Here is a 72089-nt window from a genome sequence, read left to right as displayed (position 1 = left end):
TGTTGATGAAATTCAGTTTTGTTACTTTGGTCCTGAACAAAACAGTGCAGAGAAGGACACAGTAAATGAGGAAGAAGTGGAAGAGAATGTAGAACCCTCTGTAAGTAAGACATTTAATGATCACATAACAAAATTTGCAATAATCTCTAATGAAAGACCAAATATTACTTGTATTTGTTGCCGCAGAACTCATTATAGAAAACAAACTAGGAATGTTGATCTCTACAGAAAGAGTGAAAATGAAGATAATTATAAGTGGAAGGATTTTGCCACATATATATTTCTTGAAAATTGTTTTGAATTGGGTGAAGATCAGCGTATTTGTAAATACTGTTACAACAAGTTAGAGGAAAATAGAATGCCGACCAGAGCTGTACATAATAATTTAGAATTGGATGCTATTCCTGCTGAACTTTCTGAATTAAATACATATGAGTCTATACTCATTCAATGTGTTCATCCGTTCCAGACCATAGTACGTATGGAGCCCAAAACTGGTAAATTACCTCCTTCAGATTTACTGAGAGGTTTAAAAGGTAGAGTGGTGTATTTGACCTTGGATTTGAAAAAAAATATGGAAACTATTGATGCGGATACTTTGGAAACTGAACCATTAATTATTCTGGTTAATGGTGTACCTACAAAGAATAAGAAGATTTGGCAGGAGCTGGTAGATGTACGGAAAGTACAAAGAGCAAATTTGTATTTGAAAAGGAATAACAAATGGTATGAATCAATTTATATAGAAGAAGAAGAAGAAGAAGATTTACAAGAAGACACAGAAACACCAACTGGACAAATTGAAAAAGTGGACAAGTCAAAGGAAGAAGAAATTTATGAACATTTTAGCATACATCCTCTTCATTCAAAAGAAGTTATGGGAGACAATATTGATCTATTTCAGATGAAGAAAGCAAAAGGAACTCCCGTGAGTGTATGGGAGGAGAGCTTGGAAGCTCGATGTTTTCCCCAGCTGTTTCCTAAAGGAAAAGGAGGACGATACGATGAACGTCCGGAATAGATTCCAGCTTCTGAGTATCGGACTACAAGACTATATGCTGCAGATCCCAGATTTCGACAAAGTATTCCTTATTTGTTCCATCTTTTATTTGAAAGCGACTTGTCTGCATTGTCTTATGCAGTAAATCACATTTTAAAAAGTGGAGTACATTTACAAAATGTGTCTGCTAAGGATTTTATGGAGAAAGTGCAGCACCGAGATGATCATTTGGAAACACAACTGATCAATCTGATGGCTTGTCAGCGTGGGACAAATGAATATTGGTACCGACGCCATGGTGAATTAAAATGCATGTTACGGAATTTAGGAACACCAACATGGTTCGTTACCCTAAGCTGTGCCGAGTACTCTTGGGATGATTTACTAGATTTTCTACGAGAGGCAAATTCAAACATTAAAAACATCGAATACAAGACAGCAGGAGAACTGTGCTCATTGGATCCGGTTAATGTTTGCAGATATTTCAATCATAGATTTGAGGCTATGATGTCCTTCATCTGCAATAAAAAAAATCCACCCCAAAGGAGAAGTAGTGGATTTCTTTTGGAGAAAAGAGTACCAGGCAAGAGGTGCTCCTCATATTCATATGCTGTTGTGGATCAAGGATGCCCCAAAGTTTGGAACAGATACTGATGAAGCAGTGTTATCTTACATTGAAGAATATGCAACATGTGCTATACCAAAAAGCACAGAAGAGAAAAAGTTAAAGGAGCAAGTTTTACGTTTCCAAAGTCATCGGTGTGGAAAATACTGTCGACGGAAATACAAGAGCAAAGATAAATACTACACTAAATGTCGATTTGGATTTCCTAGACCTGTTCTTTCAAATGGAAGAGTTAACAGTTTTATGTCATCTGTGAGACATACTATCACAAGAAAATCACCTAAGAATACCTACAACCTTAACCCCTTCCATGCTCATGACGGAACGGTTCCGTCATGAGCCACGGTTGAGCTGTGCTCATGACGGAACCGTTCCGTCATGAGCCCGCCCGCGCTCGAACCCTTCAGCACCGCGGCGGAATTCGCCCAGCGCTGAAGGGGTTAAAAGAAAAGAAGAATCAAAAAATATAAATGACTACAACCCAGTGATTTTATCCATGTGGAACGCTAACATGGATATACAGTATGTAGCTGACAATTCCATTGCTGTTGCTCGATATGTAACGTCTTACATTACGAAATCAGAAAAAACAGAATTGAAGGAAATGTGGGAAGAGATTTCTCACGAGAAAACTGTCAGTAAGAAGCTGTACAGTTTCAGTTTGAAGATGTTATCGCATCGAGAAATTGGATCCTACGAATGTTCAGATAGGTTATCTTCTGCAAGTCTCTACTCGAAATCAAGAAGAATAATTTGGGCAAGTTTAGGCCTTGCAGCAATGTGAAATCGGGTACTGAAATCTGTTGGAGAAATTGAATATTTGGCCGAGAATGACCCAGAAAGTACAGATATTTTGAAATCAAACATGTTGGACACATATTATCCCAAGAGAAGTCATCATCTGGAGAACATGTGTCTCTATGAAGTGCTGCAGAACTACATTTATTCACGGAAAGCCACAAAAGACCTCAACAATGGAAAATATAAAGTCATTGGTGAGGAAGGATGTTTGGTGAAGCAAACAAAAGGAAGTTTGATAAATCACAGGAAGCTGAGTTGCGACACTACTGACAAAAAGGAATTTTACTACTTGGCTCTTTTACAGCTGTTTAAACCATGGCGTACAGAGGATGAACTACTGGGAGAATTTCAAAGCTATGAAGATTCTTTTAATGCTTGCAAAGACAGCATACAATGCAGTACATTCTCAAGTTATCTGCAAATGTTAAATGAAGAAATTGAACAGGAAACTACAATTGCAGCAGAAATAGCTAGAGACAGTTCTCAGGACAGCCAAAGTTCAGGAACACTCAGTCAAGATCCCCTAGGACAACCAATCGTTGAAAATGAAGCATCAATAGCCATGAATGAAGTGGAAACGGCTATGAATCAAGCTCAAGAAGAATTTATAGACTTACAAAATTTGGAAAGACAACTGAACGAAGAGCAGCAACAAATTTATGAAGAGATCAGAAACAAAATTGATCACGGATTTCTACATGAAAAAAAAGAGTGCTCATGCACATCATTTCATCCAATCAGGATGTATGTAAGCGGACAAGCTGGAACTGGAAAAAGTTTCCTAATAAAAGTCATCAGAAGCTACCTACAGCAAAAAACGGATTCTACTTTGTCTTGTGTGGTTACTGCTCCAACTGGGTTAGCAGCATATAATATAAAAGGAATCACTTTACATCGTTTGCTAATGTTACCAGTGGAGCATGAGAACAAAATACAATACAACAAGCTAACTGGAGAAGCATGCTTGGAAGTTTCAAGAGTAATGAAGAAGATGCAAGTTCTCATTATTGATGAGGTGAGCATGGTATCAAACTTAATGCTTGCCTTTGTGCATTTAAGAATGCAGCAAATTCTGAAGACAGACTATGACGTGTTATTTGGAGGAAAACACGTCATAGTTTTTGGAGATCTTTTGCAACTTACTCCAGTTAAAGGACAACCAGTGTTTAATACTGTGACACATGAAGACACGAAGAAGTCATTGGGAAGCATCGGTAATACAAATATTTGGTCCTTCTTTGAGTACAAGGAACTTACTACTAATATGAGGCAAGCAAACGATGAAGAATATGGAAGTATTCTGAAAGATATCAGAATTGGACTACTCACTGAAGCTGGCAAAAAAGCATTACAGAGTAGGCTGCTACATAATTTATTTCCAAAGGAAGAAATAGTTGCAGAGAAGATATACAAGAACATTGCAGAAAACAAAAGTGTCATCTGCTTAATGCCAACTCTACGTGAATGCTCAATATTCAATGAGGAGCTTTTGAAATTGGAAAAGGAAGATATCAGGAAATTGGAAGCAGTGGACAAAATTGAGGATGGAAGAATTACTGTCACATTAAAAGGCACACTGAAAAATAAATTGGATTCACCAGAGAAGAACATTTCCAAAACAGCTGGATTAGAAAAAAATCTATATGTTTGCATGAACTGTAGAGTATTTTTAAGGAGAAATTTGGATGTTGAAAAAGGTTTAGTTAATGGAGCTATGGGAAGAGTTGTGGGTTTTATTAATTATCAGAAAAAAGATGGAATTGAATGTTTAAAAATAAAATTTGATCAGATAGAAGAAGTTAAAGACATTTGTCGTTGTTCAGTTCGTTTCATGCTTGTGAAAGACTTATATGTACGTAGGAAGCAGTTTCCGTTTTCGCTGGCATATGCTGTAACTATTCACAAGTCTCAAGGATTGACTGTAGATTGTGCATTTGTGAACATTGGTTCAACTGTGTTCAAAGAAGGTATGGCATATGTTGCTTTGTCACGAGTGAAAACATTATCAGGTTTATTCATGATAGACTTTGATGATTCAAAAGTTAGTGCTGATACAAATTGCGTAAAGGAGTATAATAGATTAAGAAGAAGCTATGCTCCTCATTTAGGTCAGTATCCTGTGTTGGAGAAACGTGTAGTTTCTCGTAAAAGGAGAAATGAGAATATCTGTAATGAAGATGTAGAGAGGAGGAAAAAAAAGAGGAGTGATGTAATTGCAAGCAAAAAGAATAAGGAAAATGAAGAACAGGTTGTAGGATGTCATTTTGAAAATAGCTCTGGTGTCAACTGCTACGCTAATGTAGTGCTGAATGTTGCATTTTATCTGGAAAGTTTGCAAGAGCAGATAATAGTAAATCAGGGAAAAAGATTCTGTTCTGTGCTGAGTCTCCTTTTTGAAAAGCTGAGTAATGATAAAACTCAAATAGAAAGTGCTACTGAAATTAGAAAACTTTTAGATGTATGTTCAGGACGAACACAGTTTTCTCAAAATGTACAGCAAGACGCACAGGAATTCTTGATGTATTTTCTTCAGGTAGTGGAAGAAGAAGGGGTTCCCATTGAAAATGTATTTGGTCTCTCTTATAAATGGGAACATAGTTGTGAAAACTGTTATAATATATGTGGCTCTAATGTTGATAATGAAAGGTTTATTTATTTAACATTGCCAGAGAGTAAAACAGTCACTTTTGCTAAATTAGTTAAAGATGCTAATCATAGCATGCAATGCAGTGAGTGTAAATCTGACATGTTTTCAACGTTAATTTTAAAGGAATACGGACAGTATGTAATTTTAATGATGCAACGATGTAGAGCTGATGGTTCAAAATTGGATACTTTAATAAAGAAGTTTACAGGACAGCAATTATCAATTTCAGGAAAAACTTTTGTAACAGTTGCAATAATTTTCCATGATGGACCTACTGTAACTTCTGGTCATTACACAGTTTATCTTAAATGTGAAAAAGGCTGGACACTGTGTAATGATTCCCAATTGATTTTTAAGCAACGTTTGCCTTTTGATTTAGCAAATTCCTATCTAATCTTCCTGAAACCTAAATTTTAGAGAGATTTGGCAACATCTGGACAAAACAATTTTACCATTTTATTGGATTACCATTTGGAATTTACAAATAAAAAGATTTAACAAATTATCATTTGGCCTAATGGAAAGGTAACCAATTGTAATGTGGAATTTTTCCATTTTTTAAGGAAACTTTGGAAAACCAAAAATTTAGAAAAAATCGGTAACATCTGCACAATTTCAATTTTGGAATGTTATTGGATTACCATTGGAAATTTAACCAAAAAAGAATTTTAAAATTACTATTTGGCCTAAAGGAAATGGAACCAGATGTATTGTGCAGTTATTTGAGATATATTATTGTGATTATACTTCTGAAACAAAAATATCAGACGGTATTTTAAAGAAATAAGTATTGATATTAGATGATATATTTTAAGAATATTATGCATTTCTATAAAGTTATGTTTATGCAAAAAGAGATTGTGGGCTTTTTTAAAACAATCTTTGAGATTGTTAATTTTTTTTTTGCCCGCTGTTAAATGATGAATGCAATTGCTTTCACAATTTATAGTGAAATGCAATATATTCTGAAAACAGCAAAAAAAAGGCAAACATATTTTTTGAAAAATATGTAAATATGTGTACTGTATTATAAAATGTTTTATTAAATATTAATACTTTTTTCTTTTTTTTCAGATTGAGATAGAACATTTTCGAAAACTAGAACCATTTTTAAAGCAATTAAAAAAAAATGTAAATGAATAAATATTTTTTTGAGTGGGTATGGTAAGTCAATAATATCATGGTCCCTTTTTTCCACTTCTCTACAATCACATTTTCAGTTTTTAATTGTAGTCTCTCAAGGACCTTGTAATGTGATAATTGATTTTTAGTGTTTTTTAAAAAAAAAATAATAATTACGCGTACCGTACGCGTACGGTAAAAAAAAAATTAAAAAAAGTTTTTAAAAACATATATAAAAAATAGATGAAAGGTAAGGTTGGCTCTTAAAAGAGCCGTTGTGTTCATGCAGGGACAGAGGAAAGAAAGATTGGGAATATTAGATGGTACGACAAGTGTGCTGATCTATTTTATTGTTCACTAGGGAAATACTGGTCTCCCTATAACAAATTAGATCATGACAAGTGGCGCACCGTACTTCAACCCTCGCAAACCGAGGGTTAATTTCCAGAGGACCAGAAAAAGGAGATGCTCCCCCCACAGATGAAGGGCTCACCTGACCTGCAGAAGAAGGACTCGGCACTGCAGATGATGGTCCAGGCTGAGCTGCTGTGGATGTGCTTGGTTGATTTACTGAAGGGTTACCTTCAGTAAGTCGAGCATGTGTCCTTCTGTGTACATCCTTAAGGTGTCTCATCATGGTGTGATTCCCAAAGGAATACTTCCTGTCGGGATTCCCTCTTGAAAGTACACGCTTACACAGCTTACAAGTCACTAAGGGTGCATTTACCTTTTGCTGGCCTTCTGGAAAAGAAAAATACTCCCATATGTAAGAGGTCTTTTGTTTCCTCGCTCTCTGCCTCAAGGTAGGGCTGCTAGCCTCACTCTCAGAAGAGCTCTGCTGTTCTGCCATCGTATCACAAAGACAACCCAGCTCCTTCTCCTAAGTGATCACAAGCAGAAATGAGGGGAATGGGTGTGGTGTAGGAGAGTTCTAGAACTGAAAGTAGTTTCAACCAATCAAAAGTTGTGTTTCATGATCACATGACCTACCGTACGCTTACGGTACGCTTACGGTGCGCTTACGGCAAAACAGGCACGCCCCTTCACTTCTGCGTAACGTGCGCGTGCAGCGTACGCGTTACGCGCTATGCGCGCGTGACGTGCGTCTACGCAAATTGCGTAAATGAACGCAAACAGCGTAGAAATCTAACGTAATTACAGCAAGACGTGCGCTTACCGTATGCGCACGGTAAAAAAAAAAAATAAAAAAAAAAAATGTATTGCTAATAAATTTTACCTGTTTATTTTAAAAAAATTGTAAAATAAAAACATATTGTAGAATTTTTAAAATTTAACCATAGTCTTTAAAAAAGGATCGACAATTAAAATAAAAATATGTAAAAAAAAAAAAGAAGAAAAAAAAAAAAAATAGCATTTAAAAAACCTTGCAAATTCACTGAAAAAAACATGGGTTTCACTCACGTTATAGTTAGGAATTAGCATTTAAAAAACCTTAGAAATTCAATGAAAAAACCAAAGGTTTCACACATGTTATAGTTAGCTGGACATTTCACTCGTAAAAAACCATTGAAATTCCCCCATTATAGTTAGTTCAGCTAACTATGACTCGCGCGCCGGCAATGCACTACTGATGACGTCACATATTACATCACTCATGACATGGTCAGTGACATCACTCATGACATCACTGATGACATCTCAAATGACATCACTGATGACATTATCCTTGTGACAGAGTGGTAGACCTCCTCTCACCCTAATATAACCTTTGATACACACATTTAAAAATAGAGACTGAAATTTTCAAAAAAATGGACATACCAATAACAGTTACAACAACCTATTCAGTAATTCTAAGATCCACATACACATCCACTCATCCACCAACAATCCTATACAGTCACTCATACATGTACTCACACATCATATGTACTCATACACCTAAACATCCTGTAACACAATGCCACTCATTCATAGAGTTACTCACACATAGTCACTCATGCTAATAAAGAATCAAACATCCATTTACTTGCATATACAGTTATACACACACCACCACACTTACTTTTACAGAAACTTACACATACTTAGTCTTTTAAACAATCACTTATAGAAACACATACTTATTCATACAGGAAGTCTACCAATCTCTCACTCTCACATATACTCACTTATAAACACCAATACTCACATATACTAGTTTAAAACATATGTAGTTACTCATAAAGACACTATTGAGACAGTCATTCACTCACTAACTAACCCATACACACACTCATCCACCCATACGGTCCTGCACACATGCTGTCTTCAACACATACAAACAGTGAGTCACTCATTCATGCACCTATGCACTACATAATAACCCCCACCGAACAATGAAGACACTCAGACACTCATACTGATACTCAAAAAACCAACTAATAACCTATATAGACACTCATATAGCTACTCACCAACCCATGCAGCCACTTATATACAAAGTAAGAGACTGATACAGGTATTTACACATTTAAACATTACTCACTTAGCCATGTATTCATAGAGATACACTTAATCAGTCAGTAATACAATCAATTTTTCAAAAACAAATCATCAATTTAGACACTTATATACTAATTTATTCTTCCATCGACCTTGAGATATACATATATTAAACATATTTAATTTTCAGAAAAACACACATTCACTGGATGATGTCATCAGTGATGTCATTTGAGATGTCATCAGTGATGTCATGAGTGATGTCACTGACCATGTCATGAGTGATGTAATATGTGACGTCATCAGTAGTGCATTGCGGGCGCGCGAGTTATAGTTAGCTGAACTAACTATAACGGGGGAATTTCAATGGTTTTTTACGAGTGAAATGTCCAGCTAACTATAACATGTGTGAAACCTTTGGTTTTTTCATTGAATTTCTAAGGTTTTTTAAATGCTAATTCCTAACTATAACGTGTGTGAAACCCATGGTTTTTTCAGTGATATGTATATATATATATGCACATACATATATATATGCATATATATATGTGCATATGTGTGAATGTACAGAGAGGTAGAAGTGTATAGGTAGAGGTAGAGAGGTACATGTAGAGAGGTAGAGAGTAGTAGAGAGAGAGAGGTAGAGAGAGGTAGAGAGGTAGAGATTAGAGAGCGAGTAATAGAGAGTAGAGAGTGAGTAGTAGAGAGTAGTAGAGAAAGTATAAGATAGTGAGTACTAGAGAGTAGTAGAGTGAGTAGTAGAGAGTGAGTAGTAGAGAGTGAGTATTAGAGAGTGAGTAGTAGAGAGTAGTAGAGAGTGAGTAGTAGAGTGGGTAGTAGAGAGTAGTAGAGAGTGAGTAGTAGAGAGAAGTAGAGAGTGAGTAGCAGAGAGAGTAGTAGAGAGTAGTAGAGAGAGAGTAGTAGAGAGTGCGTAGTAGAGAGTAGTAGAGAGTGAGTAGTAGAGAGCTGTAGAAAGAGAGTAGTAGAGAGTGAGTAGTAGAGAGTAGTAGAGAGTAGTAGAGAGTGAGTAGTAGAGAGTGAGTAGTAGAGAGAGAGTAGTAGAGAGTAGTAGAGTAGTAGAGAGTGAGTAGTAGAGAGTGAGTAGTAGAGAGAGAGTAGTAGAGAGCAGTAGAGAGAGAGTAGTAGAGAGTGAGTAGTAGAGAGTAGTAGAGAGTGAGTAGTAGAGAGTGAGTAGTAGAGAGTGAGTACTAGAGAGTAGTAGAGAGCGAGTAGCAGAGCGCAAGTAGTTGAGAGTGTGTGGTAGAGAGTGAGTAGTAGAGAGTGGTAGTGAGTGAGTAGTAGAGAGAGAGTAGTAGAGAGTGAGAAGTAGAGAGAGTAGTAGAGTAGTAGAGAGTGAGTAGTTTAGTGAGTAGTAGAGAGCAGTTGAGAGCGAGTAGCAGAGAATGAGTAGTGGAGAGTGAGCAGTAGAGAGTGAGTAGTAGAGAGTAGTAGAGAGTAGTAAAGTGAGTAGTATAGAGTGAGTAGTAGAGAGTGCCCTGCCCTAAACCCTAAAACTCTACCCCAGCACGACCACCTAAACTGCACAAACACCACTGCACTGCCCTAAACCCTAAAACACTACCCCCCGCACAACCCCCTACACTGCCCGAACACCACTGCACTGCCCTAAACCCTGAAACACCATCCCCAGCACGTCCCCCTACACTGCTTGAACACCACAGCACGGCCCTAAACCCTGAAACACCACCCCCAGCACGACCCCCTACACTGCCTGAACACCACTGCACTGCCCAAAACCCTGAAACACCATCCCCAGCACGACCCCCTACTCTGCTCGAACACCACTGCACTGCCCTAAACCCTGAAACATCACCCCCAGCAAGACCCCCTACACTTCCCGAACACCACTGCCCTAAACCGTGAAACACCACCCCCTTCAAGACCCCCTACACTGTCCGAACACCACTGTCCTTCCCTAAACCCTGGAACACTACCCCCTGCATGACCCCCTACACTGCCGGAACACCACTGCAATGCCCTATACCCTGAAACAACACCCCAGCACGACCCCCTACACTGCCCGAACACCAGTGCTCTGCCCTAAACCATGAAACACCACCCCAGCACTACCCCCTAATCTGCACAACCCTCTACACTTCTCAAACACCATTGCTCTGCCCTAAACCCTGAAACACCAGCCCCAGCATGACCCTACACTGCCCGAATACCACTGCACTGCCCTAAACCCTGAAACACTAGCCCCAGCATGGCCCCCTACACTGCCCGAACACCACTGCACTGCCCTAAACCCTGAAACACTAGCCCCAGCACAACCCTCTACGCTGCCCGAACACCACCTCACTGCCCTAAACCCTGAAACACCACCCCCAGCACGACCCCCTACACTGCCCAAACACAACTGCACTGCCCTAAACCCTCAAACACCACCCCCCAGCATGAACCCCTACACTACCCAAACACCACTGCGCTGCCCTAAACCCTGAAACACCACCCTCCGCATGACCCCCTACACTGACCGCACTCCACTGCACTGCCCTAAACCCTGAAACACCACCCCCTGCACAACCCCATACACTGCCCGAACACCAATGCACTGCCCTAAACCCTGAAACACCAACCCCAGCACAACCCCCCACACTGCCCAAACACCACTGCACTGTCCCAAACCCTGAAACACCAGCCCCAGCAAGACCCTATACACTGCCCGAACACCACTGCACTGCCCTAAACCCTGAAACACTAAACCCTGAAACACCCCCCAGCATGACCCCTACACTGCCCAAACACTACTGCACTGCCCTAAACCCTGAAACACCACCCCAGCACGACCCCCTACACTACCCAAACATCAAAGCAGTACCCTAAACCATAAAACAGTACCCCCGGCACGACCCCATACACTATATATAATATCTACTGGCAGTCTCCAGTATTATCTACCGGCGGTCGCCAGTAGATAGTTATAGTTAGGACCTTGTTTCTATTCAAAAAACGTTTTTTCTTTTCCCAATAACATTGACGCCAATTGACGAATCTTTGCAAAATTTTCAAAACGTTGGTCCCGCTCCGGTCAGTTCCTATCCTGAAAGTTTCGGGGTGATTGGAACAGCGGGGACCGAGAAAAAGGGGGGTCCCAAAACATGCTTTCTCCATGTTAATTCCCTTAGGAAATTTTAGACACGAAACAGCCAAAACTGCTGAACGGAATTACACCAAATTTGAGAAAAAGGTAGTGCTTTGTTTAGAAAGTGCCCTTTTTTAAAATGGTGTAAATCCGTTCAGTAGTTTTTGAGATGTTAAAGGAAAAAAACCTTTATATATCTGGACGGGACCTAACTACACAAGCACGAGCTTGGCTCTAATTGGCTGCCAACACTTCAATCCAGGAAGTGTTGGCAGCCATCTTGGTGCAATGCTTTTTAGGTCTCGCCTAGCGATGCAGCGCATGCGCTGCCCACTACATAAACACCACTGCATTGCTCTAAACCCTAAAACACCACCCCAGCACGACCCCCTACACTGCAGGAATACCACTGCACTGCCCTAAACCCTAAAACTCTACCCCAGCACGACCACCTAAACTGCACGAACACCACTGCACTGCCCTAAACCCTAAAACACTACCCCCAGCACAAACCCCAACACTGCCCGAACACCACTGCACTGCCCTAAACCCTGAAACACTACCCCGAGCATGACCCCACACTGCCCAAACACCACTGCACTGCCCTAAACCCTGAAACACCATCCCCAGCACGACCCGCTACACTGCTTGAACACCACAACATGGCCCTAAACCCTGAAACACCACCCCCAGCATGACCCCCTACACTGCCCAAACACCACTGCACTGCCCTAGACCCTGAAACACCATCCCCAGCACGACCCCCTACACTGCTCGAACACGACTGCCCTAAACCCTGAAACACCACCCCCAGCAAGACCCCCTACACTTCCCGAACACCACTGCCCTAAGCTGTGAAACACCACCCCCTGCAAGACCCCCTACACTGTCCGAACACCACTGCCCTTCCCTAAACCCGGAACACCACTGCACTGCCCGATACCTTGAAACACCACCCCAGCACCACCCCTACACTGCCCGAACACCACTGCTCTGCCCTAAACCCTGAAACACCACCCCAGCACTACCCCCTACTCTGCCCGAACACCACTGCTCTCCCCTAAACCCTAAAACACCACCCCCAGCACAACCCTCTACACTTCCCGAACACCACTGCTCTGCCCTAAACCCTGAAACACCAGCCCCAGCACGACCCTACACTGCCCGAATACAACTGCACGCCCTAAACCCTGAAACACTAGCCCCAGCATGGCCCCCTATACTGCCCGAACACCACTGCACTGCCCTAAACCCTAAAACTCTACCCCAGCACGACCACCTAAACTGCACGAACACCACTGCACTGCCCTAGACCCTAAAACACTACCCCAAGCACAAACCCCTACACTGCCCGAACACCACTGCACTGCCCTAAACCCTGAAACACTACCCCGAGCATGACCCCACACTGCCCAAACACCACTGCACTGCCCTAAACCCTGAAACACCATCCCCAGCACGACCCGCTACACTGCTTGAACACCACAGCACGGTCCTAAACCCTGAAACACCACCCCCAGCATGACCCCCTACACTGCCCGAACACCACTGCACTGCCCTAGACCCTGAAACACCATCCCCAGCACGACCCCCTACACTGCTCGAACACCACTGCCCTAAACCCTGAAACACCACCCCCAGCAAGACCCCCTACACTTCCCAAACACCACTGCCCTAAGCTGTGAAACACCACCCCCTGCAAGACCCCCTACACTGTCCGAACACCACTGCCCTTTCCTAAACCCGGAACACCACTGCACTGCCCTATACCTTGAAACACCATCCCAGCACGACCCCTACACTGCCCGAACACCACTGCTCTGCCCTAAACCCTGAAACACCACCCCAGCACTACCCCCTACTCTGCCCGAACACCACTGCTCTCCCCTAAACCCTAAAACACCACCCCCAGCACAACCCTCTACACTTCCCGAACACCACTGCTCTGCCCTAAACCCTGAAACACCAGCCCCAGCACGACCCTACACTTCCCGAATACAACTGCACACCCTAAACCCTGAAACACTAGCCCCAGCATGGCCCTCTACACTGCCCGGACACCACTGCACTGTCCTAAACCCTGAAACACCAGCCCCAGAAAGACCCCCTACACTGCCTAAACACATTGCCCTAAACCCTGAAACACCACCCCCTGCAGGATCCCCTACACTGCCCGAACACTACTGCCCTGCCCTAAACCCTGAAACACTACCCCTGCACGACCCCCTACACTGCCTAAACACATTGCCCTAAACCCTGAAACACCACCCCCTACAAGACCCCCTACACTGCACGAACACCACTGCACTGTCCTAAACCCTGAAACACCAGCCCCAGCACGACCCCCTACACTGCCCGACCCAGCGCGACTTTTCAAAATGGCTAGCGGAATGCACGCAGCAATGTAGGGTGCACGAAGGGTGCGCAACTTCTCTACAATATTTTTTTTAAAACAGAATGAATATAGTTAGCATTTAAAAAACCATTGAAATTTACTGAAAAAACCATAGGTTTCAGGCATGTTATAGTTAGAAATTAGCATTTAAATAACCTTAGAAATTCACTGAAAATACCATAGGTTTCAGGGACGTTATAGTTAGTTGGACATTTCACTCATACAAAACCAGTGAAATTCCGGCATTATAGTTAGTTCAGCTAACTATAACTCACGCCCCGCAATGCACTGCTGAAGATGTCACATATTACATCATTCATGACATGGTCAGTGACATCACTGATGACATGACTGATGACATCTCAAATGACATCACTGATGACATCACTGATAACATCATCCATGTGAAAATCTGATGCACCTCCTCACACCTAAATATATGATACACCCACTCTAAAATACAGACTACCATTTTTGAAAAAATAGACACATCAATGCCAGTTACTAAATATGCACTGACTGATTCCTAGGCCTACACACACATCAAATCATTCACCCATACAGTCACTCCTACATGCAGTCGCTCATCAATACCACACTATCATATGAACTCATACACCTATATAGACACTCACACACTGCCACATATCCAGTTACTCACACACTTAGTGAGTCATGCAAAGAATCAATCATTCTTCCTTTTACTCGCCTATACAGTTATACAGACACAACCTCACTTATTCATACAGATACTAACACATAATTTCTCTCTTATAAAATCACTGATACAAATACACACTCATCCATGCAGCCACTCTCACAATTACTGACCATCACATATAGTTATTTATATACACCATCACTCACATATACTGCCTGTTACATATGTAGTTACTTGCACGTGTACCACTGAGACAGCCACTCACTCACCAACACACCCATACACACACTCATCCACCCATACAGCTGTTTCCACATGCACTCTTGAACCCATACACCCAGTGAATCAACCACTCACACATATATGCACAGAGTCACACACCTCCCGCCAACACACACTCAGGCAGCCATACAAATACTCAGGCAAGCAATCAATAACCCATATAGACACTCATGCAGCTACTCACCAACCCATGCAGCAGCTTACACAACAACAGACAGACTGATACAGATTTTCACACAGTTTAGTCACTAACCCATGCATTCAGTAAGACCCATTTAATCACTCACTCAGTCACGTACCTACTAAATCCTCCATACAAACTCTTATACACTCACTCATTCTTCAATACAGCTTGGCATATATATAAAACAAAATTAAACTTTACAGAAACACACAGTCACTGGATGATGTCATTAGTGATGTCATGTGAGATGTCATTAGTGATGTCATCAGTGATGTCACTGACCATGTCATGAATGATGTAATATGTGACGTCATCAGCAGTGCATTGCGGGGGTGCGAGTTATAGTTAGCTGATCTAACTATAACGCCGGAATTACTATGGTTTTGTACGAGTGAAATGTCCAACTAACTATAACGTTCCTTAAACCTATGGTTTTTTCAGTTAATTTCTATGGTTTTTTAAATGCGAATTTATAACTATAACATGCCTGAAACCTATTCTTTTTTCAGTGAATATATATATATATATATATATATTACCTACCTCCAGTCGCCAGTAGCTAATTATAGTTAGAACCTAGTTATCATCGGTAAAGCATTTTTTGATTTGCTAATAACTTTGGCGTCGTTCGACGAATCTTTGCGAAATTCTCCCTACAAAAAGTCTATCCAGGTCAGCTCCTGTCCTGAAAGTTTTGGGGTGATTCGTCAAGCGGGGGCTGAGAAAAAAGGGGGGTCCCAAAATGCATTTTCCCTATGTTAATTTCCATAGGAAATTTTGAGACAGGCTACAGCCCGAACTGCTGAATGGAATTACCCCAAATTTGGCAAAAAGGTAGTGCTTGGTTCAGAAAGAGGCCTTTTTTAAATGGTGTAAATCCATTCAGTAGTGGCTGAGAAAATCAAAAATAAAAATATCGATATCTATGGCCAAGGAGGGTTTGCGAACCCTCCCGACCACGAGCTCTATTCTAATTGGCTGTCAACACTCCAAACCAGGAAGTGTTGTCAGGCATCTTGTGACTCGGTAGAACCGAGCCATAAGAAAATAGAAAAACAAAGGTGAAAAAAAAGAAAAGGGGTAAGGGTAGAAACACCCTGACCCCCTAGGCCTGCTCAGGGTGTCGCATAAGAACCCCCAGGGCCAAAAAAAGCATTTTTTTTTAAAACAATTGTTGAAATTCACGCTGGGGTCGCGAATCCTGCCGAACTTTTTAGAAAAATGAAGCGCGGCCCCCATCCTGGAGCCCTTGATGGCCCTGGGGACCGCCACCCCCCAGGGCCGGCTCCTGCAGTGTCCCGGGGTGCCCACCCCTGGGACACTGCTGTTTGCAATGACAGGGTGGGAGCCGTGTGGCTCCCGCTCTGTCATTGCAAACTGCGCTTTGCTTCATTGAAACAAGAGCAAGGAAACCTACTCTTGCTTCAATGAAGCAAAGCACAAAAGCACAATTGCTTTTCCTTAAGAGGAGTTGCATGTCAGCAGCTCCCCGTGTGGAAAAGCAATGCCGGCTCCCGCAGGAGGCAGGGCCGGCGGGACCGTGGGGAAATTGGGGCCCCCCCACGGTCCCCAACGGATAGGGCCGGCCGCGGGGGATGGGGTCCCCTCCCCTAAAAAATAAAAGAAAAAAGAAAAGGCCTGCCCCGGGGATGGGGTCCACGGGGCCATAAATGGCCTAAGGAGGGGGCCACGCGCCCCCTCCAAATCTATAAAAAAAGAATACTGTCCATGCCCCGGGGGATGGGGTCACCAGGGCCGAAAAGAGCCTCGGGAGGGGGGTCACGCTGCCCCCTCCTAAAAATAAGTTTAAAAAATGGATGGCTATGCTCCTGGGATGGGGTCCCAGGGGCCGAAATTGGCCTCGGGAGGGGGGCCACGTGGACCCATTCACATTTTTTTTTATGATGAAAAAAAAGTGCAGGCTCTGTGGGATGGGCTCCCCAGGGCCACAATTAATGTAAAAGAAGGGGGGCCACACAGCCCTCCTAGTAAAATAAAAAATACATTTAATGCCCTTTTTTACACCTCTCTGCAATCCAGCTCTGTGGCAGTTTCTGGAGGTACCTGGTGGGCTAGTTGGCCCTCAGGGACCCTCAGGACTCAAGGGAAAATAATCCCCCAATTTACTACGCGCCAGAACGCTCGTTTGCACAGTGGTACAGGGAGGGGGCGGGGCCTGAAATAGCAAGTGTGCAAATGCACCCTCTGGCACATTGTAAATTGGGGGATTAAGTTCCCTTCAATCCTGAGGGTCCCTGGGGGCGAACTAGCCCACCATGTACCTCCAGTATGCACCAGGGAGCTGCATTGCAGAGAGGTGTTCAGAGGCCACACCCCTTTTTACACCTCTCTGCAACACAGCTCCATGGTGCTTACTCAAGGTAGCTGGTGGGCTAGTTGGCCCCAGGGACCCTCAGGACTCAAGGGGATTTAATCCCCCAATTTACAACGGTCCAGTGCGTGCATTTGCACAGTGGTGCAGGGAGGGGGCGTGGCCTGATGTGACAAGTGTGCAACCACTCCCTGTGGCGTGTTTTAAGTTGGGGGATTAAGTCCCCTTGATTCCTGAGGGTTCCTGGGTGCCAACTTGCCGACCAGGGACCTCCAGTAAGTGCCAAGGAGCTGCATTGCAGAGAGGTGGTCCAAGGCCATGCCCCCTTTTTACACCACTCTGCAACTCAGCTCTGTGTTGCTTACTGGAGGTAGCTGGTGGGCTAGTTGGCCACAGGGACCCTCAGGACTCAAGAGGACTTAATCACCCAATTTACAACGCACCAGGGGGTGCTTTTGCACAGTGGTGCAGGGAGGGGGTGTGGCCTGATGTGACAAGTGTGCAAGCGCACCCTGTGGTGCGTTTTAAGTTGGGGAATTAAGTCCCATTGAATCCTGAGGGTCCCTGGGGGCCATCTAGCCCACCAGCTACCTCCAGTAAGTGACACAGAGTTGAGTTGCAGTGAGGTGTAAACAGGGGCATGGCCTCGACCCACCTCTCTGCAACACAGCTCTGTGGCGCTTAATTGAGGTACCTGGTGGGCCACTTGGCCCCCAGGGACCCTCAGGATTCAAGGGGAATTAATCCCCCAACCTAAAACCCACCAGGGAGCGCGTTTGAACACTGATGAAGGGAGGGGGCGGAGCCTGAGGTGACATGTGTGTACTTATGCAATCACTCCGCCAAAAGCCAAAGTAAATTCACCATGCACTCTCTTTGCAGCACTCTAATTAACCCCGGGCGTAGCACTACGCTTCGCCCACGTAGTGTACGTAGCGCTGCCTGCTTCGCACTTTCCGAAGTAGGCGAAGCAGGGCAGCGCTACGCACACGCCGAGGGCGTAGCGTAGCTGCTTGCCACCCGCCACCCACCTCCCGCCTGCCCTCCTTTTAATAATATAAGCAATGAAAAATAAATTAAAGTAAGTCGACTTACCCATAAGCGCGGCGTCTCCGGGGCTCCCTCTTTCTGTTTCTAATTTCTTCTGGCAAATGCGCATGCGCGGACACCCGCGCATGCGCATTTCTCGCGAGAAATGCGCATGCGCGGGCGTCCACGCATGCGCATTTGCCAGAAGAAATTAGAAACGAAGAAGAGGGAGCCCCGGAGACGCCGCGCTTACGGTAATTCGCTTTACTTTAATTTATTTTATATTGCTGATATTATTTAAAAGAAGGGCGGGCGGGAGGTGGGTGGCACGTAGTGGGGCTACGCGAAGCGCGTAGTGTGCGTAGATTTGGGCACACTACGTGCTGCTTCACGTAGCCCCACTACGCCCACCCTTAACTCTAATCATCGAGTCACTACCCATGCACTCATGTAATTACCCATGCACTAACTCATGCACTGCTACAATACCCTGAGCAGTACCTATGCAGTCCAGCTATTGCCCTGTCACTACCAATGCACTCCTCCAATCACCCAGCCAGCACCATGTACTTATCAAATCACTCCGCCAAAACCCAAGCACTTATAAATTCACCATGCACTCTCCTTACAGTACTCTAATCTTCCGTCAGTACCCATGTACTCATGGAATGACCCAGGCACTAACACATGCACTGCTAAAATCCCCTGTGTACTACCCTGCAGATCTCTAACCACCTACACAGAACTGATTCACTCCTCCAATTACCCAGGTTGTACCCATACATTCCACAAATCCCTCTGTCACTACCCATGCACTCCTCAAATCACCCATCCAGCATCATGTACTTATCCAATCACTCTGGCAAAACCCAAGCACTTATAAATTCACCATGCACTGTCCTTACAGCACTCTAATCATCCAGTCACTACCCATGTACCACCCATGTACTCATGCAATGACCCTGGCACTGACACATGCACTGCTACAATCCCCTAAGCACTACTGATGGAGTCCAGCCAGCACCTTGTCACTACCCATACACTCCTACAATCACCGAGCCAGCACCATGTACTTATCTAATCACTCCACCAAAACCCAAGCACTTATAAATTCACCATGCACTCTCCTTGCAGTACTCTAATCATCCACTCAGTACTGATGTACTCATGCAATTACCCAGGCACTAACTCATGGTCCTGGTTAGTCAGTCAGTTACCACCAGTACCGGTCAGTAAAACATTGGGGGCACAGGAGGACTTTCTACTCCTCTGTTGGTTCTTTCTGCACATCTCTTGCTTCTTCCTGCACTTTTCTTCGTCTTTCTGGACTTCTGTTGCCTCTTTCTGTATTTGTCTTGCTTCCTTCTGCGCTTTTCTTACTTTTTCTTCACATGTCCTACCTTTGTATGCATAGTTAGAAATTAGCATTTAAAAAACCTTTGAAATTCAATGAAAAAAAACATAGGCTTCAGGCACGTTATAGTTAAAAATTAGCATTTAAATAACCTTAGAAATTCACTGAAAAAAACCATAGGTTTCAGGGACGTTATAGTTAGTCGGACATTTCACTTGTACAAAACCATAGAAATTCCGGCGTTATAGTTAGTTCAGCTAACTATAACTCGCGCCCCCGCAATGCACTGCTGATGACGTCACATATTACATCATTCATGACATGGTCATTGACATCACTGATGACATCCCTGATGACATCTCAAATGACATCACTGATGACATCATCCACGGCAAAATCTGATGCACCTCCACATACTCTAATATAACCTTTGATACACCCGCTGTAAAATACAGACTACCATTTTCGAAACCATCGACACACCAATACCAGTTACTACATACTCACTCACTGATTCCTAGGTCTACACACACATCCACTCATTCACCCATACAATCACTCATACATACAGTCACTCATCAATACAACACTATAATTTGCACTTATACACCTATACAGACTCTCACACACCGCCACTCATCCATGGAGTTACTCACACACCTAGTCAGTCATGCAAAGAATCAATCACACTCCCATTTCCTCACCTATACAGTTATACACACACCACCTCCCTTATTCAAACATATACTAACACATACTTACTCTCTCATACAATCACTGATACAAGTTAACCCTGCGCACAGTACTATGCTACGCACGCGGAGCATGCATAGTTTGTGCTACTACGCAAATCGCACGTAGCACAGTGCAAAAACGCACAGCGGGCATTTTTTGCTTGGTTGCCGTCCTCAAAGTCAAGTTGGGGACTGCGAGCAAGCAAAATCAACATCCCAGTGAGACTTTTTCCTCATTCGTGATCAGCAAAATCAAGTTGCCAATCGCGAGCGTGGAAAATAAACCTCCAGGCGAGATTCTCAACATGGGGAGGTCAGGTGTCTCATTGCGATTGGTCGCGTATGCTTTCAACCGCTTGCGATGAGAAACTACCAGTCCACGTTTCAAAAGCTGCCGCACAAGTACAAATCTACTCGAGCGTCAGAAAACGACCGCTTGCACTGTGCAAGATGCCGTTTGCAATGATTGCACAGTGCGGACAAGCATCCGGCACTGTGCAATCAGTGCAAACAGCATTTCCCTACCGTACTACGCAGTTCGCGTAGCTACGCGCAGCGTGCGTAGTGCGAAGTATACTTCACATAGCTACGCGTAGCGCTACTATGAAACTACGCCCAGGGTTACTACAGGTACTCACTCATCCATACAGGCACTCTCACAATCACTGACTCTCACGTATAGTCATTTATATACTCCAACTTTCACATACACTGCCTTTTACATATGTAGTTACTTGGATATGTACCACTGAGACATCCAATCTCTCACAACACACCCATACACACACTCACCCGCCCCTACAGCTGTTTCCACATGCACTCTTGAACCCATTCACCCAGTGAATCAACCACTCACACATCTATGCACAGAGTCATACACCTCCCACCCAAGCACACACACACTCAGTCTCACATAAAAAAAACTCAGGCAACCAATCAATAACCCATATAGACACTCATGTAGCTACTGACCAACACATGTAGCAGCTTACACAACAACAAACATACTGATACACATATTCAGACAGTTTAGTCACTAACCCATGCATTCAGTAAGACACATTTAATCACTCACTTATACAGTCAGTCACGCACCTACGAAATCTTTCATCCACACACTTATACACCCACTCATTCTTCAATACACCTTGGCATATATATTAAACATATTTAAACTTTACAGAAACACACAGTCACTGGATGATGTCATTAGTGATGTCATCAGTGATGTCACTTGAGATGTCATCAGTGATGTCATCAGTGATGTCACTGACCATGTCATGAATGATGTAATATGTGATGTCATCAGCTGTGCATTGCGGGGGCGCGAGTTATAGTTAGCTGAACTAACTATAACGGGGGAATTTCAATGATTTTGTACGAGTGAAATGTCCAACTAACTATAACGTCCTTGAAACCTATGGTTTTTTCAGTGAATATATATATAGAAATACACATATATATATATATATATATATATGTTCAACAATCGTGGCCTAAAGCAGCATGCACTGACTGCCGGTGCAGCATTAAGAGAAGACCACAACCTTCTCGATATTTTTTTCAGCAAATGGAGACGCTGCACTCCCAGGAGGCTTCTGTTGCAGTCTGTTTTTCTTAATAAACAGCAATTTAAATGTGATGCACCACAACGCATTTCGACTTCTCGCCTTTTTCAAATGTTGATCATAGAGATTTATAATTGCATGCTTTATTTACTGCTTGTAGCATTGTGGGAATTGTAGTCATTTTGTTCTGCCAGTTCTTATCAATTAAGTTCTGCTGTAATTAGGCATTCTGAAACCACATTTTATTATAATTCAAGCACATTTTTAATTTCAATTGAAAACATCCTGCAGGCCTCTGAGCCGCATGCTCCACAAACATCTTGGGTCACATCGGTGTTGCCAATCATGGAAGGACATGCACTCACCCTGTATCTTAGGTAGTGTGTCTTTGCAGTTAGAGTTGCGCATGGTGGTTTTGGACTCCACTTGAGAAAGACGAGAAGTCAAAATGCATCGTGGGGCATTTCAAACACAGAAGGTAGCCAGGCTCAGGAACAGTGCTAACCAGATATCCCTTACCAAATGAAGTGCTACTCAATTATTTAGAATGCAGCTACATTAAAAAGTTTGGCTACCGTAAAACCTCAACACAAGAACCCCAAGATGGGTAAATTTAGTTATAAACATAAAGGGAGTCCTGAGCACTCAATAGTCTCAATCATCAATTTCCAAAGTGTTCATAGTTTACATCCTAGGTTCACCCAATGCATAGTTCAATTCAGTGGTTTTTAGGATTGTTTTTGACCTTTTACATAAATATATAGTCAAATGATGTGCAAGTACACCAGAACACTGATGGTTTGTTTTTTCATCACCGATACCCCTGAGGAAGGGCACACTGCCGGAAATGCACTGGGTAAACTCTTGTAAGGTTATCTAGATGTATAATGGATTCTAACGTGCCATTATAAAAGGCCTGGATGGGCATTTATGCTGCATTTTAAAGTTTGGAATTACATTGCCTTCACTGTTAAAATGAAGATTACCGTGAAATAAACATGAAGAAATATAAATTACTTTGCTTTACAATGGCTTACTAGAATGCACGCTGGGTTGATGCTACAGCACATTTGTTGTGCGGTTTGTAACTTAGTGCGATAGCGCAGCAATTTAGTTGTGGATATCTTTGGAATCACCTATGTTCAGTAGATATTATGATTGTTTGTTCTTGGAATTCAGGTGCATGAGAAACGTAATGGCTCTGTAGACATTTAGACTACAGCAAGTAGTTAAACCTTTCATGAGCTTGCAGATTGCAAACATGTCAAGGATTACATCCGGTATGAAGTGCTATCTAGGGATGTTTACTTCCCAGCATGTGACAAAGTTGCTGATAAGCTACCTGTAAAACTTTCATCTCTCCCTCAAAACATTTTTCCTGAAAATGAGCAGCAAGACAACAAAGATATTCACTGACAGAAAAACAGAGTCTGAAAAACAAAGGTTGTGTCTTGCTTGCAGGCTGTGTGTAATTGGCAGATGATTATTGAATTTGACCCTCTTTGCAGGGTGATCCCATACATTTTGCCTTTACCCTCCACTTTTTGCTGAAATCAATTTTTGTTGACACCAGAACCTGCTAACCAGTGCTAAAGTGCGTGTGCTCTCTCCTTTAAACATAGTCAAATTGACTTACACCTGATTGGCATATTTAATTTACTTATAAGCCCCTTGTAGAGTGCTATACCATATATCCAGGGCCTGTAAATTAAATGCTACCAGTGGGCCTGCAACACCCACTTAAGTAGCCCCTAAAACATGTCCTAGGTTTGCCTTTGCAGTCTGAATGAAGTTTTAAAATGCCAGCTCGACTTGGCATTACAAACCCTTGCCAAGCCTTAAACTTCCCTTTATCACATATAATTTACCCATAAAGTGGGGCCTAGATAGCCCATAGGGCAGGGTGCATGGTAGCTGAAAGGTTATAGATGTACTTTTAAGACGTACCTTGTCCTGGTAGTGAAAAACTCTTTTGTTTTTCACAACTGCAAGGCCTCTCTGCCCCATAGAGTTGTCACATTAAATGTAATTAGTGCTAACGTTTGATTGGGAACAGCTAAACATTTCATGTTTGGTGTCAAGGAAATTGTAATTAATATTCCTCTTTAATGTTAAAGTCGGATTCTAAGTTACCATTTTGAAAATGCTACTTTTAGAATGTTGAAACAACAATTGACAGACAGAATGCAGCACAATGTCTAACATTCACCCCAGTACTGCGATCAGGGCCTTTTGATCCTGCTCCCAATGAGAACAGTCTATCCCGCAAAACCAGCTCAGGCCCTCCTTGGACTGTAAACAAGCATTCTGCGACAGATTTCAGGGCATCATCCCTCATCAGCCAGGCTAGCTTGACTTCAGTGATATGGAGAGCACTGGACCCACGTCTTGGCATATCCATCCCACTCAGGGTGACAAATGCAAAAAGAACAATTGATGGACAGAATGCTGCACAATGTCAAATATTCATCCCAGTACAGAAATCTTGGCCTAAATCCATTGTTTTTTTGCTCCCCATGCCGTTCCAGTTCAGATTCAGCCATATGCAAATCACTCTTCACCCTGTTCCCCATGGGAACAGTCCAGGCCAAACTTAGAAAGTTAGCGTTTCCTTCGCTAAATATTGATGCCTGTTTTTAGGTCATATGACCTGGTGCAGTTGGCATTTTGACTTTGTTAATTCCTCTCTGACAGCCATACAATAGAGGGATTATGTTTGCCTGGATGGGCCCTCAACTGTCAGGAAGAGGGGGCAGAACTGCGCACAGACTCACTTGCAACAGAATTGGCTGTGTTCTGCCTTCACACAATGGATTTGTCATCACTGCATTGTTCATGAAGATACCTTAGAGCCAGAGCTTTGGAGGCAGAAAACTACTAAAACTTCAAAGGGAAATCTTTTGAAACATCTACTTCAAGAAAGGCTCCAGGTATAAAAAAGGGCACTTAGACTCAATATTCATTTTGCTTTCTGGACCTGTAGAAGGACTGTCAGAGGACCACCTGCCTGCTGCTGTGGCCTGCCGTGTATGCTAAAAGACTGCTTTGCTGCACCTGGAAGGACTGCTATACTGCCTGGAGCCTGTCTTGAGCCCTCAGTGGCTTGGCCTGCTCTTTGACTCCTGTTTCACCACTTGAACCCAAGATTGCAGGAGTGACTCCAAGGGCTAGTTGGCCTAGCCTCCTACTCAGAGCCTCAGTGAAAGAAAAGGCCATAACCATCCAAGCCTGCACCTGGACCCAGCCTGAGTGTGTCCAAGTCGTGTCTAGTCCTGGGCCAGCTAGCCAAAATCAAAACTTGGGACTTTAAATTATTGAGGCTAAAAACTGCTTTTGTGTCGGTCTATCCTGTTTGCCAAACTCTAAATGAGGCAGCTCATCCGTCCTATGTTGATTGATTATAATGAGTGACTCTTGTGTTGGTTCCAAAAGGCTGTTTTATTTTACTGGAGCATTTATGAAGTGTCGACCAGGCCACAAAGTGCTATATGGAACAAGATGCATAGATAAAAAGTGAGACTGCGGAGGCATGCAATGTGAACTGTGGACAGTAAATGTGTGCGGGTCCTTAAAGGATCAGAAAAGTATCAAACAATCTGCAAAGTCACAGAGGGCTTCCAAAAATAGTAGTTCACCTGCTTTCTATTGATTACTTTACTCAGATGTAAGAGCTGCCCTTTGTTTCCTGACTATTAATCATTTACAAGAGGGATGGTGTAGAAGGGCTTCAACCATCTATGGGTTGTTGAACATCGAGATGGCTTCTCAGGTCAGCTTGTCCTATTCAATATCCTTCCATATGCATTCAGCGCTGGTCTTCGTGACGCAGATCTGGTTCTTTATCTGGTTCTCAGCATTGCCTCCTTCATACTCCTCAAGTACGCATGTCTTTGGCCCTGATGTGCAGGGTTGAGAATAGCAGGTCACAATCTGTTGAAGATAATAAAAACAAACGCCTAGTCACCCAACAAGCACAAAAGTAGCCACCAGCAGTGTTCAGGTTTTAAAATGTACTTTATAGCAGAGTGATGAAGAAACTTCAAGCAAGGTTAATACCAAAGTTGGCTTTAATTAGAATATTAAAAAATAAATATTTTGTCTCGTTAGAATATATAACAAAATGTGTCCTCACTCTACAAAATGAGGTGATCAAAAGACCTGGAGCTGATCTTTAGTCCAAGAGGCCACAAATAATGGAATCAAGACATGACTTTTGAGATAATTTACCTAACGATTCACCTGATAAATAGAGCTAATAAAGTTCAATAACTAAGACATGTGCAATGGAGTTCTGGCCCTCAAGTCATGTGATGTATTTTAAAAGTGTTAGGAGATCATTTACACCTATGATAAAGTGTTGAAAAGCTTTATGCCCATGTTTGCATGTATTCCCATTTGGAGATGAGCATTAATTCCATTCTTTCCTGTGTCTTCCTGGGCAGTACCCACTAGATTTTCATTGTGATACCTACTGGTGGAAAACACTGTGAGGCAGTGTTTATATATCCAATGGATGCAAAAGTCATCATTTTTTACTCCCATGTGTGAATTTGCGGCAAGTAGCAGGTGCTTCCCATCATAAATATTATTTCCTCCATGCAGTTTTTTGCAGCGGTAATTTACTCCCAGCTGTAAATAATGGGCAAAGTGGCACACAGTTGTGATTAAGACACAGAGTTCCATAGGAAGTGGTGAGGCTTGAACTTTCTGTGGTGATTAAGATATTGCAGGAATATTATTCATACAGATATCATAGCTTTCCTTTCCTCTACTAAAGCTGCATGAGGTATTACTGTGAGATTGTCCAAGTATTACAGTTTCCTCTGGAAACCATATAGATACTTGACTCCTCTTGTATATACTCTTAGGGATATTTTGTAAACTGCAGACAAATTCAGCTGACTATAGAATGGATCCAGATCCAGATTCCAGCAATGAATAGAATATTAAAAGATCCTACAGGGAAATTTTTCTGGTCAAGTGCAGAGAACCATATTATTGATATTCAAGGAATTGAGGTAAAGATATTTGCATTTTATTCAGAATATTCTCTTGAGTGTCCCATGTCTTGTCCTAGTCCATTCTCTTTCCCTGATTATCTCTCAATCCAGGTGTGCTGTTTCCCTCCATATTCCTTTTGCTACTCCTTTTTTGTCTCCAGGTCCCTGCCTCTCGTAGGACTCCATTTTCCTATGCTACCTATTTGGTGGCATTGATAGGACCCGTGACTTACGTTACAGTTACATCCTTTGAGGTAGGCTCCTTCTACACCTTGGATTTGCTTGGAAGACAGCGCACTCCAGCGGACACTGTAGCTGCAGCTATTCACTTTGAGGAGGCTATTGTTATTGGAAGCTGGTCAAAGAGAGCAGAGAAAAGAAGATAGCTACCATTAGCATTTATTACAGTAATCACTCTTACTAACAGTGTGTCACCTGGAGAACTGAGAGTTTCTTCATGCATATAATTGCAGGTGGAATTTAATTTATTAAGGCTACTTCAATTAAAATACCCTAAAACATTGCTTCTTCTGGTTAGCACAGGGCTCCTCCACTCATTGCGAACACATGACGTTTCCTATATGTGGATCCATGTTGCAGCTACTAACATCCTGCAGGGACTTGCATGCCGTTGCTGGCCAGCAATAGCAGTGAAGAGCAATCCGGTCTATTTGCCACATTAGTAATTAATTTGCCCTCTTGTGAGGACCAACACAACCAGGGGAAAGGATTTGAATGAAGTCTGGCTCTACTGCCAATCTTCACTCCACAAGCATAAAAATACTGGACACACCAACAACAGGACCATGCAGTTTTCTCTAAAAACAGCTCATCTGACAACAGAAAAATATAACTACCTCAGTTCAGTCTCCCTGTTATTTTACCTGTAACTTCATAAATGCTATTTCGGCTCCAACTCTAGCCTTGGAGATTATATAGCCATGAGTTCAATTTATGTCTTAATTTATTCATGTATCAGTGACACCCACTCACCACCCCCTTCCCTTCCAAGCTATGAAATACCGGGCCACACTCCATGTAATCATTCATTCCCTACTGTAATTTCCTCAAAACCTTCAGCAGAAATAGGAACAAGTTCATGATCATTCTGCAGATCTGATGATTTATCTAACTAAAGCCTGAGCTCAGGTGAAGTTTATGGCAAATGACACACTTTTCGTGAAAGATCATGGTGCATTTGCAACTCTTCTTGGCTCTGTCTGGCAGTTTGCCTTTAAAATTACTGGCAACACCATGCCTATCATCAGAGGGAGAAAACCCCCTGGGGATTGCCAAATGCAACATCTTTAAGTGAACTGATACTGTGTCCCCTTCCTAATTCAGTAAATGGGTTTTCAGAACACTCAGAAAAGAAATCCTGTGCAGGTGGCCTGAACCAACTCATGGCTCAGAGGTGGAGATCTCATCTGTATTTCAGTGGGGTGCAGAGCTGAGGAAGAAACTCTCAATGATGCATTATGGGTGCATGCAACACTGAAATTATTGGTGCCATGGCGTGTGTACTCAGAAGATGAAGTGCCACCCTCTGCCAAAACACTGGAACTGGCATTCCTTGGGATTTATTGGGATTAGCTAGGTCTCACTACCAAAGACTGACTGCTTCATCACTTAACATTCTGTCAGGGGCTCACTGAAAGGAGATAGTTGGCTCCAGGACTGGTGGCTCCAAACTTCTGCTGATGTGCATGGCTCGGCTAAATGGGGTTTAGGTATTGCAATGCAAGTTTGAATGCCAGTAGGAAGGTTTCCTCCAGTAGCTGGTATATATGTATAGATTGTTCTGAGGAAGAGGATGCTATCTTCAGAGGAAGAATTCCAGTGGCTCCGTTAGAACTGGCATTTTGGATTTTTGTGGAAATGAAGGCCGAGTTGGGGCAATTCTCTTAAAACTGTGAGGGGTTTACAGGAGCCTAAAATACCGGTTCTGGACATGGAGGGCTCTTCTTCGAGACGGCAGTCCCGCAGAACTTGGGATAAAACTATAGACGTGTTACTCCTGGAAGACTGGGTCAACCTACCAAACCTCCCAGAAAAAATGCCATTCGGCAGCTTCAATTTGAATTTTTCCTTTTCTGATCTATTCTGGTGGGAAACATGTGCTTCTGGGCCACTTGGCAAATAATCGCTTTTGCAGAGCCTTTTCACATGACAGCTTGCTATGCTTAAAAAAGATTTCTAAGTTTAATGGTAAAACAATTCCAATGGGACCTCCCACGAGCTTCTCCCTGACTCTGTAGTGCTCACTCACAGTGGGTGTCATTTTTCAAAATATTCTTAATTTCCAATTTGATAACGTTTTTCGATGCTTTTCTTTGTAGTACTTTTTTTGAATTTTTTTTATATATTACGTCCAATTCTCTTTATTTTGTGACTTTTCTCCAATTTGTTGTTGGTGTTTTTATCTAAAGTGGTTTAGGTCTCTTAAGTTCTCTATTGATGGTATAAGCATTAGCCACATTTCCATAAATGTACCAGTTATTAGGGATGTATTTTCTCTGGAGAAGCCATTTTCTTCCAAGCTACCAAGGATGATTCTGGTGTTTCTCAGGGAAAACAGTTTACATGTGTGGGTCAAAGTGTTTGGTCTTTGTAGAATCCTAGTCACATCACAAGTCAAGAGTTCAGACTCTAGCCTATAGCTGAGCACTGTATTGTTCCCTTGTGGCCCGGAAGAACATTGTTAGAACATTCTAGTATAAGTAAGGACTAGAAATGCAACAGCACCTTTCCCTTTGCAATAGAAGACGTTTCTTACACACTTGAGGAGAAGGAACACAATGTAACCCATGGAAATGATGCTGTTACATGCATATTGTGCCAAACATAGTCTTTGTTGTGAATATAGGGATTTGTGAATTTTGGACTGTGAATGCAGAATTTTAAAGCAGAGATTTTAGCGTGTGCATCTTTACAATCATTAGAGCACTTGCCATTTAATGCAGGTGGGGACTGAAAAGTGGGCGGTTCCCTGTGTTCAATTCTGTGATTTTTCTGCAACAAATCTTTTCAAGTTTTGACATATAGCTGTATATAAGACGTTTACACTATTAACATCTTAGTAAAGCAGCGGATAGTGGCTAGATCCATTTATTTAGCTGCATCAGCAAAGCAGTTATATTCTATCCTTTGTAACATAAAGCGTGAATTATCTGAATTATTGATACACATGAGACAACTCTTGGACCACATGCCCTCTAGACTAGAGGGCTGTATTGCAGCTTAGACCCCTGTGTCTCCAAATCATGTTTCTGAAGTCAATAGATTGGGTGTCATTCAGTCTACTCATAACACTTTAGTAAGCTCTGTGTTACACATATGTTATTATTGGTCCTGGCAAACCTTTATGCATGTTCGGTGAACGTGAGAGGTGTGAGGTCAGGGGTGCACAGGGGTGTACAAGATGGGTGCAGAGGTTTCAGAGTGACTTCTGGGGAACAGCCCAACTGAGTAGTTGCAGAAAGTCAAAATGTTCCCTCTTAAAAACAAACTGCTGAATGCTACATTCCTCAGCACCACAGCAGAGAAGTCTGACCTGTGATCAAGTACTCAACGTTGAACCCATTGGGGTCATGGTTGTATTTGCAGGTGCTCTTGCTCTTCGAATCGATAAACGTCACTGACATTAATGCCTGATCGCCTTCCAGTACCTAGCATGAGAAGTGAACAATAAGGTTGGGGTTATCTGCACATTATCTATATACATTAATACATTATTAATACAATAAAGTCATAAATGTTGTTTGCTCAGTTTTGATTACCTTTATTTGATTATTGAGACATATGTTTTGTTCCAGTGGTTTGAAGGCAAAAGTGGTAGAACAGGCAGCAACACTGACTCATTCCTCTGGACACCTCCATATGTTGCAATATAATTGCATAAACCCTTGCCCTGGCTATAGAGGCTTAATACTCAACCACTTACCATCTTCAAACGTCTCCCCCAATACTCACACCTCCAAAGCGCCCCCTCCTCCAATCTCCTGTCTACCTGATTCAGTTCCTTGTTGCATCCAAAACCTGATGTTCGCTTCTTTCAATTGTTCATGTCATTCTCTACAAGAAGTAGGATTTATGGGGTATTTTCAGTTATTGACCAAATCTTATAAGCTCTTGCATTTGCAGGCAGAATGTTCTGCTAAAGGCAGTGTACACACCCAGCAGTTGCGTGAGGCTCTGGCACTATTTCCATCCTTTGAGTGGTTTTACAAGGCAGTGAGGCATGTTTCTGGCGAGTCAGAAGTATATCAAATGGTGCCTCATTGTGCCTAATTATGCAAAAGAAACAATTGCAAAAAGCACAAGACAGTGCAACACCAACTTCAAGATGGTTGTCTCGTTCCTTTGCAAGCTGTTAGTGATTGCTTTTTCTGCATTTGCATGATTAAGTTTGCATTTCCATGACCTTTTTTTAAAGTAATAGTCATAGGTAACAAAAATTTGACGTTGGGCTGAAAATGTTTGGTGCTGTTTGCACCATCTACATGAACGCAAATACAGCCACCCACTAATGATCACAACTTAATCCTATTAATTTAATCCACCACATAGAAACTGGAGTGAATGGGCAGAATGGTTTGCTCGAGCACACAATACTAAACCCAATAATTATGGACTTACCACTATCCTTCGATTCCGGTGCAGAGTGCTGCCCAGGGTAAAGCATGTCATCAAGTCAGTATTGGTATGCAGTGTGTGTGTGTGTGTGTGTGTGTGTGTGTATGTTTGTGAGTGTGTGGGTGTATGTGTGTGTATATATATATATATATACACAGAAAAAAACATAGGTTTCAGGGGTGTTATATGACATCACTGATGACATCAGTGATGTCATCAGTGATGTCATTTGAGATGTCATCAGTGATGTCATTTGAGATGTCATCAGTGATGTCATGAGTGATGTCACTGACCATGTCATGAGTGATGTAATATGTGACATCATCATCAGTGCATTGCGGGCGCGCGAGTTATAGTTAGCTAAACTAACTATAACGGGGGAATTTCAATGGTTTTGTATGAGTGAAATGTCCAGCTAACTATAATACCCCTGAAACCTATGGTTTTTTCTGTGAATTTCTAAGGTTTTTTAAATACTAATTCCTAACTATAATGTGCCTAAAACCTATGGTTTTTTAAGTGAATTTCAAAGGTTTTTTAAACGCTAATTTCTAACTATGCCTACAGAGGTAGGACATGTGAAGAAAGAAGAAAAAAACACAGAAAGAAGAAAAAGAAATGCAGAAAGAAGCAACAGAAGTCCTCAAAGACGAAGAAAAGTGCAGGAAGAAGGATGATGTGCAGAAAGAACAAACAGAGGAGCAGAAAGAGTCTTTGCTGCAACATCATCTTGTACCCCTCAACTTTTTTTGATGGTTACTGGTGGTAACTGACTCTGACTAAGCAGTCCTAGATCCAGTGCTATGCTAAAAGACACGTAGAAAACAGTGAAAACACCTACATACACTAGGGAACACTATGCGTTGGGGTACCCCTGTTATTAGCATGACCTCCTCTGTAGCCCCAAGTATACAATAGGACAGGGGGATTAAAACTACCTCTTAAAATGCACCACAGGGTGTGTTTGCACACTGGTGAAGGGAGGGGGGGCTGAGCTGACGTGTGCAAACATGCCCTATGGCAGTTTTAATTTGGGGGATAAAGTCCCCTTGAAACCTGAGTGTACCTTGGGTACAACTAGCCCATCAGTTAGCACCGCAGAGCTGTGTTGCAGAGAAAATGGACACGGCCTGGACCACCTCTCTGCAACGCAGCACAGTGGCGCTTGCTGGAAGCACCTGGTGGACTAGTTGGATCCCATGGGCCCTCAGGATTGAAGGGGAATTATTCCCCAACTTAAAACGCACCATAGGGTGTGTTGCACACGTCACCTCAGGCCCCGTCCCCTCCCTTCCCCACTGTGTAAACACACCCTGTGGCCGTTTTAAGTTAGGAAATTAACTCCCCTTGAATCCTGAGGGTCCCTAGGGGAAAATTAGCCCACTAGGTACGTCCAGTAAGCACCATTGCAGAGAGGTGTAAAAAGGGGCACAGCCTGCACCACCGCTCTGAAACTCAGAGCACTGGTACTTACTGGAAGCACCTGGTGGGCTAGTTGGCCCACAGGGTCCCTTAGGATTGAAGGGGAATTATTTCCCCAACTTAAAATGCGCCACAGGGTGTGTTTGCACACGTCACCTCAGGCCCCGTCCCCTCCCTTCACCACTGTGTAAACGTGCCCTATGGCCGTTCTAAGTTGAGAGATTAAGTCCCCTTGAATCCTAAGGGTCCCAAGGGTCAAACTAGCCCACTAGGTACCTCAAGTAAGCACCACAGAGCTGCGTTCCAGAGAGGTGTAAAAAGGGGCATGGCCTCTGAACACCTGTCTGCAACCGCAGCTCCCTGGTGCATACTGGAGATACTTGTTGAGCTAGTTGGCCCCTTTTTGGAGGGGGGCTGTGTTGCCCTCTTCCTCTGGACACTTAAGGACCCCATCCCCCGGGGCCGGCCTTTCTAATTTCTTTTTTATTTAAATTGTTATCTTTGGGGAGGGGGCTGCCTGGCCCCCCTCCCAGGCCACTAATAGCCCCGGTGACCCCATCCCCCGGGGCTGGCCCTCTCCGTTGGGGGCCGTCGGGGGTCCCCAATCCCCCCACGGTTCCGCCGGCTCCACGCCTTGTGCAGAAGCCGGCATTGCTTTTCCACATGGGGAGCTGCTAACATGGAGCTTCCCGTGTGGAAAAGCAATTTGGTTTGAATTCTGAAAGAGAGAGCAGGTTTCCTGCTCTCTCTTTCAAAATTCAAACCAAGTTTGCTATGGCAGGCTCCCGCCCTGCCATAGCAAACAGCAGTGTCCCGGGCGTGGGCACCCCGGGAAACTGCAGGAGCCGGCCCTGGGGGGGTGGTGGTCCCCAGGGCCATCATTGGCTCCAGGGGGGGCCGCGTGGCCCCCCTCCCGCCAATTTCCTAAGCCCCGAGGGGTGGTGGTCCCCGGGGCTGGGGGGTCAATCACAGACCCCCCAATTTACAAATTTAGAGCCCCGGGAGGTGGCTGTCCCCGGGGCGTGTGGGGGGCTTGATCCCCCCCACACAGGGTATTTCTTTTTGTTTTTAATACACAAGCCCCGGGACTGCGGGGGGCCATAAGCCCCCAACAAATATTTGCACAAAGCCCCAGGGGGTGTAGGTCCCCAGGGCTTGGGGGGGCCTTTGAGCCCCCACCCATTCATTTTTGAAGCCCCGGGGGGTGGCGGTCCCCGGGGCTGGGGGGGCTGTGAGCCACCCCACATATTTCCATAAACCCCGGGGGTGCCCCTTTGGGCCCCCCAACCCAATACTATCATTGCCCCCAGGATTTGGCCCCCCAGGGGCAAATTAGCAACGAAGAGCAGGAGCCCACGCTTCGTTTTTTTTTTATCAGCAGGAACCGCGCACCCAGCGCAGATTTTGCCGATTTTGCGCCTTTTTTCGGTTCTACCGAGGCACAAGATGGCTGCCAACACTTCCTGGTTTGGAGTGTTGACAACCAATTAGCATGCAGCTCGTGCTCGGCAGGGTGCGTGGCTCCAGCGCGGTCATAGATATATATCTGATTTTGATTTTCTCAGGAACTACTGAACAGATTTACACCATTTAAGCAAAAGGTACGACTCTGAACCAAGGTCTACCTTTCTGCCAAATTTGGTGTAATTCCGTTCAGCAGTTCGGGCTGTAGCTGCGACTAACGGTCCCTATAGAAAATTGCATGGGGAAAACATGTTTTGGGACCCCCCTTTTTTCTTAGCCCCCGCTTGATGAATCACCCCGAGACTTTCAGGATAGGAGTGGAGCGGGCCACGAGTATTGAAAATTTCACGAAGATTAGTCAACCGGCACCAAAGTTATTCCAAATAGAATGTTGCGGATTTCCTATGGATAATATGGATTATACACTCACACACTCCTTACTACACCTGACTTGTTGAAATGCTTTACTTCCGGCAGCAGTCTGCACCAGATAGTTGATGATGGTTGATGATGGTGAGTGAGATGAATACTACATATACATATATACATTCAATTAACCCCTTCGCCGCGGCGCGAATTCCGCCGCGGCGCTGGGGGGGTGTGGGGTGAGCGTGGCGCCGCCATGCTTGTGACCGAACCACGCCGTCACGAGTCACGGGCGAGCTGTGCTCATGACAGCGTGGTTCCGTCACGACTCCGCCCACTCATTAGTTCGCCCGCACAGGCGGGGAATTAGTGCCGCGTGGGCGGAGCGGCCGCAGCATGACGGAACCACGCCGTCATGAGCACACGCCGCCCGTGGCTCATGACGGAGTGGTTCCATCATGCGCGTGGAAGGGGTTACAAATTCAAAACCTGTGTGTCTCATATATTTATGGTTCCGACTATCTGATCATTGGAGCAGATTTTAATTATTTAAAGGCAACCAATCTGGACTCCTCTAGAAAAGATAAGAAGTCAAATCCAGAACAACACGATTAATGTCATTTTTGAATGCAGTACATGTTTTAGTAGATTTTAGCAAGAGAATAATCATGACTTTAAATGATACACTTCCTACGCCAAGAGATTTAATTCAGCTGCTTGAATTGCAGAGATTTTCCGATCATTAGAATTATGTAGATTTTGACCTTCCATTGCCAGGTGGTTATTTAAGAAAAGATTACTGCAGGATCAGGAATGGGTAGTGTATATGTGTATTTTATTAAGGAGTCTTTCCTATTTAATTTTGGAACAGCAGGGCTATCTATTGCCAGGGATGAATTTAAACCCACCTTGTGGGGTTAATTATCACTGACATTGCTAAGGTGAGAAAAATAAGGAAAAGAATTTAAGAAATGCAAACAAAGATATATAAAATATCGACTTTGGTCACAGGCTCACCTCAGAGTAAAAAAAGGGCCGGTAGTGAAAGGACCTTCCTCTGATGGCCCCTACCCTGCCGGCCCATCTGAGGAAACTTTCTGTCAAGAGCACCAACAGGGCTCCTACAAACGAAGACTTAAGGTCTGCCCATCAATAAATGAGGCAGGCAGACCCAGGAACTGGTGGACAGAGGAGTGTGCCGTGTTTGACCAATTGCTGTATGCTTTGATGAGTGGAAGCAAAGGCCATCAAGACATTGAAAATGTGAGTGGCAGCAAAACATGGCCATTAAGACATTGAAAAGGTGAGTGGCAGCAAAACATGGCCATCAAGGCATCTAAAAGGTGAGTGCCAGTGAAACATGACTGACAGATTAACAGAATAATTGACTGACCCAGAGCCCTTCGATGCATGTATGTGTTCTTTAGGTCTTGCTTGGTGAGAGCTTTATATTTCTTGCAAGCCTCATGACACGCTGCGGTACTGTGGATAAGTCCTCTTCAATAATTTGTAATTTTAACTGTCATTTACATTTTGCTTCCACCCATCACACCAGAAAGCATGGAGGAAGCAATGACTTTATCCATTGGCTCTTGTCAGTCACTGTGAGTGACACTATTTCTCCTTGTCACTTGCACACATGTGTGTACATTCACCTAAAAGAAATGCATTTCGGTGTTAGTGCTGGTGGGCCAATACTTCATTTTTTATTTGCTTTGTTCGCCCTAATTTGGCAGGGTATGCCCAGACGTGAGTCCCTTGCTCACTTTGCCACTGGATGCCAGCTAGCGTGTCCGATGAAGGGTGTTAACCAGAAACCGGTCCCAGAATACTTGTTTCCAGTTCAGGTAAGACCTGGTTTGGCAGTTCGGGTTGGACTGTTCCCATGAGGCACTGGGTCAAGACTGATTTGCATATAGCTGTGTCTGAGCTGAGTTGGCGAAGTGAGCTAAAGAATGATGATGTATTCAACCCAGATCTGTGACTGGGGGTGAGTGTCTGAAAAGTTCCAGCGCTCTGTCTATCATCTCCTTGTGTTTGCTTTGTTCGCCCTAACTTGGCAAGGTATGCCCAGACGTGAGTCCCTTAGACACTTTGCCACTGGATGCAAGCTAGCCTGACGGATGAAAGGTGTTACCCAGAAACCGATCCCAGGATGCTTGTTTCTGGCTCAGAGAAGATTTGGCTTGGCAGTTTGGACAGGACTGTTCCCATGAGGCACAGGGTCAAGAATGATTTGTATATAGCTGGGTCTGAACTGAGGTGGCCAAGTGAGCTGAAGAATGATGATGGATTCAACCCATATCTGTGACTGGGGTGAGAGTCTTAAAAGTTTCAGTGCTCCGTCCATCATCTCCTTGTGTTTGCTTTGTTCTCCCCTAAGTTGGCAGGGTATACCCAGACATGGGTGCCTTGCTCGCTTTGCCACTGGATGCAAGCTAGCATGGCTGATGAAGGGTGTTACCCAAAAACCTGTCCCAGGATGCTTGTTTCCAGATCAGGGAAGACCTGGCCTGGCAGTTCGGGCTGGACTGTTCCCAAGAGGCACAAGGTCAAGACTGATTTGCGTACAGCTGGGTCTGAACTGAGGTGGCGAAGTAAGCTAAAGAATGAAGATGGATTCAACCCAGATCTGTGACTGGGGTGAGTTTATGAAAAGTTTCAGCACGCCATCCATCTTCTCCTTGTGTTTCCCAATACTTCATAAAGCCAATGTATTTTTCCTTTCCATTTTTTAGCCATACTATGCATTCTGTTGTCATCCATGTGTGTTTAAACTATGCCTTCCTGTTAACGTAATTCAAACCATTACCATCTTTACATTAAACTAATAGGAACCATATTTTTCTCTGACATTCTTTAAAGTTTTCTAATCCTATTCTAACTATGCCTGCCTGAGCTTTGGTTTATCTACTTTTCTTTTCACATATAAGAAATAGTTTTTTTTTTAAATTTAAAATTTGTAAACAAAGCATTTGACGTTCATGTCTTGTAGTCTCTTTGTATTTTACATAAAGTCCAAGCAACTGCAAAGTGCCACCAGGGTACTTGCTTCGCTATTTGCATTCCATACACACTTGTTTTTCAGTATTTTCTTTACAGTAACATCGATTGGCACAAATCACTTCCAAAGTCAATAGCTTGACCTTTTAAAGCAAAGATATATTGGCTTTGCTAAATCCTGTTTTTTATGCTGGTAATGACAGAATAAAAGGACCTTGATGTAGTGCTTTGAATACAAATGTTCCACTCTAAAATATGGGCCTGATTTAAATGTTGGCTGTTTTTTTACTGCCCGTCAGCACCAGCAAACCCTTTAAGGAGGTACTTTTTTTGCCATAGGACAAAGTTCCAACACATTTACAGGAACCTCCTTGGCAGCGGTTCCTGTGAATTCTACAAGCATCTGTCAGCCCGAAGGGCATTTTATGTTTGACAGTCAGGACCTCCGCCAGGGCGATGGAGTATTTTACTCCATTCCTATTGTGGAGAGCCGTCCGATTGCCAAAATTTAAAATGGGCCCTAAGTTTTTCATTCTATGTGTACCCTAGTTAAATACAGGGCTCTATTCTTCTCACTCTAAGATGTTTAGTAACATATTTTCAGCAACAGGGACTTGCCAGCCGCTTACACACATGTATCGTGCTTTAGCATGGCCACACTGGGCTATATCTGGGTTTCTATCGCTCGCTTCCATTTAGTGCAGGAATTCACGGTAACTCCTTCGCTGGCAAGTGTTCAAGTCATTCTTACATGTAAAGTGCCACTCTCGCAGTGCTTCCAACCAGTAACCCAGTTGATCGGGAAAGAAGACAACTTTGAACCAGTAAGAAAAATACGGTGGACCGCGGACCACCAGGACGTGATCAATGAGAGGGTAGACCACTTCCTGGATAAATTGGTATGAAATTGCAATGACCGATTGACTGCAACATCATGGAAAAATACAGTGGATGACCTAAGAGAAAACCTAGTCATAAAGAAAATCCCAGGGTCAAAAAACGCCACAACAAAAACCCAACACGTTATTAAACACAAGCAAATCATATTGAAAATAAAATGTAAATTAAATAGCCTTCTGCGTAGAGGCACCTACGATGACATCAAATACACATCTCTCTGAGAGAAGGTATCGATTACTCGCAAAGAGTACAGGAAAGGAAGATTCACCCTCTGGAGGTTGAAAGAAGACCACCTCTGGACAACTGTTCATGAAATTATAAAAATTAAAAGATCAAAGGAGATTTTGGAACTGGGTAAACAAATGTGCCAGACCAGCCCAACCATCAACTTTAAGAAACATTGCCCCTGCTGAGTGGGAGGTTCACATTGAAACACTCTGTGTAGAGCCCACCAGTAACAACCAGATTGGTCTCCACAGCTATAGCCATGTCAACTTTCAGACAGGACCAGAGCCCATCGTCAACATAACACCAATGCAAATTGCACTTATCATTAAAAAAAATGCACCCAAGACGGGCTCCCAGTGCAAATGGCATACAAACAAAGGTGTACAAAGCTTCGCTGCACAAGTGGGCTTAACTCTTGGCATCCCTATTTGGGGATAGCTGATTGGGCTGGTTGATTCCTGACTCTTGGCGAGGCACTCTACTAGTTCCCATTGATAAAAAATGGTGGAAGATTGCAAATTGGTCCCATATGCTCAATCCCGCTTTCAAAAGGTCTGCTCATCAAAGGCAATTTAATCTGTCTAGCTCACATGATCGAGGGCACGCATGCCACAAAAGGAAAATCGTTGTACTTGAGGTTCATCGACTTCCAAATAGATTTCGACAGCAATGTCCGTCCCAGATTGTGGGAAAAACTAAACAATTGGGACATCCCTTAACCTTTATCAATTGCTCTTATCGCTTTGTACACTGATACCTGGGTAAAAATAGAGTTTCCTCTGGATGCTCAATGACTAATAAAATAAAAAAAACAGAGGCTTAAAGCAAGGTTACATATTGGCCCCACTACTTTTCTATCTATACCGAGTGGACCTGCCAGAGTGGCTGACAGCCACTCGGGCATTTCCAAAAAATCCAATCAATGCAATACACAGACTACATGATTCTCATGGCCAAACCCCGGTGGGCCTTCACAGGCTCTTTGTCTCACAGGCCTCGATCTCCAAGATAAACGCTTTAAAGATCAATATCGCAAAAACTAAGGTGATGATGGTATTGAGAAAACGAGCAAGTAAATGCTTCTGGTACATTGAAGGAAAACCTATAGAGGTAGTGGTGGCATATAGGTACCTGGGAGTCTGGATAGATCACAGAGGAAGATCAGCACCGAATATTACAGCAACACAAGGAGCGGCCCACTGCGTAGAAGCAGCTTACTTAAGAAGAAGGAAAGCCCTGAACTCTCCGGATTTATCGCCGCTAATTTATGTAATGGGTGCAAAAACAGTAGCCCATGGTGTGGTGACCTTTAAAGATAAAATATTCACATGGCTAGATAGAGCGCAATCAGCTTGTTTCCCCAGAGTGTTCCATCTTCCCAACTCAACCTCTCATGCCTTACAGGATTGGACCTGTCATCTCAACCTGGACCTTGAAAGCAAGATGTATAGCCTACTGTCTGAAAACTAAAAACGCCCGAGACTCTACATTAAAGAGCTGCATTTGGTCCCCGATAAACAACCCTAGATCCACTAGGAGTAAATTTCTAACGCACTGTGTGGATGCATTTGAAGCCCATGAAATCTGGTCAAGCTCGCTACCCACAGACAAACTTTATGATCGTGAAACCCTACCACACTATTTAACATCTCCGCTGAAGCTTTCAGTGAAAGACCATTTAAAGAGACTACACTTTGGTCTAACCCCCCTGAAGGCATATAAGTATGGTCAGAGTAACAAGGGGAAGAAACTTTAATTCATGTCATATGTATTTGTAAGATCCTGCGCACCCTGCAAATCTTTGGACTGCATCCCATCTGGCACATCCTTAATGTACAGACATGCCAAGAGGCACTTGAGGAGTGCATGAAGGGTGACTCCGCCTAGTTGTCTGCCTGTTTTGTGAAATTCATGTCTCAATAAAATCTATGCTTCCTATTGAAGACCATTCAGAATTTTAGCCATGCCAGACATGAACTCTTTTTATCAGAAAATGGAATTTTTTTTAATACCTTTTTGTAAGAATTGCAATGATTGTAAGTAATTGTACAATAAAATCAGTCTATCTATCTATCTATCTATCTATCTATCTATCTATCTATCTATCTATCTATCTATCTATCTATCTATCTATCTATCTATCTATCTATCTATCTATCTATCTATCTATCTATCTATCTATCTATCTATCTATCTATCTATCTATCTATCTATCTATCTATCTATCTATCTATCTTTAAATTCATCCAAGTGGGAGATTAGTGAAGATGTTCACTTGAACGTTAACAGTGGTGTTTGGGTTTGTGATCAGTCGTGTGGCTGCTACAGATCACTGGCTCAATGAACAGGGAAATGGTCTGAGATGCAAACGTTGCTTTTCTTTTGTTATCGCAAATGCTCTCCGCACCTACACTAGTCAGGAGTTGGCTAGGACTAAAAATTATCATGCCGCTAGACGGATAGAAAATACGCAATGCACTACATGCGCAGAAGCAGTAGGTCCTTTTTCATGTAGATTCTGTAAATTCCAAAGTATGGAACAAGCACAGCCGCATATTCACACAACCTTTAGTGATCAGGGATTACATATATCCCACTGTACCAGTGATAAGAAGTGCTCTCCCATGAACTCCCACAGCGGCGGAGGCTGGAACTGTTTTTGGGCTAATGTTAGATCTTTGCCCAAACACGCAGACAATATATGGGATCTGCTTTCCTCCACACAGCCCTTATATAGGTTTCCTGACAGAAAACTGGACTAAACCCTGCTCTAATCCTGCACTTGCAGTGGCACTTCCAGATGATTATCACATACAATAACTGGACAGACTGTATAGGATGGGGGGAGAAATAGCCATCGTCTACAAAGACCCCATTAATATTTCTATCTTAAACCAAACTTGCAATGACCTGCTGGAGATTTTAGTCTTCAAAATTGATTTACACCCACGACTTAGCTGGAAAGGAGCTCTAGTACATTGTCCTCCAGGACCACTCTCCAACTTTGCTCCACAACTTATGGAATTCATCGCCCTACATGTTATCTCAACCAGAATTTTGTTACTTCTTGGTATTTTTAACGTGCATAGCGAAAACCCTGATAACCTAGAGGCTGCCACACTTTTGACAGGCCTGTCCAAACTCAACCTAACTAAAACAAATAACGAGCCCACTCATCTGGCAGGACACACGCTAGATTTAATTCTAAGAAATTCCTCCAACATTTCTTATGGGGCAACCTGCCTCTTGCCATGGTCAGATCATTCTTTGATCGATTTATAAATTAACGGTCCTAAAGAACAGAGGGGCATATCAACAACAACCGGCGATAATTATCTCTAAGCGCACTTAGCGCCAGGATAATTATCGCCGGCTAGCGTGAATTTTTATCGCTGAGATAGCGTGCTATTAGCAACGCTTATCTCAATAGCGATAAAAATCCTCACGCTAACAGGCTAACGTGAGATTATCGCTGGAAACCCAGCGATAATCTCACGTTACCTTGTTGATAGGGACAGGCAAACTTAGCCATGATATCCTTCTTCCATAGGATATCATTGCTAAGTCTGAAAAATAGCAGACGTAAAAAAGCAGCGTTAACCGCGGTTAGCGCTGCTTTTTTTGTCTCTAACAGGGTTAGCGACATTCTTGATAATAGGAGAAATGTCGCTTAGCGACATTTCTCCTATTATTTTACTCTGGAACGCCCCCTTTGCATCTCATTAGAGATGCAAGGGGAAGCGTAGAGTAAAAGGGTGCTAACATGCAAATTTGCATGTTAGCACCCTGTTGTTGATAGGGCGCTAGTTTTATCTCTCCTGTTTTGGCTTTTAAAGCCAAAAAAGCAGAGATAAAGCCCTTGTTGATATGCCCCAGAGAGTTTCCAAACCATACTCTAAAAGAAGTTATAGACAATGACATAAACCCACGCCTTCACGGTTCTAAGAGGCTTTTATTCCACCTCAAAACTCTGAATCTGATAATGCAGAGGAGCGCTTACCCTCCTTCAATACCAGCTTGATATCCACCATGGACTGCTTAGAACTCCTGAAACAGTGCCTTATTATCATTAAACTCCATCAGACGCCATGGTACTCTACCACCCTTCGGCTCGAAAAAAGTCAGTGTAAAATACTCAAATGTCACTGGCGCCGCTTACACGACACACAAGATAAAGATAGATTTAAGGATGCGCTAACACAGTACCACAAAAACATGAAAAATCCCCACAAAAAGTACATCGCATCTCAACTCGAACACGTAGGGAACACCTTGAGAACTCTCTTTCAGATTTCAAAACCATTCACCAACCCCACGGCCTGCGATATTGAAGCTGTGCCATCTCAATCTTTGTGTGACAACATAGCAAACCATCTAACTCAGAAAATTAAAATAATTTACAATAAAATCACCTCGGCTAAGGGCTCTCAGATAGGCCTTAAGATTGACTTTCCTCCAGCTATCCCCAGTGTTTCAACTCTGGAGAATTTCCCGATACTCACAACAGAGGAGACCGAAGCTCTACTAAAAATTGTCAAATCAGGGTCTCCATTAGACTTCATTCCTACTAAAACGGCCACCAAACTATCCAAATAACTGGCCGGCCCCTTATGTTTGATCTTAAACAGCTCCATGAAGGAAGGCACTCTCCCACTAGAAGGGCAAGCCACACAGATTCTCCCAATCAGGAAAAACCCCAAAGTGCCCTTGGAAGATGTAACCAATTACTGCCTCATCTCTCTGCTTCTCTTACAAATCAAAATTTTGGAAAAGCATATCAACAAGCACCTGTCCGAATTTGTTGAATCCTCGAAATGTCTGAATTCCTCTCAATTCAGATTCCGACCCAGACATAGTACAGAGTCTGTGTTGGTGGCCGTCACTGACAACATCAGATGGCTGTTGGATAATGTTCAAGCTGTACTTTTGGTGCTGCTTAATCTGTCCGCAGCATTCGACACCATCTCCCACCAGACTCTACTTAGGAGACTGGGGGACATAGGCCTTAAAGGGAAAGCCTTGAAGTGGATGGCTAACTTTCTGTCTGACAGAACTCAGACCATTAACCCGGGCCCCTTTCGCTCGCAGACCACCAGGGTGACCAAGGGAGGACCACAGGGCTCATATTTGAGCCCTATTTTATTCAACATTTATGTTACTCCCCTGGCAAGACTATTGAGAAAGTTAGGATTTATTCCTATATCCTACGCTGATGACACCCAACACCTACTCTCCTTCAACAAAGCCAATCCCAGCATTCAGACCACCTTTTCGAAGGGTATGAAAGCCATCGCAGACGGGATGAAAGATAACTTTCTTCAGCTTAATGCAGGAAAGTCAGCGATAATGCTGTTTGGAGAAGCGATGGTAAAGTGGTCCCCTAGCAGGTGGCCAGAGGAACTGGGTTCTGTCCCAAGTCCGAAACTGGTGGTAAAAAACCTTGGAGTCCGAATAGACCACAAACTCACACTGGGGGAACGTACCACCTCTACCGCTGGAGCATGCTTCCACAGCCTTAGTCTTCTCAGAAGAGTCTTCCCTTTCTTACTTCTTTCCACACAGAAAACCGTGATTCAGGCCTTAATACTGAGTCACTAGATTACTGCAACACTTTGCTGATTTCAGCTAATGAAAGCTCCATAAACAATTTGCAGGTAGTCCAGAACACTGCGGCCCACCTAGTGGCCAATGCCCCCCCCCGAACCGCATCCCTCCCCCTTCTTCAAAATTTGCACTGGTTACCAGTACGGAAGAGAATCAAATTTAAGATCTGTTGTGTTGTTTATAAATCTATAAACAACTTAGGCCCCAGTTACCTAAACAACAAGCTCATCAGTTATCTGCCTTCTAGGCCCCTCCGTTCTGGAGCTAAATCACTTCTCCAAGTCCCGTGCCTCAAAAAAACCCAGTTGGGCGGCAAAGCCTTTTTCCACCTGGCCCCACGCTACTGGAATCAACTCCCCATCCACTTACAGCAATGCACGGACTACCTGGCATTCAGAAAGTTGCTTTAAACTACACTGCTCTGATTTGTCTCTTCTTTGCTGTCTATGGCAGTCTTAGCGCAGAGATACTCTGATGGGGTGATTCGGGCGCTTTATATATAAATTAAATAAATAATTAAACCATACTGTCACAATAATGGCGATGCCATGAGAAACAGAAAAAAACAAATTACCTTTATGATTTGAACTTTAAAGCCCTTCACCACATCCGTAGGGCTGGTTCCAGTCTTCTGGGAGGGTTCCAAGAATTTAACTTGGAGAACTGTCAAACAAAAAAAGAGACAATCAGCCCCCAATTACCATCCCTCAATCTATTAAGCAAGGAAGTATTACCATCCCAAGGAAGATATATATTACTACCTGAAAGGAAGAAAAAAAGATGATAATTTCATCTAGCTTTCCGGCTTTGTTCTATACTGGCTTTGGGAAGAATGAATAGAACCTGGCCTGATTGTAATGAAGCTTAAAAGAAACAAGACGCTCCAAGAGGGGTTCTCCTAAAGGGGTCAACAGTCCTCTTTATCTAGTCCAGCATCATGAACAACCACTGTGATAAGTATTCTAGAATGTTAACTTGTTTGATGACGCCATCTTGGGGTTTGAGATGTATTGTGACATCATTCACTGGTTGGCCAGCTTTCAAATTCTCTCCCTTTGATCATGTGAAATTTTAAATCACTGGAAGACGGCTGTATGCAACTTGCATGCTTCTCAAAAATTGTTGCAGTAGGAGATGTGTTTTCAAATAGATCCAGGAAAGCTAGATTCTTGCCAGCTGTTGCGGTCATATTAGGATATTTTATTACTCACCCCCCACCCACTTTGCAATTTTGCTTTTGAAAAACAAATGCTACCATGGGGCTGAACTGTAAAGCATAGGGTGACTGGTGAATAGGTAAGAAAACTTTCAACATTAAACTTGAGCTTGTTACACATCAACATAGGCCAAAGGCCACCAAAGACTGCCTCTGGTTCCCCTTAATCTTGTATTACTGGAGGGGGGATAGACAGCAACGAGGCATCCTTCATGATGAGATATCACCGCAGTCAGAGATCTCCTTCTCCCCCCTCTGTGTATGGAGTATCGCTATCTGTTTTGTAATTCCCCCTGGTATAACCTCTCAGTGAAGACAAGACACAGAAGCCAAGGGGGATGTTATAGCTTCCATCTTTCCAGACATCAATTCTGTGCCTGCTCATCTCCATGCATCAGCGGCGGAGAGCAGATCTACACTTGTCCATGTTTCCACATCAAGTAACATGTCCAAGACACCAGGCACCGCCAGTGCCCTCTAGAACATTGCTATACAGCATGTCACCAAGACTAGAGCCAGGTCCATAAAGTTCCACAGATTTTTAGACTTTTATGTGTTCGATTTCCAGCGCTCAGTAGGCAGAGGACTGAGGGACATATGTAGGTAAAACGTGTTTTGCGATTCTCTAATTGCAATTTTTAGGGAATCGCAATTAGAGAATTGCAAAACGGAATGTAGGTAGGATTAGCAAAATATTTTGCGATTCCCGCCTATTCCTTATTTGCGAATCCCAAATTGAGATTCGCAAATAAGGAATACCTTGCCATTCATTCCTATGGGCTAGAAGGCCCATAGGAATGAATAGGAAGACATTCTCAATTTGCGATTCTCAATTAGAGAATCGCAAATTGAGAATGCAATTTCAAGGTTGCAAGGGTGTCAATAGGACACCCTTTTGCACCCCTGAAATAAACATGTGTGCACATGTGGCGCACATACATGCGCTAAGGGCATGTATGTGCGCCACATGGCACTTTGAAAAATGCAAAAAAGTGCATCTTTCAAAGAAATCGCAAATTACCACCAACCTGAGGTTGGTGGTAATATGCGATTCCTTAAGCCAAAATCGCACAACTTGGGTGCTTCCTACATTGCATTTAAGGAATCGCAATTTAGGATTCCTTAAATGCATTAGCAAAATAAGGAATCGCAAATTTTGCGATTCCTTATTTTGCATGTGGGTTTTTATGTGCTACATAGCACACAGCCCAAATTGCGATCGCAAACGCCGAAATTCGGCGAATTTCTGCATTTGCGATTGCAATTTGGCTTCCTACATATGGCCCTGAGTGTTTAGGGATCAATGCCTGTAATATCGGTCAGGGTTTATGGTATTGATTCCCAGCATATAGACAACTCTGCGCAGGACCAGACCATGTGGAGGAAATCAGTCTCCGCTATTGTACAGTGTGGGCAGTGATTTGTCACACTCTGATACATTTGAGCTTTGTGTTTTGGGGTCAAATATGCATTAAGTATATAAATAAATTGCAAGGTAAAATATGCATTAAGTAAGTAATTAAATTGCATGAAATGCAGTCTTGCATTTCTGAAGACTATTTAGACAATTCCTAAACCTTTCCGCCATTTGGCTTCTGTGACCTCCAAATCCAGGTGGCCCAACCACCTATGTTGCAGATGGGGCATCGCGATGTCTCTCCTCCACAATAGTGCTGTATAGAGCACTGTAATGACTTTGCTGTGGTTCCTGTGTGTGACAAATACCCTGAGACCTGTACAGAACACAGGTTCCTTAAGCACAGTGTTGCAATTTAGCTGTAAGTGGGTCTGCCATGCTCTGTGTAGGAGGAAGCTTCTCAGACCTAGATTATATTGGTTTTTCAAATCCTCAAAGGGGATCCACAGGCCCTTGTTAAACAGGTCTCCCCAGCAGTTTATCTCTGCCTCTCACTATGGTCTTGTGTTGTGATGGTGTGTGTGTCGAAAGCTGTCAGGGAGGGTCCACAGTGGAATCTCTGGTGCGTATGGAGTCCTCCTACAACGTGGTTGGATATATGTGTCCCAGTTCCATTTCGCTACTACCATGAGTACATTGCTGGGAATGTCAGCTCTCCCCATGTCAAGAGTCATCACAGAATGTCAGAGCCATCTAATCATCTCTGGATGTCATCTCATTCCTGATTTTAGGTATCAGATATCCAGCGCATCAGTCACTGAAACAGGACTGCAGCATAATACAGCTCGTAGAGAGGGGCGCCAAGTCCCCCCTCCGCGAGTGGCAGGTAGAGTCTTGGTCATACCCTACATCTGGCAGCGCAACAAATTAATTTTGTCACAGTTCCCTGAAAAATGGTTGTCAGATTACCATTGGCAGAGCTGTGAAAAAATATAAAAGATGAGGAAGAATGAGCTACTTGTTGGTATCGACTCTACCCAATGGTGACTGAGGTTGGGAGCGCCAGAAGGGAGTTGAGCATCGCACTGTCACCACCGTTCTACCTTCAAGTGGGTCACACTCTTCGTGGTAACTCCCAGATATTTAAATGTATCCAGAATTCTAGGGCATTACTCTCAGGGACCAAATCTCTACTAGTGATCCCATGCTGTAAAAAATCTCGGCTAGGTGGTAAAGCCTTCTTCCTCTTAGCCCCTACCTTCTGGAACCAATTACCTTTCCACTTGAAGACTTATTTGTTTTAATCTGTTCCTTTTCTCTGGCTGACATTAGCAGTTTGCTAGAGCGGAGATACCCCTTGGGGGGTGATTCAGGTGCTTTATAAATCATAGATCAAATCAAAACAAGACTGAGAGAAAGGGCAGGCATTGTCTGGACAATTGTCCCCCTCATACCTCAGATTAAGGAGGCATGAAGGGTAATCAATAACTACAAAGTCTTTGTATTTGTCACCGCAACCTTCAATAGTGCTGGCTCCAGCATTTATACGTCCACAATTTAAGCATTGTATACAGGCAAGAGAAAGAAAGACAAGTGTGGGTGGGGGAAGAGAAGCAAACAAGACAGATGAAAAAGATATGGACACTCAAGTGTGTAATATAAAAGCAAAAAAATGTTTGCTAAAAGTCAGCAGCATTGTAATGTATAAATCAGTCTTGTAAATCAGGTTCACCTAATGGGCCATGTCCTCCACAGGTTTTGCTTGCTAGCTTGAATGTAATCAACCTCCTTTTGAATCAATTATTCAATAGTTCCATCTAATCCGCCACTGTGACAACTGCTGGAAACAGGCCAAACTAATTCCTTTATTAAAAATAACTCTTGGCAGCTAGAACAATTCTTGCCAATTTCAGGCAGATTTTACTTTTACCTGCGATGCCAAATATATTGGAGGAACTCATGAATGGGCAGCTCTCCAAATACTTGGAACTGAGTCAGCTGTTACACTTCTCACAGTCAAGATTCAGACTGAATCGGCAAAGCCAGTAGTTCTCCCTTTTGGGACCTGTGGGCTTTGTCAATGCTTTTAGCTGTGCTGCATAGCATCACTGATAATGTGCAGCATACCTAAAAATAGGTGAGATCATATGGCTGCTCTGGATGTGTTATTTTGAAGGCACATGTGCCTTTATGTCTCTTTTTATATAACAAACCATAGGCCTTTATTTTCCTTTTTATGTACCGATTTACAATGGATCGACAAATAAAAATAAAGTAGTGCAAAAGCGTTTTGGACAGGGAGGAGCGATTGGGGGAACAACACATGGGAATGTAACATAGTGGAGGATACACAGGGGAAGCAACATGGAGTGTGCGTGAAGCAACACAGAGAGCTGGGGTCATCAAAGCACAAGGAGGGTGGGCAGGGAAGCAACTAGAGGACTTTGGCAAAGCAGACTGCTGGGAAAGGTGGTGGAGAAACATATGGGCAGGGAAAGAGGAAATAAGGAGAATTGAGGAATAAAAAAAACCCTCACGACAAACTCTACCCTAATGCTCAGTCTATCTTCTCAGAAAGTATGAAAACCATTGCTAGCTGGATGTGACACAATTTTCTCCAGTTTAATGCAGGAAAAACAGAAATTATGCTGTTAGGTGATGCTTCTTTGAGATGGTCTCTGAGCTGGTGGCCAACGGAATTGGTGCCCAAGAACGTGGTCAATGATCTAAGTGTCCGCCTGGACCAGAAATTAACTTTGAAGGAACAGGCTTCTACTACCATCGGTCCTGCTTCGATGCCCTAGGCCTTCTGCGAAGAGTATTTCCCTTTCTCCCCTTGTCCACTCGGAAAACCCTTATCCAGACACAAGTACTAAGTTGCCTAGACTTTTGCAATGCTCTGCCGATCTCAGCCAGTGGAGCATCATTGAACAAATTGCAAGTGGTCCAAAACACCAAAGACCGACTCGTCTCCAATGCTCCCTTCCTAACTCCCTCCCTTCCACTCTTGCAGAGATTGCATTGGCTGCCAGTGTGGAAGTGGATCCGTTTCAAGATCTGCTGCATTGTGCATAAATCTCTAAACGGTAAAGGCCCCTGATATTTGGCAGAGAATCTCTCGAAATACCAGAATTCTAGGGCATTACTCTCAGGGACCAAATCTCTACTAGTGATCCCATGCTGTAAAAAATCTCGGCTAGGTGGTAAAGCCTTCTTCCTCTTAGCCCCTACCTTCTGGAACCAATTACCTTTCCACTTGAAGACTTATTTGTTTTAATCTGTTCCTTTTCTCTGGCTGACATTAGCAGTTTGCTAGAGCGGAGATACCCCTTGGGGGGTGATTCAGGTGCTTTATAAATCATAGATCAAATCAAAACAAGACTGAGAGAAAGGGCAGGCATTGTCTGGACAATTGTCCCCCTCATACCTCAGATTAAGGAGGCATGAAGGGTAATCAATAACTACAAAGTCTTTGTATTTGTCACCGCAACCTTCAATAGTGCTGGCTCCAGCATTTATACGTCCACAATTTAAGCATTGTATACAGGCAAGAGAAAGAAAGACAAGTGTGGGTGGGGAAAGAGAAGCAAACAAGACAGATGAAAAAGATATGGACACTCAAGTGTGTAATATAAAAGCAAAAAAATGTTTGCTAAAAGTCAGCATTGTAATGTATAAATCAGTCTTGTAAATCAGGTTCACCTAATGGGCCATGTCCTCCACAGGTTTTGCTTGCTAGCTTGAATGTAATCAACCTCCTTTTGAATCAATTATTCAATAGTTCCATCTAATCAGCCACTGTGACAACTGCTGGAAACAGGCCAAACTAATTCCTTTATTAAAACTAACTCTTGGCAGCTAGAACAATTCTTGCCAATTTCAGGCAGATTTTATTTTTACCTGCAATGCCAAAGATATTGGAGGAACTCATGAATGGGCAGCTCTCCAAATACTTGGAACTGAGGCAGCTGTTACACTTCTCACAGTCAAGATTCAGACTGAATCGGCAAAGCCAGTAGTTCTCACCTTTGGGACCTGTGGGCTTTGTCAATGCTTTTAGCTGTGCTGCATAGCATCACTGATAATGTGCAGCATACCTAAAAATAGGTGTGATCATATGGCTGCTTTGGATGTGTTATTTTGATGGCACATGTGCTTGTATGTCTCTTTTTATATAACAAATCATAGGCCTTTATTTTCCTTTTTATGTACCGATTTACAATGGATCGACAAATAAAAAAATAGTAGTGCAAAAGCCTTTTGGACAGGGAGGAGCGATTGGGGGAACAACACATGGTAATGTAACATAGTGGAGGATACACAGGGGAAGCAACATGGAGTGTGCGTGAAGCAACACAGAGAGCTGGGGTCATCAAAGCACAAGGAGGGTGGGCAGGGAAGCAACCAGAGGACTTTGGCAAAGCAGACTGCTGGGAAAGGTGGGGGAGAAACATATGGGCAGGGAAAGAGGAAATAAGGAGAATTGAGGAATAAAAAAAAACCCTCACAACAAACTCTACCCTAATGCTCAGTCTATCTTCCCAGAAAGTATGAAAGCCATTGCTAGCTGGATTAAGCACAATTTTCTCCAGTTTAATGCAGGAAAAACAGAAATTATGCTGTTAGGTGATGCTCCTTTGAGATGGTCTCTGAGCTGGTGGCCAACGGAATTGGTGCCCAAGAACGTGGTCAATGATCTAAGTGTCCACCTGGACCAGAAATTAACTTTGAAGGAACAGGCTTCTACTACCATCGGTCCTGCTTCGATGCCCTATGCCTTCTGCGTAGAGTATTTTCCTTTCTCCCCTTGTCCACTCGGAAAACCCTTATCCAGAAGACACAAGTACTAAGTTGCCTAGACTTTTGCAATGCTCTGCTGATCTCAGCCAGTGGAGCATCATTGAACAAATTGCAAGTGGTCCAAAACACCACAGACCGACTGGTCTCCAATGCTCCCTTCCTAACTCCCTCCCTTCCAATCTTGCAGAGATTGCATTGGCTGCCAGTGTGGAAGTGGATCCGTTTCAAGATCTGCTGCATTGTCCATAAATCTCTAAACGGTAAAGGCCCCTGATATTTGGCAGAGAATCTCTCGAAATACCAGAATTCTAGGGCATTACTCTCAGGGACCAAATCTCTACTAGTGGTCCCATGCTGTAAAAAATCCTGGCTAGGTGGTAAAGCCTTCTTCCTCTTAGCCCCTACCTTCTGGAACCAATTACCTTTCCACTTGAAGACGTATTTGTTTTAATCTGTTCCTTTTCTCTGGCTGACATTAGCAGTTTGCTAGAGCGGAGATACCCCTTGGGGGGTGATTCAGGCGCTTTATAAATCATAGATCAAATCAAAACAAGACTGAGAGAAAGGGCAGGCATTGTCTGGTCAATTGTCCCCCTCATACCTCAGATTAAGGAGGCATGAAGGGTAATCAATACTACAAAGTCTTTGTATTTGTCACTGCAACCTTCAATAGTGCTGGCTCCAGCATTTATACATCCACAATTTAAGCATTGTATACAGGCAAGAGAAAGAACGACAAGTGTGGGTGGGGGAAGAGAAGCAAACAAGACAGATGAAAAAGGTATGGACACTCAAGTGCGTAATATAAAAGCAAAAAAATGTTTGCTAAAAGTCAGCAGCATTGTAATGTATAAATCAGTCTTGTAAATCAGGTTCACCTAATGGGCCATGTCCTCCACAGGTTTTGCTTGCTAGCTTGAATGTAATCAACCTCCTTTTGAATCAATTATTCAATAGTTCCATCTAATCCGCCACTGTGACAACTGCTGGAAACAGGCCAAACTAATTCCTTTATTAAAAATAACTCTTGGCAGCTAGAACAATTCTTGCCAATTTCAGGCAGATTTTACTTTTACCTGCGATGCCAAATATATTGGAGGAACTCATGAATGGGCAGCTCTCCAAATACTTGGAACTGAGTCAGCTGTTACACTTCTCACAGTCAAGATTCAGACTGAATCGGCAAAGCCAGTAGTTCTCCCTTTTGGGACCTGTGGGCTTTGTCAATGCTTTTAGCTGTGCTGCATAGCATCACTGATAATGTGCAGCATACCTAAAAATAGGTGAGATCATATGGCTGCTCTGGATGTGTTATTTTGAAGGCACATGTGCCTTTATGTCTCTTTTTATATAACAAACCATAGGCCTTTATTTTCCTTTTTATGTACCGATTTACAATGGATCGACAAATAAAAATAAAGTAGTGCAAAAGCGTTTTGGACAGGGAGGAGCGATTGGGGGAACAACACATGGGAATGTAACATAGTGGAGGATACACAGGGGAAGCAACATGGAGTGTGCGTGAAGCAACACAGAGAGCTGGGGTCATCAAAGCACAAGGAGGGTGGGCAGGGAAGCAACTAGAGGACTTTGGCAAAGCAGACTGCTGGGAAAGGTGGTGGAGAAACATATGGGCAGGGAAAGAGGAAATAAGGAGAATTGAGGAATAAAAAAAACCCTCACGACAAACTCTACCCTAATGCTCAGTCTATCTTCTCAGAAAGTATGAAAACCATTGCTAGCTGGATGTGACACAATTTTCTCCAGTTTAATGCAGGAAAAACAGAAATTATGCTGTTAGGTGATGCTTCTTTGAGATGGTCTCTGAGCTGGTGGCCAACGGAATTGGTGCCCAAGAACGTGGTCAATGATCTAAGTGTCCGCCTGGACCAGAAATTAACTTTGAAGGAACAGGCTTCTACTACCATCGGTCCTGCTTCGATGCCCTAGGCCTTCTGCGAAGAGTATTTCCCTTTCTCCCCTTGTCCACTCGGAAAACCCTTATCCAGACACAAGTACTAAGTTGCCTAGACTTTTGCAATGCTCTGCCGATCTCAGCCAGTGGAGCATCATTGAACAAATTGCAAGTGGTCCAAAACACCAAAGACCGACTGGTCTCCAATGCTCCCTTCCTAACTCCCTCCCTTCCACTCTTGCAGAGATTGCATTGGCTGCCAGTGTGGAAGTGGATCCGTTTCAAGATCTGCTGCATTGTGCATAAATCTCTAAACGGTAAAGGCCCCTGATATTTGGCAGAGAATCTCTCGAAATACCAGAATTCTAGGGCATTACTCTCAGGGACCAAATCTCTACTAGTGATCCCATGCTGTTAAAAATCTCGGCTAGGTGGTAAAGCCTTCTTCCTCTTAGCCCCTACCTTCTGGAACCAATTACCTTTCCACTTGAAGACTTATTTGTTTTAATCTGTTCCTTTTCTCTGGCTGACATTAGCAGTTTGCTAGAGCGGAGATACCCCTTGGGGGGTGATTCAGGTGCTTTATAAATCATAGATCAAATCAAAACAAGACTGAGAGAAAGGGCAGGCATTGTCTGGACAATTGTCCCCCTCATACCTCAGATTAAGGAGGCATGAAGGGTAATCAATAACTACAAAGTCTTTGTATTTGTCACCGCAACCTTCAATAGTGCTGGCTCCAGCATTTATACGTCCACAATTTAAGCATTGTATACAGGCAAGAGAAAGAAAGACAAGTGTGGGTGGGGAAAGAGAAGCAAACAAGACAGATGAAAAAGATATGGACACTCAAGTGTGTAATATAAAAGCAAAAAAATGTTTGCTAAAAGTCAGCATTGTAATGTATAAATCAGTCTTGTAAATCAGGTTCACCTAATGGGCCATGTCCTCCACAGGTTTTGCTTGCTAGCTTGAATGTAATCAACCTCCTTTTGAATCAATTATTCAATAGTTCCATCTAATCAGCCACTGTGACAACTGCTGGAAACAGGCCAAACTAATTCCTTTATTAAAACTAACTCTTGGCAGCTAGAACAATTCTTGCCAATTTCAGGCAGATTTTATTTTTACCTGCAATGCCAAAGATATTCGAGGAACTCATGAATGGGCAGCTCTCCAAATACTTGGAACTGAGGCAGCTGTTACACTTCTCACAGTCAAGATTCAGACTGAATCGGCAAAGCCAGTAGTTCTCACCTTTGGGACCTGTGGGCTTTGTCAATGCTTTTAGCTGTGCTGCATAGCATCACTGATAATGTGCAGCATACCTAAAAATAGGTGTGATCATATGGCTGCTCTGGATGTGTTATTTTGATGGCACATGTGCTTGTATGTCTCTTTTTATATAACAAATCATAGGCCTTTATTTTCCTTTTTATGTACCGATTTACAATGGATCGACAAATAAAAATTTAGTAGTGCAAAAGCCTTTTGGACAGGGAGGAGCGATTGGGGGAACAACACATGGTAATGTAACATAGTGGAGGATACACAGGGGAAGCAACATGGAGTGTGCGTGAAGCAACACAGAGAGCTGGGGTCATCAAAGCACAAGGAGGGTGGGCAGGGAAGCAACCAGAGGACTTTGGCAAAGCAGACTGCTGGGAAAGGTGGGGGAGAAACATATGGGCAGGGAAAGAGGAAATAAGGAGAATTGAGGAATAAAAAAAAACCCTCACGACAAACTCTACCCTAATGCTCAGTCTATCTTCCCAGAAAGTATGAAAGCCATTGCTAGCTGGATGAGGCACAATTTTCTCCAGTTTAATGCAGGAAAAACAGAAATTATGCTGTTAGGTGATGCTCCTTTGAGATGGTCTCTGAGCTGGTGGCCAACGGAATTGGTGCCCAAGAACGTGGTCAATGATCTAAGTGTCCACCTGGACCAGAAATTAACTTTGAAGGAACAGGCTTCTACTACCATCGGTCCTGCTTCGATGCCCTATGCCTTCTGCGTAGAGTATTTTCCTTTCTCCCCTTGTCCACTCGGAAAACCCTTATCCAGACACAAGTACTAAGTTGCCTAGACTTTTGCAATGCTCTGCTGATCTCAGCCAGTGGAGCATCATTGAACAAATTGCAAGTGGTCCAAAACACCACAGACCGACTGGTCTCCAATGCTCCCTTCCTAACTCCCTCCCTTCCAATCTTGCAGAGATTGCATTGGCTGCCAGTGTGGAAGTGGATCCGTTTCAAGATCTGCTGCATTGTCCATAAATCTCTAAACGGTAAAGGCCCCTGATATTTGGCAGAGAATCTCTCGAAATACCAGAATTCTAGGGCATTACTCTCAGGGACCAAATCTCTACTAGTGGTCCCATGCTGTAAAAAATCCTGGCTAGGTGGTAAAGCCTTCTTCCTCTTAGCCCCTACCTTCTGGAACCAATTACCTTTCCACTTGAAGACGTATTTGTTTTAATCTGTTCCTTTTCTCTGGCTGACATTAGCAGTTTGCTAGAGCGGAGATACCCCTTGGGGGGTGATTCAGGCGCTTTATAAATCATAGAACAAATCAAAACAAGACTGAGAGAAAGGGCAGGCATTGTCTGGTCAATTGTCCCCCTCATACCTCAGATTAAGGAGGCATGAAGGGTAATCAATACTACAAAGTCTTTGTATTTGTCACTGCAACCTTCAATAGTGCTGGCTCCAGCATTTATACGTCCACAATTTAAGCATTGTATACAGGCAAGAGAAAGAACGACAAGTGTGGGTGGGGGAAGAGAAGCAAACAAGACAGATGAAAAAGGTATGGACACTCAAGTGCGTAATATAAAAGCAAAAAAATGTTTGCTAAAAGTCAGCATTGTAATGTATAAATCAGTCTTGTAAATCAGGTTCACCTAATGGACCATGTCCTCCACAGTTTTTGATTGCTAGCTTGAATGTAATCAACCTCCTTTTGAATCAATTATTCAATAGTTCCATCTAATCCGCCACTGTGACAACTGCTGGAAACAGGCCAAACTAATTCCTTTATTAAAAATAACTCTTGGCAGCTAGAACAATCCTTACCAATTTCAGGCAGATTTTACTTTTACCTGCAATGCCAAAGATATTGGAGGAACTAATGAATGGGCAGCTCTCCAAATACTTGGAACTGAGGCAGCTGTTACACTTCTCACAGTCAAGATTCAGACTGAATCGGCACTAGTGGAGTTAACAGATTTTATCAAGTTGACACTTGATCATGGGAAACAGCCTGACAGGAAGACATTGGAGTCAGAGGTTCTGTTCTGGCTTGGGTTGGCTCTTTTCTCACTAATAGAAGCCAATCTTTCTGGATGGCTCTAAATGCTTCCGACCCCATTGAGACCACTTTTGGAGTCTCATAAGAATCTGATCTAAGCCCAAGTCTTTTTAACATCTAAATGACACCCTTGGCCTCCTCAGTTGACTCCTTTGGGTCATATGCTGATGACACACTGCTTCCTCTCTCCTCTATTGTGAAAACTGTCCTGAAAGAACTAGGATATGTACAAAAATGTCTAGTGGCCGTTTTCAGTGGATGTGGGCTAGTCATTTACAATTTATAGCAAGAAAACCAGAGATCTTGTTGTTTGGCTTCCTTCCCTCATATTGGGACATGGATTTCTATCCGGAGTGTGCCTCTACAGCTCCCACTGTTGCTTTAAACTTGGGTGCAAAGATTGACTGCCAGTTAACTTTAGTCCCTCAGGTAGTGACCGTAGCAGGTTCCTATTTTGAGCTCTTATTTTTGGACCTTCCAGCCTATTTGTTGAATAGGCTGCAGTTGGTTCAAAATGTGACTGCAACAAGGTTACTAAGAGTCCTTAGGCAGACACCTATCACTGCTCTTCTAAAGGCACTGCACTGGCTTCCTTTTCAGGAGAGCGTTCAGTTTAAAATATTAGTCCTGGCCCACAGAGCTCTTTATTGCACAGGCTATGGCTACCTATCTGTGAGGATTGCTCACTATCGTCCAACCAGAACTCTCCACTCCTCTGAAGCCAGGCTAATCCACGTAACGAAAATCAAGCTGAAAAACTGGAGTAGATTACCTTTCTCCCAACTTGCTGCACTGGTGTGGAACGCCTTCATTCACATGTGTGTGCATTGAGGGAGGAAACAGTTATAGGCATCACTCAAAAACTGCTTATCCAAGGCAGCTTTTCAGTGAGGACACTAGTGTGAGAGGGTTCAGTTGAACAGAATCCTTTATAGAACCATGACACTCTGTGAAAAGCCTTGCACTCTATAAATCCCTGATTGATTGATTGATTGATTGATTGATTGATTGAGTGACAACATGCCAGCCACTCAGACAGATGCTTGAGAACCTACGCTCCAGTGGAGGGACCAACACAAAATTGACAAGCTTCAACACCGAACGCCTTCAAATAAGAAGTAAGCAAATATGAGTGACATTTATAGTGGTTAACTGAGAATATTATAGCGAGCTATACAACTGCATTCATATGTCTTAATTGAGCACATGATGTTTAGAATTTGTAATCCTTCATACTTAGTTTTGTTCTTTGGAATTGAAAACGACATATTACACCACTGAAAAGCTGTTTACAATGTTGATTAATTGTTTGGGAATCGTTTTATGTCATCAGGTTACTTTAAAAAAAATATTGTATCAGCACGTAGATATGCATAATTCGAATTGTCTTCTGAATTAGAATTATTGCCACCTTCATAGAACTTTACTAGCATACCGTTTGCTGAGATCACATTAATCTGATTTTAGTCACTTTTCACTTTTTTCACCTGTTTTTGTGGAGCACAATCGGCACTCGAAGTATGTCTTCACTATTTACTAATCACGTGATCCGAACCTTTCTTTTGAATACGGTTCACTGTGTGACATGAAATACCTGCGCACTGAACATGAAGAGTATTGACACGTTCGAACAGCCGTTGACGGTAAGCGAGTACGCGGTTTTCTGCTCCTCGTCACTTTTTACATCCTCGATATCACGGTAACAACCGGTGCTTTATTCACAGGTCACTTCGTCCAATTCAGGATCGCAGTGTTTACTTGGATGAAAACTTTTTTATCATGTGAACAAACTAACTGTCCTAAAAGGTCAGTTGTTTTACAAAATAATTTTACTTTCGCTTGACTTTGTTTAAATCACTAACCACCCAGTAGAGGTTCCGCATTACAAACTAATTTACCGTTCAGAAAACAGCCACACGGGAAGGTCTAGCATGTCACTAAAGTTCTATATAGCACCCGGGTATTAACACACTGGTAAATCACCCAAATGTAGAAGACAGTTTTTCAAGTATATGTTTTTTCAATATACGTTCGTTCAGAGTTTAAACGGTCACGCAAAGAACACCTTTGATTACAGATAAAATTGAGCACTACTAACATGTCAAAATTCGACATTAACCCGTAATTGGCAACAATTTTTGACAACACAGTCCGAATCCGGTCGTTCGTCCACTTGTTTCACCAACGCTTCGTGTGATGGTATTTACACGTTGTTGTTTCCACTCGGTTATAAAATGTACGACTCTTTATACTTTCAGAATTAAATACCCCTGAAGAAGGGCTTAGCCCGAAATGCATTGGGCAGAATATAAGTGAAATGAAATACACGAGTCACCATGTACTATGAATACAACAGTATGGAATCAAACTAAATGACATTAAACAATCGTATAAAAGCAAGTTCAAGACTTTTCATGGAATTTTGTTGAAATCTTTACTGAGGAGTGCCTACTTGGAGACGTTACTCTTACGGGAGATAACGCTTGTTCTTTTATTGTTATTCACCCGTGCGCCCAGAAGGGTTTACCAGTACGGCACCCACTACCTGAACAAATCAGATTACACGGAATACATCCAGGAGTGCGATAAACCACACCCCAATTGGATTTTATTGACATTAAAGCTAACCAGTGGTAAGCAATGAGCAGGCTAAAACCCAGATGTGCTCTTGGTAGGCTTACAATGGGGTTTTACAAGCAGACAGCTGTGCTGTCCGATAAGCTCCACCTAATAAAAACATCAGTTAACAGAAAAAAATATTTTTGGTCTCAAAATGCATACACTTTAATGTAGTAGTCCCTGGCATTGAAGGGAACTACTTTGTGTATGGATGTGCTCTTTGTGAAAGAGCCAACTGATGTCACTCACGGTGACGTTAGCCAATGGCTGAAGTGGGCCGACCCATTGTACGGTGCTGAATGCTATAGTGAACAGAAGAAAATATTAAATGACACAACAGCAGACAAATGATTGAAGAGTACTGGCATGGGAACCCCTCTATAGAAGTATACTAAATATATCATTTTAGTAAAATCAAAAGGTCTTGACTAATGCCAGACATTAAAAATCAACAATTTCTTAAAAAACAGAAGTAAAGAATATAAATTTATTTTATTTTTTCCAACTCACCAACAAGATCTCTATCACAGTAAGAGTTCTGTAGAACTGATTGTAAACATGTGCAAGCGTTGACAGGGCTAGAGATCTCCAGGAACAGAAGACCTGCCACAAGGAAGATAACCTTTCTGGGGTCCATGGATTTCCTGAAGGTCAGCTGTTGTACCACTGCTGGGATTGTTCTAATGGAGACAGGAAAATAGGAGAGCATCATTGTAAATTTTGAACAGTTGAGGTTGGGTACAGGTAGCAAGATGGTACCCTTCACTGCGCTATGTCACAGTAATAACTAACATTCTTGGGAATATTATAATGTGCTATAGTTATTGTGTGATCGGGGCTTGCACTGCGGGGGCAACTTAGGTGGCCAGAACCACTGGAGTCTTTGATATCCTTGACAGTGGTCATTTTTGTTGACAGCTGTTTATAATGTCTTCAGGCTGCACAGGCTAAAGTACAACTTCAGGGACAGCATGCAGTTCTGAGAGGTGGGGCTTGAAGGTATGCAGCTTGATTCTGAAAACTACTGAGAGGTTGGAGGCCCTGATTCATGAGTCTATGGCCACTTGTTTGCAGCAAGGGTCATCTAGTCCATTGCAAATGTTCAGCTGAAGTTTCAGAGGCAACAGGTGCCATTTTTCGAAGGGGACCTGCAGGTAGAAGAAAAGTCAGGTAGCGAGTGCCTATTGCACTCTCATTTCCTGCTTGGTCATCAATGCATAATAAAGCATTGCATGCACCCAATGTCCAGTAATGCATCATCACCTGTGAGCCAGAAAGGCTGGTGAGGAGGGCTGCTGACGTTGTCAGGTGTACCCCAATATCCACTACACACATGGGTACAGAGCTGACATGCAAAGGTCTTTCGGGCCCATAAATGTAAAAGATTAGATTTACATTTCTACAACTTTAGGAGATGTTGGAATGTGAATCTATAGTCCATTGTTCATATAAAGCATAGAGATGGAGCATGAGATTGCAATGCATACCGGGGACTCTTCTATTTCCTGTCATCATGACATCAGCAGCAATTTTTGGCCCTTTGATAGGTAAGATCTGCTATAGGAGTATGAGACAAGTTAGGAATAAACTTAATGGTATATCTACATATGGCCGGATGCCCTGCAATCTGCACCTGTATCCCCACCCCCGTACTAATAAAGAGGTTGGGGTTCTCATACATGTACTGAACCTTCCACACAGTATAGTGAAATAAAGACACACGCTCCCTTGTCCTTAATGTAGAAGAAATTCTGCATGACGCTACGTAATATTATATGACACAGAATTGCACATGGGTAGGAGCCACGTGTTACAAAGATAAAACATCTAACATACACTTTTTTACTGATAACAGGGTGGCCCACAAGCGTTTCCTTCGAAAATGTGATATGTTAGTGTCTTACCTAATTATACAATGTGAGAGGCTTCCTAAAAGATGATGCCCATGTGTTACAAGGAGAAAACAGCTCATGCAAACAGATTTATTAATGGCAGGTTGGCATATGTATATCTTTCCTATACACACCCACTGTTTACATATGAGGATGCCAAGGGTGAAAATGAATCCCAGCTGCAATAAAGGTTCCAGAGTCATCATCAGATTTTCCAGCTTTCCCCCTGTAGGAATTATTGTTGCATCAGAGTTGGCACCTGCCTCATTCTGCTTTTTAGGATTACCTCCCCTTACCAAATATACATCTTCTGGCATGTGTTCATAGGTTCTTGTGTGCCCAAGAATGGCAGCAAACATGTCTTCTACAATTGTGCCAACAGCAAGACTCCATTCACATACCTGCCAACTTAAAGAACAATCTCGCAGTGTGTTATGTTAGATTATGCTTATTTGTAAAGAGCATAGTTACCTAAAGGCTCCCGTGCACTGAGTGAGGCATAGTATGTGCAAGGTAGAACAGTACTGGCCAAATTGAGAAGTGGGGATTAAGTTAAGCATTTTCCTGAAGTGGGGCTCCTTCATTTATTTTCTAAGGTCAGCCGGCATAAAATGCTGAGTTCTGGAGTTAGGTATGAGAAAGACGTGCCACCCCATCTAGTCCTTTGAATTCGAGGCACCTTTAACAATTGCACGTTAGAGGATCTTTAAGTCCTAGTAGGGTTATTGGTTGCCAGAAAGTCCATGCCAAAGAAGGGCCGGTCAGGTTTGTTCTCTATAAGCCAGACAAACGGTCTTGAAATTGATTCTTTCTTTTACTGGGAGCCAGTGAAAAGTGGCTAATGTACTTTTTGCTGAGGCATATTCCGGGCACATTGAGAATCAGCTTTGCAGTTGCATTCTGGATTAGTTGCAGTCTCTTGATAATATATTGATGGGCTCCTAGATACAGGGAGTCCCATGATCACGACAGGACAAAATCAGAGCTTGCACTACTGTTCTTCTGGAGAGAGCGGGTAAAATGTCATGGATTTTTCATAGGGTTCTGATTGTCCCGAAACAGGATGCTTCATTTTTTTTACCTGTGCTTCCATAGTTAAGGCACTGTCAAGCCACATTCCTAGCCTCTTTATGAGGGAGATGGAAGTAGTCCTAAACCCCCCGGCCATTCTAAATTCATTTGAGGGTTTGGTTTATTTCCTAATATCATCACCTCTGTTTTATCTCCATTCAGTTTAATTGAATGATTCAGCATCCACCATGCAATTTTCTCTAGGCAAGGAGCACAATGTTGTTGAACTAGTCCTGTCTCTGGTAAAGTGAGACGACAAGTTGAGTGTCGTCCGCGTAAGACATGAGGAGCACTCCAAATTCCTTGACAATGTATGCTAAAGGACTTATATACATGTTGTATAATATTGTGCTCAACAAGGAGACCTGGGGATCCCCACATTTAAATGCAAAGACATCAGAATAACAGGGGGGGCTCCCATATTTGTGTGAGGAGAGAAGCAGGACCTTGTGCCAGAAAGTATCTGTGAGGCACTTTTGAACCCCACCAGGTCCACAAGCCCCCTTCTCCCAAAATCTTGCTGAGGCTGGTGCTGATGTCCTTAATGGACATCTGCAGTTCAAAGCCTTAGAAAACACGCTGGAAACCACCATTTACAGTGACTTTCAGCTTGTTTTCCCTGTCACCATGCGATATCGGCTCCTCACTTGATGAGTTGGTAGGTATGCATTCACATTCTGCCAAGCCCTGAGAATATCCAGAGACATACCTTAAACATATCTTAATGCACCCACTTCCACACCTTCTCTCTGTACGCAGGGACACACAAATTATGCAGAAGAGGAGGAGCAAGTTATGTGGCAGGGTTAAACAAATTATGCTACAAGAAAAGCTAATTATGCGGTGTTAGAAATGGTGGTCTCTAGTTGGCAGAGGTAGGTACCTTTGTCCAAATAGAGACCCTTGCTTCTAGTCAGGGTAAGGAGGATACACTCCTAAAATAACCCCTGCTCACCCCCTTGGTAGCTTGGCACAAGCAGGCAGGCTTATCTCAGAGGCAGTGTGTAAAGCATTTGTGAACACATACGGCAACACAGTGAAAACACTACAAATGGACACTACACCAGTTTAGAAAAATAAGTAGTCTTTATCTAAACGAGACCAAACAACAAAAATTCACAATACAGTGTAAAATATAAGGCTTTCAAATGGTAGAAATAGTTCAGTTCAATGCAAGTTGTGAATGCAACACTTTTCTCACAAAGTACCTTAGATGTGTCACGCAAAACAAACAAAAGGGTCACAGGGAAAGGTGATGCGTCAGATCCTTGCTTCGTGGAAGGCGATGCGTCTGTTCCTTACTGCAGCACAGGGGAGGTGATGTGTCTGTTCCTTACCAGAGAGGAGGGGATGTGTCTGTTTCTTTCTGAGTTCTGGTTATGATGCAACAAGATGGCGCCTTAATGCGTGGCGACGATCTGGTGAGATGCGACAAAATGGTGGCTCGATGCGATGCTACGGTCCGGTACGGTGATCTTTTGCAGCTGCACTGCAGGTGCTGCGACGGTTTCCTCGGTGATGCATTGAGACCCATTGTGGAAGCAGCGTGCTTCTTCCTGGTTGCTCAACGAGGCGTCAGAACCAAGTGCGGATACGGCATACTTCTTCCCCGTGGCTCGGTGATGCGTCGAGAATCAATGCGGGTGAGACACACTTCTTCCTTGTTGCATTGCTCTTCAAGTTCCCCATGACAAACAGTCTCTGGAGGTCCTAAACAGCAGCAGGCCCCTCTTTGCAGATTAGAACTCCCAGAAAGGAAATTCAGGGGAGCTGGTGGTGAAGTTGTTGTGTCCCTGAGACTTCAGAACAGGAAGCAAGCTCAGTTTCAAGCCCTTGGAGATCTTTTCTTCAAGCAGGTGACAAAGCAAACAGCAAAGTCCTTCTCCTCCTTTCCTTTTAAACAAGTAGCCACTGCAGGCCAACCCCAGACAGCAAACAGCACTGGGGCAGTATTCCTCCTCCGCTTATCCGGCTCTTCTCCTTGGCAAAGGGTTCCCAAAAGTGACCTAAAGTTCTGGGGTCTGGGTCCCCCGTTTTATACACACAAATTCTTGGTTCTCAGAAGGCAGAGAGTATCTGTACCCAGCCAAAACCAATTCTGTGCTCACTGGTGCAGCTTCCTGGCAGGAGGTGGAGACAGCATTGTTGAAAGCAGACCTGGCCCAGGCAGGTGCCAGGAAATCTCCTCCACCTACTCTAACTTCAACCCAGGTATAGTCAGCCCAGCCCTGACTCATCAGACTGCCAGAGCCACAGCCCTCTCCCAGCCCCTGTCACTCACAAGCCAGACATGCAATACACAAACCTAGCAGAGGCACACTGGATGGTTAGGCAAGGAAATGCCTACTTTCTAAAAGTGGTATTTTCAAACACAGAATGTAAAAATCACCCACACTAAAAGATGCACTTTAACATTCTGAGTTCTCCCCTGTGGGAACAGATAGTTTTGCAATAGTGAAAAACGAAATTGGCAGAATTTCACTGTCAGGACTTGCCACACACATCAGGGCACATCCACAGGAGTACCTTGCGCCTAGATTAGGGGTGACTAACATGTAGAAAAGGGAAGGTTTAGGGACTGGTAAGTGTGTGCACTTGCCAAGTCGACATGACAGTCCCAGACTGCACACAGGCTCTGCAGTGGCAGGCCTGAGTCACATTTTACAAGATGCTTCTGTGGGTGGCACAATCATTGCTGGAAGCCCTCCAGCAGCATTTGATTTACAGGCCCCGGGCACACATGGTGCACTGTACTAGGGTCTGACAAGTAAATTCAAACAGCCAACCATGGAATCACTAATCCATCACAACAATTTACAGAAGGGAGCACTTGCACTTTGGCACTGAACAGCAGTGGGAAAGTGCCCAAAGCATCTAGACCAGCAAAACAGATGAGGCAACAGCAAATAAAATGGAAGGTAGACCCACGCTAGTGGTGCCAAGTCTAACATGCAGCATAACGCAGCACGTTTTGTGGTAGCCATTTCATTTAATTATTGTGTCATTTTTTCACCTGGTAATTGTGGCTAGGAAAAGAGTTAGCCAAAGTTTGTATTTTTTGTAACTTTTGATCTGTTTGAGCTAGAAACAAACTTTTTTTAAAATTAAAATCTGAAGATTATGCAGCAGATGAAGGGTTATGTGGCAAATGCTGGAAATATATAATTATGCAAAAAACGCAGCAATTCCAGTAGCCCTTCGAAAGTCTCACTTAGGGTTTGATTGTGAGTTTTACAGATAGAATACAGGATGTCAGGATGATGGAGGACATTGCCTCCACACCCTCATGAACTGCCTTCTGCCAAGTTTAGAGATGAATGCTGTCCCCGCGGTCATTCCTGTACCTTGAAGGGATGTGCAGTCACAACGGTTCCTATTAGTGTATACAGTGCTGATAGACTGCCATCGTCTGATTTTCACGTCTGTTCAAAAGATTTATTTTCTCAGAAACAAACTTCCAAACCTTGAGTTTGTTCCTGAAAAATAAAAAAAAACCCACACTGATTTACCATCCCATTTGTAATGTCCCGCTAGTGAGAAAACTTGGTGGGACGAAGTTAAAGGACGCACCCATGTGCAGCAGGGGTGTCCTAAATATGTTGCCCGGCCCGCCGGTCTGGTGGTGCGGTCCCGCATTCTATGTGGGCTCCCAGTAATAAATGAGGGCGCAGGCAGGTTGGGCCAGTTTGGGACCACCTGCACCACCCACTGCTTACAACCTAGCCACAGTCTCTTGAGTGCTTTATACCAATACTCGCCAGCCACACCTTACCTGCAGTGCAGCAGTCGACTGACACTCCCGTGTCATCGCAGCACCAGTCACCACACCTTTCAATAACAACAACATTAAATATATAATGTTCTTGCCAGTTTAGTAAAATGGCAAGTGTTGCAAAAATGTTCTGCCATACGTGAATATAACTGTATAAAATTGAACCACTTTCAGAAGCATCATAACATCTTGATTGACTGAACTGAGTCTTAGTGCTCAAGTGGGAAGCAGTAGATAGCCGACTGTTATGACCTATAGGACTTTAGTAAGTGTGTGTGTATATATATTAATATAATAGATATATATATAAATGCATAGAGAGAGAGAGAAAGAGAGAGAGAGAGAGAGAGAGAGAGAGAGAGAGAGAGAGAGAGGTGGTATTGTTCTGACCTATTGGACTTTATTTTATATATTTACTTATCTATCTGTCTGTCTATCTATCTATCTATCTATCTATCTATCTATCTATCTATCTATCTATCTATCTATCTATCTATCTATCTATCTATCTATCTATCTATCTATCTATCTATCTATCTATCTATCTATCTATCTATCTATCTATATATCTCTCTCTCGCTCTCTCTCTCTATATAAATGTATATATATATATATATATATATATATATATATATATATATATATATATATATATATATATATATATATAGAGAGAGAGAGAGAACGAGAGAGAGAGAGATTTTACAAGTGAAGGAAGAGGCAGTTGAAGAAGCCTCTGAGTCCTTTCCATTTCCGTCAGAATTATTACCCTTTGCTCAGATCCTTAAGAGCTGGCATTTCCCCATGACTCAATCAGGAGCAAAACTGCACTCCTCATAGGCAGCACATTCTAAATACAATATACTTAAAGTCCAAGGACTCCCAGAAAACTGCCTGGCAAATTTGATAGCTATCCTTGCTTCATTCAAGATGTTTTGCTGTCTTTCTAGTCAATTAATCCACAGTAAAGTCCAATACTACCGTATCCATTTTAAAAATATATATACAGACCTTCTCCACCTGTTGCTTTAAGCTTGGATCAACTGCCTCAAAGTCTGATGGTGCAAAAGCTATGCGTCCTTACAAGAGTTGACTGGATTTTGAATGAGCCAGAAGTCCTTTTATAAGACATTCAGCATTTAGAAAGCAGGCTATGTGCTTCCCAGTGGGAGCGGCTGCCTGGACGCACCTGTCAGAGGTTGACATGCTTCTCCTCCTATATGACACATATCCAATATAAACTATGGACAAAGCCAGGAAAACAGCAAGGTACAGAAGGTTGGAGAGATGCCGGCCCCCCCACACATTTTTTCAATGCCCCTGGGTTAGTCAGATCCTGGGCTCATAAAGGAAGAGGGCTCATGGGGCCCCCTCCTAGGCTTTTACAAAGCCCTGAGGACTGCCACCTCTCAGAGGCAGATAACACTTGAAATGTGAGGGGGCCTGCTTAGCCTATCACTGCCCAGGGGACCACCACCTCCCCAGGGCTCACTGAGTTTTTTTAAAGAAGTGCGGGGAAGGCCGTAGGTCCTCCCCCACATTTCTTTAAAAGCATTTTCCCCTGGGGACCGCCACATCCCCAGGCCACTTCACAATAGGAATGTGGGGGATATGTATATCTGTTAACAGTCTTGCACACATGCCACAAACTTCCACACAGCAATGCCACACAGTCACTGGCTTAATATTCAGAAATTATTTTATTGCTTCCAACCGAAAGAAACTGACAAACGCGTTTTGGCCTACTAGCCTTCTTCAATGTTAATAAACTTAATTACAAATAAACCTTATATCATGGACTGATTTCATTGGACAGACGTGTATGTTAAAAGATAAATGAAGGACTTAAGATCTATTATCGTCCCCATATTTGAAAAAGGAGACGGGGGGATCCCAGGTGTTACCACCCAATATCCCTTCTGGACTCCTCAGCTAAAAGTTTGGAGAGGATTGTCTTGGATCGGTTGGAGAATTGGATGGTGGAGAACCATGTGTTGACTGACGTACAATACGGTTTTAAGGAAGGATATAGAGACCATGGAACAATGTATAAATCTTCATGTTATAGTTAGTAAATACACACTAGCGAATCAGGGTTTTAGTCATCTCTGTTTCGCAGCGCTCTCCAGTGCCATCGATTTAGTTAATCATTCAACCCTTTAAAAAACCTTGATCGATCTGGGTGCCCCCAAGGATATTGTTATTCATCTTTTCCCAATGTACTCTTCAATGACCTCACGTGTAAGATTTGGGTTGGGGGATAGTGAACACCTAGATTTTGTGTTAAAAGAGGGATAAGACATGGGTGTGGTACAGCTTCCACCTTCTTCTCCCTCTATGTGAATGGGGAGGACCTACATAAGCTAGTCACTAATGCACTAAAAGCTAGACCCCAACCCTCCAGATGTTCCTATATGCAGACAATGTGGTGTTAATGTCTAGAACCGCAAAATGTCTATAAAAACAGATCGATGGCTTTGCCGCATGTATGGAGCACAAAGACCTTAAACTAAACCTGGCTAAGACTTTTACTATGGTGTTCGGCAGAGGTAGAGACAAAAAGAAAGCACTCTTTGTTAGGTAACATACATTTCTAGAAGAAAGGGATTTTTCTTATGTGGGCGTACTTTGTTCAAACTCTGGCTCTTGAAACACCCACTTAGAACTAGCAAAGTCAAAACTTGCTAGATCAACTGAGACTTTGTTTAGATTAGCAAGCAAAGTTGGCCTTAAACCTAGTTGTGAGATGTAGCAACTCTATATGAGCAAATGCACACCTTCAGTCATCTATGGAGAAATCCTTTGGGGGGCGAGGGGGCAAAACATTCTGCAAATCCAGGAAATTTATTTTTGGCTAGGCTCCTTGCTGTACCGTGTACTATACCTACGATCATTACTCACACAGAATTTGGTGTTACGTTTGTGAAGGACATAATTGAGTTGAGAGCAAAAAAACGGTTGGCATTACATTTGGAGTAAACCAGGCATGAAGTTTTCAAGAGAAGTAATCAATGACTGCCTTGCCCTCGGGCATTGTAAAAAGGCAGAAAATTTCAGTAACCAAATATTTGGATGGGCCATTACAATATGTTACGATGGTTACAATTGTTCAGAGAAGATTTTAGCTTACCAAGCTTCTATTAGATATTGCACATTATCTTGCAGCTGTTCCAAAAAAATATAGGTTTCAATACAATACTCGGTTCATTTGATATTATTTTGTGGATTTTACAGGGAAATAAGGAAATGTGTCTTACGTCTTGTTTTACTATGAAATAATGTTATAATCCATCAGGGTTTTGAATGTAACCTCAAGACTGATCCTATATGCATGCTGTTTTCCTTTTTATTAGAGGTGCTATAAAAGTACGGAAAACTCTCATTATTGAGAGATCTGAGCTTTCGGAATTCAAAATTGCATTTTGAATGGGCCTGCTGCATACCACATGTGCAAAAGACAATATAAAATACTCAAAAATCAGTCAGAACACAAAAAATGGTCAATCGCCTTGATGCCTGATAATGTGAATGCCTAATTCAAGTGGCAGGCCTGTTTTATCCTGCAATAATTCACATCACAGTTGCAGTGCTCCTAGATATCTCACAACCCAATGGCCAAAGCTGAAAGGTATTAGGGGTGGGCGCAATTTGCGCAGTCGTGCTACGCAAATGATGGCGAAATTATAAAAAATCTCCGTGAGCAGGCGGAACTTTTGCGAAGACGCGGAATGGTTTGTCCCGCCCGTTCGCGATGTGTTTTTGCGTGCTCGCGGGGAAACATATCGCTAACTTGTCCATGCAGTCGCTAATGGGCGCGGCCATCAGACTCAAAACCTGGCTCTTTTCCAGACTCTGATTTATCATGCCACTTCCCCTGTTGTTCCTTCTCTCCCCTCTAAGACTCAGGTTCTAGCGCCGGGACACCCCTCCGGGGGTAGCTGTGCGCTTTATAAGCTACATAAAATAAATAAAATCTTGTTTTTCACTTGTCCCGTTCGCGATGCTTATTTCCTGTTACGGGTCGCATATTGCGTGCTCCCGCCCGTTTGCGATGAGAATTCCCTGTTTGGGAATGCGTATTACGTGTTAGTGATGCTTTTTGCTTGCTCGCAGGGGAAATATCGCGCAAACTTGCCCATGGGTTCGCAATGGGCGCGGCCATCTTGTATTAAGCTCTATTGCTATGGTTCTGGGCTTGCTTTTCTATCCTACCTCTATCTTTGCAATCCTTTGTTTCTGTACACTTTTTAAAAATCTTTTTTATTTATTATCTATTGCTCTAATTTCCTGATTCTATATTTTGACTTTTTTTCTACTTTTTGTGACTTTTTTTGCTACTTTTTCACTCTTTTTCTATAAATTGCTTTTTTCATTTCTTTTACCTATTTTTCTAATTCCTCCTTTTTCTTTTCCGCCCCCGAGTCCCAGAACCATGCCCAAGTGTGTGGGCAAGTCAAAGGGCAAGGGCAAGGCTGCTCGCAGCCCCTGCTGTGACCGCCTTCCCTGCGGAAGGCGGTACCCACACAGGGAGCAGGCACGGGCCTTATTTAGTGAGGTGGAGGTGGCCGCACTTGTTTTTTTTGTAGAGCGCCACCTCCCCTTAATGCGGGGTCCTGGAGCGTCGGCAGCAGTGGGGAAAGGTGCGCCGGGCAGTGTTTTGCTGCTCTGGGGTCCGGCGCACCCCTAACCAACTGATGCACCAGTGGTCTGATATCCTGGACTGGGAGCAGGACCTCCTGGACCTGCTAGGAGTGGAGGTGAATAGCTATTTAATATTACGGCAGAGGAGTTGGCCTAACAGCTAGGGCGCTCGACCTCGGACCTGGGGAACTGGGTTCGAGTCTCGGTAATGACGCTGAACATCCTGTGATTCTGGGCAAATCACTTAATCTCCCTGTGCCTAACAAAAAATGAATGTGTGTCCTCATGTAACGTAACTGGTGCTATGTAAAGCTCTCTGATACCCAATTGGATTCGGGTCAAGTTCGCGCTATATAAAACTCTTAAAAAAAAAAAATATTTATATATTACTACTTTGTGTTCTTCTGCTCTGTGTTATATATAGCGAATATATATTTTTTCCCAAACAGCAAGAATGCTGCTGGTTACATTGCAGGTAAATAATGTTTAAAAATCTCCTGTGATTGTTATGACACAGGTGCTCGGCGCTAGTAATCTTACTTGTTTGCAACTTCGCTTGGCATGATTATGTAAGAGTTTTTAACTTCAG

The 72089-nt window shown here is 43.1% G+C and overlaps 1 protein-coding gene across 1 annotated transcript; it reads right to left on the bottom strand.

Annotated features, from left to right (window-relative positions):
* Positions 1-26065: 26065 nt before the first annotated feature.
* LOC146796837 (metalloproteinase inhibitor 1-like) lies at positions 26066-60761 on the bottom strand. Its single transcript, XM_085630241.1, has 5 exons — positions 60635-60761; positions 45482-45570; positions 30839-30953; positions 27519-27640; positions 26066-26215 (listed from the first exon to the last, which is right to left on the bottom strand). Exons 1-5 carry the CDS (start codon positions 60759-60761, stop codon positions 26066-26068), a joined length of 603 nt encoding a protein of 200 aa, XP_085486367.1.
* Positions 60762-72089: the final 11328 nt, after the last annotated feature.

This window comes from Triturus cristatus, chromosome 10 (assembly GCF_964204655.1).
Source record: "Triturus cristatus chromosome 10, aTriCri1.1, whole genome shotgun sequence".
Lineage (NCBI taxonomy): Eukaryota > Metazoa > Chordata > Amphibia > Caudata > Salamandridae > Triturus > Triturus cristatus.
Note: the sequence above shows the minus strand (reverse complement) of the source record. Positions and strands in the feature narration are given on the sequence as shown.

What these genes read in the sequence shown, in the direction of transcription:
- LOC146796837 (XM_085630241.1), bottom strand. Translation starts at nt 60,761, where the DNA reads ATGGACCCCAGAAAGGTTATCTTCCTTGTGGCAGGTCTTCTGTTCCTG. An exon ending in CTGTGATAGAGATCTTGTTG is followed by an intron (nt 45,571 to 60,634) that starts GTGAGTTGGAAA and finishes TTTGTTTGACAG; the next exon opens with TTCTCCAAGTTAAATTCTTG. An exon ending in TCAAAGGATGTAACTGTAAC is followed by an intron (nt 26,216 to 27,518) that starts GTAAGTCACGGG and finishes TATCTTCAACAG; the next exon opens with ATTGTGACCTGCTATTCTCA.